The sequence below is a fragment of the Tursiops truncatus genome, chromosome 4 (genome assembly GCF_011762595.2).
Source record: "Tursiops truncatus isolate mTurTru1 chromosome 4, mTurTru1.mat.Y, whole genome shotgun sequence".
Lineage (NCBI taxonomy): Eukaryota > Metazoa > Chordata > Mammalia > Artiodactyla > Delphinidae > Tursiops > Tursiops truncatus.
Window position 1 is genome coordinate 117,410,199 of NC_047037.1, and position 72,089 is coordinate 117,482,287.

Genomic DNA, 72,089 nt, shown 5'->3' on the forward strand with positions numbered 1-72,089 from the left:
CCAGCTCTTAGCTTTTCATCCCAATCACATTTACGACTGTAGGTTGTAGTTTCTTAATAAACTCACTGTGTTTATTCACCTGATACTGTTCTTGGCAAATAGTGGTCACAGAAAAAAGTGTTTATTTAGCAGAACCAGAAACTACATTCTTCACACAATTTATTTTGGTATTTAGTCTGAAAAAAACATTTAAAATGCAAAATATATTCAATTATTCCACAGAGAAGAAAATACCAGTTTAACACCTGTTGTTACTGGCACAGCGCATTTAACCACTTTCATTTCTATCTTGTACCTTTCTTGAATGTTCTTGAATGTTGTACCTTTCACTTCTATCTTGTACTTTTCTTGAATGTTTTGTGTATGTATATGAATTGCTCAACTAGTTTGAAATAAGTAACTCCATCAAATATATATTTTTTTCTATAACCCAGACCAGAACTAGACACTAATTCTGTTGAGTTGGCCTAAAATCAAATTAAGGAATTTGGGGTATCCTTCATGACAGGTAGCCTTTGCCATTTAAGTAAGCATCAACAAAATATGTTGGTCACTTGACTTGATACTCCATTTTTTTAAAGAAGAATTATTGTAATGAGATATTGAGCCTGAACCAAAGGAAAATTACCTATTAACTAGCCATTCTCTGTGAGTTAAGGATTTAACATCTTCACTTACCTAAATAGTACTTCTATGTGATTAAGAAGTTTTCAAAAAATGTTCTCAAGAAACATGGGAAGAAAATGCTGGAAATAAAGAGAAGTATCTTTCTGTGAATTGATTAACAAACAACATAGATTAAGAAAAGGGATTATTGGTGAATTCAAATTCTGAAGAATACTAACAGCAATATATCAATGTTCTTTATGTTTAAGAAGTTGATGAAAATGAGGATATTTTATAAAGTAAGAGCCTAGATTTGTAAAATTTGGCTTTTCTGCAAAAAATAAGTAAAATTGTCCTAATCATGAATGGATTTACTATTCTAGATACCAGATTGTTTGTTGAACTGACAACATTCCATCCAGGAATATTGAAATAACCAACAATACCATATAGAATTAATATTCCGCTGGGAGCCCACAGATCTGTTTTATAACACTGGTCCCTGTCACTAACTAGTTGTTGAGTTTGCATAGTCATTAATCCCTGGCCCATAATCTCTTTTGCTGTTACTGAGTTATCAGATCAAGTGATCTATCAGTTCTATTCTATCTTTAAAATTCTCTGATCTTTCAGAAGACTTCAATTCTGCTCCGTAACTAAGGGTTTCCTTTAAGTATTGTTAAAGGTTATGTTTAGGATTGTGTTTTTCTTTCTTTATAACTATTATATTAGCTGATTTAGCAAAGATGTTTGTGGATAATTTTGTCTAAAAGTAGATAATGGAAAAATAAAAGATATGAGAAATAGATTTGTTTGGGGATCACCCACGTTTATGAATAAGGGTACATGGGTTAAGTGTGTGCATTTTGTGCGTTCTTTTGTTTGTTTTCTTTGCTTCCTGCCTTTTGGCTCTTTAGCATTTCTTACTTACAGAAACTTTAAAACGCCCCCCAAACCACATTTATATGAAAAGATTTTTGGAGCATTATTGCTAACCTTGATTTGAAGCTGCAGTTTACAAAATCTTCACAGAGCCTATTTTAATGAGGTTTCCAGCTTTAATAAAAAGAGTGTGGTTGCTTAACTGAAATGATCTGCCAAAACTTTCTTAGGTTCATCCATGGTTACACTGAATATTAAAAATATTGAATAGATTGAAGCAAGAGGATAAGCTTTCATCTAAAAGGCAGAGCGGTTGCTCCAAGCCTTTATATTAAGAAGAAGCCCTCTCAGGGCTTATGTACAAACAACTCATAATTCTTAAGTAACCTTATTTACTACAGGTATAATTTGTGGTAGTTAACATTTTGTAAAATTGAATTTGCTTTGGTTTTGATTAAAAGTATTCCATACTCCGTGAATAAAAGAGCTCCAGTAAAAATGATGAAGATTTTGCAACTTGCTAAAAGAAACTAGCTTTTGCTCTTAAATTCTTAAAAAATATGAAAGCATATTTATTTCCAGATGGAAGATAATTAACACAAAAAAATTACTTTATCCATAAATATGTTTCCTTCTTAAATTTCAATAAGTTCACCAAAATATATAAATTCCCTTGGAACAAATCAAATTGGTACTGGAGAAAAATTTAAGTATTGAACCAGCTATTTTTCTTCCCAAATCCTGGGAAAGATGGGTAGTATAAGTTAAGAAATATGTCTTTGTTATTCTCATTATTTCTTTGTGCAAGATGTTTGTTAGAATGAGAATCAGGATGTCTACAGACAAAATTATGTGACAATTTGCATAGTTATGTTGCATATATGTGAGACTAGTTATGAATGATTAGATTGTCATTCAAATTTAGAATGTCTTTATTTTAGAGAAGCCAGTGACTATGAAATGAATGGAATTGTTTGTGGCAGTGAAAATATTTTGAAATTGCAGAACTAGACTGCCAATATCAAAAGGACTTAGGCTGAGTAACATTATTTACCTCTATCCATTAATGATAGGAGCTAAATAAAATAATCCGCATAAACACAACAGTATAAGTCACCACTAAGTATGGTGTAACTTAAATTATTTCTGTTCAAGGGCATTTAAAGTGTCAATTAATTGCTTCCATTTCAAATGCACACTTTTTCCCCAATTATCAAATTAAAATTTGAGCTGAATCAGCGAGCACAATGATAGTTTAATTATATTAATCCACATGAAATAAACAGTGAGGGAGTGTTTGTGCAGATGGGCACCTGAGTCTGTCTCCTCCAGGCAAAGTCAATGACAAGTATCATTCTCTTGGTAAATAAAATTGCTTTATTTTACTGTCACTGCAGCATCCCTACTTTTTAAGATAGGACAATGGGTTGAGATAGAGATTTAAGGGAATTACAGAAGGAGAAATTGCAGACGCAGATGTATTTTTTTTTTTTTTCCTAAGGGCACCAGGTGTTTTAAATGCCACCAGAAGGGTGCTCCAGGCAATTCCGTGCTGTCCAAGATAGCTTGGCATAGATTATCTGAAAGCTTTTGTGTCTTTTCAGCTTTTGATTAAAGGCCAGTGTCAGGACTCCTCTGGGCTTTTGCTTGGTACAGTAAAGCCGAGGGATTTTTTTTTAAGCTGCTGCCAAAAAGATGCCAGTTAGGATAATTACATTTCAATTTAAATTGGTAATTTTATGAAAATTTAAACCAGAATATGTGTCGCCCAAATCTCCTCACTTTCATTCCTCCCAAACATGCACACACACACCCCTCTTGTTTTGGGGGAGACAATGACAGCAGCCCACCAGAACCTTCCCATGACCCAGAGCTATGTGCCAGGAATTAAACAGATGAGAGAAAATTGAACAGAGCCTGTTTTCTCGGTCCAAATTTATTTTCTAGCTTGGATTTATCACTAGTGTACATTGGAACCATCCCAGGGCATCCTAGCTTCCAGTATCTTTTTCCCGTGGACGCCAGCAAAAGAAGCTTTAGACCATAACCGTCGTATTTAAGACATTGTTTTCCATTCACAGTCAAGCTTTGTATTTGTGAACAGGATGTAGAAAAGGAATCAAACCTACTTAGAGTCTCTCACCCTCTTGGTGAAAGGAGTGGGGACACAAGTGGCTAGATGAACCCTGAATTTTCTGTCTGCCACTTTCTTTTTCCAGGACACATACGCCAGCTTGGCGGCACCAGCAAAGTGGAAGTAATGTTCCTTTGTTTAGAATGCAGTGTGTACGAACATTTACATAATAAAATACACACACAAATAACAGATGGTGAAGAGCACTCATATCGCCACATGTTGTAAGCACGATACTGTTCCTTGATGATCTCATTTCTCTTATTTCTGCCTACAGATGTCTACCAGCTATTTAACCTCAGGGGTTATTCAGATGGTGAAAAGTTTGAAGACAGGCACAAATCTGTCTGTAGAATTTGCCTTTTCCATCAGGTGTAAATGCCCTTTCTTCCGGGTAGAGTTATCAAGACACAAAAATGTTTCTTTGATCTAAAGGGCTGAATAATAAACTCCTTTCTCCTGACACTTGTTGGGCAGATACTGTCTACCAAAGAGAACAATAAATACTGTCAATATGCTGACTTTGAAAGAGGTCTTTCCCCACTGACCTTTTGTTCTGAGCTGAAAGTGGCTTATTAATAATCTTGGTTATTAAAAGAATAGCCTGCTTTGATAGGCTATTGGAGAAGGGCCTTCCGAAATGAGTGGAAGTGTCCCAGATGCTGTTTGCTCACATGTCCAATCTGTAATTAGAGTTAAGCCTTGAATGTGTGGTAATAGATACGTTGTATAGAATTAACTGCCACTTCCCTCCCTAATTTACACTTCGATAACACTTTTCCTCCCAAAAGCACAAATTACATTCCTTTGAATTAACTCCCAATGTCCTTTATTAAACTACATTGAGAATGTGCGTTATTAACCTATTAATATATGAACACACATTATGCAAAAGCATATAATCATTAATTAAATATTGCAACGCATAAGGAGACAGCATTATCATGCCCATTTTACAGAAATGGATGCATGTTAAATTATCTGGGCAATGATTTATCCAGGAAAAGAACCCACGTTGATCTGTCTAGGATTTATGTCCTTCCAAGAGGACATATTTTTTACTAAATTATTTTATTACTTCTTAAAGTGAATTATAATCTTCTAAGCAACAACTGTTAAAAAAAAATGATGCACTTAAACCAATTAGGACTTTTGATATAGCTTTTCCTTTTTTAAAAAAATTTCGGGGCTTCCCTGGTGGCGCAGTGGTTGAGAGTCCGCCTGCCGATGCAGGGGACATGGGCTCCTGCCCCGGTCCGGGAAGATCCCACATGCCGCAGAACGGCTAGGCCTGTGAGTCATGGCTGATGAGCCTGCGCGTCCAAGAGCCTGTGCTCCGCAACGGGAGAGGTCACAACAGTGTGAGGCCTGCATACCGCAAAAATAATAATAATAATAATTTGCCTAACATTAGTATCTTAAGAAAAGGACAATGGACACTGCTCAAAATGGCTGCAAACAATCTTATGTTTCAGTGAATATCTAGAAAATAATATTCAGAAATAGGTTTGGTGACTGGCTAGAATGTGGATGAAAACAGTTTAAAGATCAGAATGCTTTTTGGAAAAGGAAAACAAACAAACAAACAAGAGTGTTCATTTAGCCATATTCCTGAGGGCTGATTAAGGGTACTTGATGACAATTGAACATAGGCATATTCCAGAATTAGCAGATGATTCATTCACAACTGGAAGGAAAAGTAGGGGTTACAGAATAAGGAAAAGGACGGGAGAATAAAGAGAGCAGAAAAGAACAGATGTTGGATTGTTGGACAAGGTGATAAAAGGGCCTTCTCCTTTACAAGGAACTTCAGGCAAAGGAAGAAAAATGAAAGCGCAATTAAAAGCTTGTAAGAGCAAAAAAAGAAAAAATGTTGATAATCTGACAGAGTTTACCATCAAGCACTACATTTGAGTAGTGTTATAATTCCCAAGAATACACCATGCACTTATGCAATTGCAGATGTTATGGGGAAAAAATAAATCTGTGTTTCTGAGGATAGGTATCAGGTAAATGACTTCACTTGTTTTATTTTAGTCACCTCATGGTGGCTTTTCCTATGTGTTAAGTAGCAGAAGACTCTTCCCTAACCTGGCTCTTCCCCCATCTTCTGCACTTCCCTCGTTTTGTATATTCCCACATGCTTCTGTCACCAGTGCCTCAGTGTACCATCCTTTCTTTCATCTGGTATAGCCAACAACTGGGATAAAACAGTCATGGTAGACTGTTGCTTTTGGTATATGCCTAAGGCAAACCATCACCAGCCATTGATCGATACAAGAGATGAAAGAAACCATGGGCCGGGACACTGATGTGCCAAATGCTAGATAAAATGTCAGTTCTCAGCTTCTGCATTCTTCTTCTATGGCACCTTCTGAAAAAATAAGCAAGGAGAGCTAGACTACTAAGGGATGTATATGAAACTCAGCAGGAATTATGTACATTCCAAACCACACACTGGGATCCTCCATTAAATTTGGAGTTGTTCCAAGTTACAAATGAAGCCAATCATCTTTTCCCTCTCCTCAGAGTTTATAGGGGTACCTAGAAGGAGCAGAAATTTGCCCATTAGTCTCTTCTCAAAAATTTGACTGCAAGTACCCTTTACCCAGTCTGCAGCTTCTCTTTTACCACCCTCTTTTCTCATCGTCTGGTCCATCCTCTCGACCTCAGTCTCAAAGAAAGGAGGTTCCATAACTAACATGTGCTGGTTGAGAGGCCAAGCAAATGTGCTAATTGCTTGCATGTGTGTTAATTTATTTACTCCTTTCAACCATGTCCTGGAACAGGTCTCCTTATTCCCAATGAGAAGGAAATTGTAATAATCTGTGAAAGCTTGAGTTCAAGCACAGGCCTGGGAATGATCATATTACCTCTACCTTCCTGCTGCAGACTACCCTTCCTACACCAGTGCTTCTAGCATAGTCATTCCCTATGAGAAATCCTCAGTAACTCTTCCGTTTCCTTAAGATTGCTATATGTAGGCATCCTCCTGGAATGCCTTGAACTCTTGGATATTGCACTCCAAACTTCCACACAACTGACTATCTGGGTCATGATCTGCTGCCTCTCTACCTCTTTTCCAGGCTCTCCTCTTCACTTTAATCTTCCCTGCTTCTCCTGGATTCCAAAAGCATTTATTACAAACATTTTCTGTACCATCCACTTTAGCTGCTTATTTCATAATTGCCTTTGTAACTTCAAGATAGAGATGGACTTCTTTTTTAAAAAAAAAAAAAAAAAAAGATTTCCGGCTCCTAAGACTGAAAATTTCCTTTGGTTAATAACAGTTGTTTTTCTTGTCATTATGATATAAAGTTTTTGAATTGCAAAATAAAGCTATGGAATTTTCACAGGTGCTTGAACGGAACTCGATATTTTCACATTGCATTGGTCTGTATAAAGATGAAATGTTTTACTTAAATGACACAAACTAGTGGCTAGTTATTGTCTGGTGACAGGAACTATCCCATATTCTAGATTACAGTTTGACATGTGAGTGTGTACAAATACACACACACACAGAGGAACACAAAAATATACAACCCAAAATATCATGGATTTCTGCAACAGAAATAGATATAATAGGAATTAATAGAAATGAGTTGATTTTATTGACACTTTATTTGTACTTGATCTTAATCAAGGACTTCTTTATTTGTTTTTAGTTTCCTTCTCCTTGGTTTTTACTTCTTAAAATATGTTCTTGGGCTTCCCTTGTGGCACAGTGATTGAGAGTCCGCCTGCCGATGCAGGGGACACAGGATCGTGCCCCGGTCCGGGAAGATCCCACATGCCGCGGAGCGGCTGGGCCCGTGAGCCATGGCCACTGAGCCTGTGCGTCCGGAGCCTGTGCTCCGCAACGGGAGAGGCCACAACAGTGAGAGGCCCGTGTACTGCAAAAAAAAAAAAAAAAAAGATTCTTAATTTCTTTCCTTGGTATCTTTTCTTGGTGATGTTCCTTTTCCATCATTTATTTCCAGTGAAGCCTTCTCTAAATCCTGCTTGATCTAAATTTCTGGAGCTCTGCTGGCAATCACGTTGAAAAAGTAATGTTTGAGGTTGAGTGTGGCTCTGCTGCCCAGTTGTTACTTAACATAGCATCAACCTATGCTGACCACTACTCTTCATTTGTTTCTATGTTTTTTATATAAAATAATGACTACCTATGGAAAATTGTAGCTCTCTCCAATGTAGACCCCAAGATAAAACTTGGAAACTCAGGCTGAACTGAATTCGAAAATTAATTTATTCTTACTGCCTTGCCTTTGCCACAAATACTGGTAGTAAATCCCATTCTGCGGTATATCCTCATGCAGAGACTTGAACTCCAGCAGTGTTATCAGCACCGTAGAGTTCCTTTGCTTCCAAGCATGCACCTTGTGCTGTATATTTCAGATTTGCTCCCTCCAGATCAATTCTCTACACTATCCCAGCTTTTTCTATCCTTTTCTGTACCCAAGATGAACTCTACAGATCACATCCTTCTGCCTTTCTTCCTCTGTACTTACATTTGGTTCAGCTATGGAAGACAAGGGAAGGGAAAGGAGAGGGAATCAAGAGTATTCATTCTCCCGACTCCCTACATGCTTGACTGAGGGTTAGCAGAGGCTGGGTTCCTCTAATCAAAAGATATTGTTTGGTAGAGGTACCTCTCCCAGAGTTACTGCTCTCATAGGCTTTCAGTAACTGCTTCCTCTCATCCCTTAGTCTCAGGAGTGATGATAAAGGCCTTCCAATATTGCTAACAGTTAGATCCTTCACTAGATCTCATCAGTTACTCTAGATGCTCCTTCTCTGTACCATGCTAAAAAATCTGTCCATAAACTCATTTCTATCACCCCATTTCTACTGTACTATCTGCTTCCTTCTGGAACACTGATTGATACTTGCACCTTTTCTTTAACATACTCAGTTTTCTGTCTCACAGGCCTAATTCAATAACTGAACATTTATGGAACTAATTAGTAATAGAATAAAAATTTTAAAATATAAGTATAACTGCAATTTTAAAAAAATCACCTAACCTAAGCCACAAGACCTATACCTATCACTCCCTCATTTCATCCTCCTGAGACTCCACTAAGAATCCTTCAAATGTTGTGTTCTCTCTTGTTTTAGACAAATAAATTGTTCTGCTTATTGCAAAAAGAAAAGTAAGAATAATCTTAAAGCTTGAAGATGTAAGCTGAAATTTTAAATTTATATTCATTTAAATAACCAAGCATTACATTCTTTCTGCAAAAACTTCTATTAAAAATGCCACACACATACCTAAAAGAATGTGAAAGCAATAAAGCATTTCATAATTGCTATAAAGTGGCTGAAGTATTTTCCACTTTGCTATAAAGTGGCTGAAGTATTTTCCACATTAGTAGCTTTAAAACTGGGCACGGGGAGGAAGGGGAGGGTGGGATGAATTGGGAGATTAGGTTTGACATAAATACACTATTATGTGTAAAATAGATAGCTAGTGGGAACCTGCTATATAGCACAGGGAGCTCAGCTCAGTGCTCTGTGATGACCTAGATGGATGGGGTGATGGGAGAGGGAAGCCCAGGAGGGAGGGGATATATGTAAACATATAGGTGATTCACTTTACGGTACAGCAGAAACTAACACAACATTGTAAGGCAATTATATACCAATAAAAATAAATAAATAAATAAATAAAATGTGAAAAAATCCAAATCCCAAAATACATTCATGTTAAACAAAAAAAGGAGTAGAATCATGTTTGACATCTGCAATTTAGCTTTCTCGAAAATATCTCACCTACATTCTCCCCATTTTTTCAGAAGAATCAAACACAAAATATTCCCCTCCTCAAGAGAGATAAGTGACTCTCTCCCGTCATCATGAATATCATCTTAATAACTATATGGTTGCTCTTAAACTTTAAAGGGAGAATGTCTAAAGAGAATCAGGTTTCTAAACAAATATCTGCATACTTTAGTTGTAAACAGTTGGAACTAAATACACTGTGTGGTTATTTTCTTGAAGACATACTTTCAGCCCTTGAAAACTTTCTCATAGACTGAATACTGATGGCTTCACAGATTAAATATTTTTCAAGGATTCACCTACACTTTTTCTTTTCATCCAAGAATAATGAAGAACATTGAAAATGCTTCATGACAACATGGAATTCTTTGAAATAGTTGCACTAACTCAAAATAAAATGCTGCTACTTCACAGAGACAAGTATAAAATAGGAAAGAAAAATAAGGGAACTCTTTCTTAGGTCTACATTATTTATGAGGTTTGGGCCTCCTCCCACTATATCAATGTAAGAAATAGTCTTTAATATGCCACCTCTTTCTTCTTCATTCTCTGAACTGGTTTTTTCTCTATTTGCTCCCTCTAGATTCACAGTCTGCCCCTCACTGCACTTTGCTTTGCCCTAGGGACTACCACCATAAATTGTAGAACCTAGACATTGTTGCTCTCTGGCTTCTGCCTAACAAAAAGTGAGAGTACAGGGGACACCAGCAGAGAATACCCAGGGTATTTCTCCCCCGACTCCCTTCATGCTTCAGTTCCATGGTTTATCCATTGGTTGTGTCCCTCTGACTGCAGTCTTTCTAGGCAGTGTTTCTCCTGTCTTTAACATCACTTCAATAATACTGTTTTCTCTGCTTGCCTTTTCAGGCCTGAAGGCAGTGATGGCCTCTCACTGTGTAAGACCCTGGGTTCCTCAATATCTCTTGTTGGTTCCTTTAAAAGAATTTTATCAGAGTGAGCCCTACTTCAATTCAGGATGCTGACTTCAACTTTCAACTCAGGATGCTGATACATCCCTTTTCTTTTCTCTTCTATTCTTTCCCTTTCTTTTCTTTTTTAAAATCATGGTAAGAACACAACATGAGATCTGCCCTCTTGACAAATTTTTAAGTGCACAATACAGTGGTGAGGATAGGGACAATGTTCTACAGCAATCTCTAGAACTTATTCATCTAACATACCTAAAATCTTATACCCATTGAACAGCAATTCCCCATTTCCCCCTACCCCCAGCCCCCAGCAATCACCATTCTACTCTGTAACTATGAGTTTGGCTATTTTATATACTTCATATAATTAGAATCATGCTGCATTCGCCCTTCTGTGACTGGCTTATTCCACTGAGCCTAATATCCTCTAGATTCATCCATCTTGTCAATTATGGCAAGATTTCCTTCTTTCTTAAGGCTGAACAATATTCCATTGTATGTACATATCACATTTTTTAAATCTATTCATCTGTTGATGGGCATATGATTTGTTTCTATATCTTGGCTAATATGAATAATACTGCAATAAACAAGGAGGTACAGATACCTCTTCAGTATCCTGTTTTCAACTCTTTTGGCTATATATCCAGAAGTGTGATTGCTGGATTATATGGTAGTTTCACAACATTTTACATTTCCACCAACAGTATACAAGGGTTCCAATTTCTCCACATCTTCACCAACATTCCTTACATTTCTTTTATAATAGCCATCCTAACACGTGTAAAGTGATATCTCATTGTGGTTTTGACTTGCATTTCCCTAATGATTAAAGATGTTGAACATTTTTTCACCTATCTGTTGGCCATTTGTATGTCTTCTTTGAGGAAGGAACTGTTCAAATCATTTGCCCATTTTTAAATCAGGTTATTCATTTTTCTTTTTTCTTTTCATTTTCTTCTTATTAAGTTGTAGGAGTCCCTTATATATTTTGGATAGTAACATCTTAACATATAAATAATCTGCAAATATTTTCTCCCATTCTGTAGGTTATCTCTTTTATTTTGTTGATTGTTTCTTTTGCTTTGCAGAAGCTTTTAAGTTTGATGTACTCCAGTTTGTCTATATTTTGCTTTTATTGGTTGTGCTTTTGATGACATGTCCAAGAAATTATTGCCAAGAGCAATGCCATGAATCTTTTCCCCTTTCTTCTAGCAATTTTACAATTTCAATTATACCTCTTTCAACCATTTCACCTTACTTGTTCCAGGTACTAATAAGTTCGTAGTACCTGGTCACTATTCACAGTATGCTGTAATGGAATGATGTGGTTTTTTTCCACCTAGGAGTATGGAAATATAAAGGTGGAAGTACAGTGGGTGATCAACTACTCAGGTAACAACAAGAATTAGATTATTTTTTGCCAAGATGGATCTCCTGATATTCTTAAATTTTCAATATATGCTACTACCTATTCACTTGCCCATCAGGTTCCCTAGCTCTTATTGCCTTAATTTATTGCTATGGTTAAGACTTAAAAGGATGAACTGCTTTATATAGCCTGAATATCTAACAGCTGCCAAAATGAATAAGGCAGCACTGCAATAGATCCATAAAAGTTTCAGTGTCTGGAGAGTAGGTGTTCACAGTAGAATTTCAAAGTAGAATTTGTCTCCTACCCTCTCTTCTGTTCCTTTCTCATTGTCTCCCAACCCCATTTCCAAGAAATATGTATGTGAAATGTAAGAAAGTAAACAATCTCACTTGAAAAGAAAATACATTGATGAGAAAATATGGCAAAGCCATATTTTGGGAGGAGGAGCGGTAGATCACCATGGGACTAGAGAGACTGCATTCTAAGTTAGTCTTTACTATTTGTTTTCAAATATGCTTTGTCCTTTTGATAAACTTTGGTAGGAAAATGAAGTCTACTAGGACTACAGTCATACAAATCTTTCTGGTCTCCTTTTTATCTCTAAACACAGTGAGGTCACAGGAGCCTAAGGGCTTACTGTTACTGCCGTGAGTCCAATGTAGACTTGCCATATATACCATTAGACCAGTGATGGTGAGCAAATTCTCTTCCTCTTCAGCTCAGCTCAGAGCTCCTAGATAAGTAACAAAGACAAGACCTAAACTGAAGATATCTGGAACCAGCAGACTGGTAAATCAAGATACTGGTCAGGCCAGAACATACTGCAAGAAAAAGGAAAGGCAGATCCCTAATATGACTTTTCTAGAAAATAAAATTATTCTCCATATTATTAGCATATGATATTTTCCTCTTTCTTGTTCCTTGCCTGTGCAATATGCTGAGGCCCCTAAGCTCTTCTATTTAATATTTTCTCACTCATTGATGTTTGCATTATCAATTACAATGTGTTGTTTTCTGTGCAGCATCTACAACATTATTGACCTGGGAACTTTGAAAACACAATAACACAACTTTTTTTCCATAGATTCACATAATCTTAACTAAGCCCTCCAAAGTATGAGAAGGTTATAAACTGAAAATATAGTAAAACTGAAAATATAGTATATCAACATCTATTATTAGAAGAAGCAACATGTAATATTTAAGAGCCCATGTTCTGGAATCATGTTGCCTCTGTTTGAATCCTGGCACTACTACTTAGTAGGTTTGTGACTTAGAGCAAACTACTTAACCTTTGTGTGCATCAGTTTCATAATCTATAAAATGAAGGTAATGTTAATACCTGTCTCAGTGTGTCATTATAAGGATTAAATTGGTTAGAACAGGGCCTGATAATTGTAAGCAGAGGGGGAAATATGATACAGAAGACCTTGGACCAACCCACAACACTAACATTATGATTGGCTTCTTCAGAATAAAGACTGAAGCCTTAGCCTAATTTTGTCTGATGGCACCCCGAACTTCTAACTTTAGGGAAAATGTTAGAATAAAAGTCTTGAATATGTTTGTGCTACCTGAGAATACCTGCCAGTGCAACCCTAGATCAGGGAACATAGGAAGAGTGAAGCTGGGGAGCTCACAGCCATGAAGTATATTCCGGCATCTTCCCTGATTTCCTATACCCATTATCAAGATCCTTATAAAATATTTATAAATATTTACAATACATTTATAAAATATATTTAAAATTAAATAACATTAACATCCTATACATGACATATTTATAAGTATATATTTAAGAATTTATATATAAAATATTTATGTACTTAAAGGCATTTGACCCCTGAACAATTGGGGTTGACATTTCCTGGTGTGCCATGCTTACTCCTGAGAGAATCAAGGAACAGCAGACCCAAGTTAAGAACTCATTATACAAGTTGAGGTAGTGCTTCTCATTTTCCTCCCTCTTCTCCTCCAGCCCCACCAAGTTATAAAAAAAGAACTGGGGCCATTGTACACTCTTCTTATTCTAATACTGCCTGATCTTGAGAAGGGGTCAATTGCAAAGGATCATGTGAATTAAGTTTGGAATAGTGAGGTGAGCTCATAGAATCTGTCTTGGGAAGGATTCAATTTCATAGTCCCTGTTGATTTACTTAGGAGATATGAAACATGGGAACCTATGAATGGCTAGAAAATACAGAGTAGCAGATCTAAATTGGGAGAAATAATTTTTCCCAAGGAATAATGTCTTAAAAACTGAGAAGCTGGAGATCATTTGTAAAGATTGAAAGTGAGCTCCATAGCCTCAACAAGGACATTTAAAGAGCAATACATAGAATACTTTGGGTGTATCAGCTCAGAGAATAATTTAGTTTCATTGTGTATTTCTGGAAGAGACTATAGACAAAAGTTTTAATATTTTGAGATTTGTAGATTAGCCTGCATCACAGAAGACAAAGTAAATGAGGTGGGGTGGAGGGGAGGGGAGAGAGAGATCTATGTTGGATAAAATTAAAATGCATGGGATAACATTCAAATTTAAATTGGGGTATAAGCTGGAGGCATTACATTTGTGTACGTGTGTGTGTGTGTGTGTGTGTGTGTGTGTAGCTTGATTTCTTTTACATTGAGTATAATTGCCTTTTTAATAATAATTCTTTTTAAAATGTCTAATAAAATGTAAGAACATTTTCCAAACCAAGTGGGAATAACAGAAAAAAGTAAAATATAAGGAAAATGTATGAGTTCTAGAGTTCACTCGATTTCACTGTGTTCTTAGCAAGCACTCAAATATCAACAATAATGGCCAGGGCTCAGTTTCATTGACCCTTGCAAGGATAGTATCAAGATTATTACCTGGTATAAATTGAGAAGACCACTTGATCTATCAAAACAATGTCCTACCTAAATTACTTGCAGATTATTCTGGAGCAACCAGCTGGAAAGTGCCCTGAAATAAATATAATTTAGACTCATTTACACTGGAACTTAATGTCAAACCAAGGTAGCATGTTAGCAAAATGCAATCACTTTTCCAAAATATGAGGAAATATATTGAAGCTTGAATATTATGAAAGGTGCTTTGTGGAGGTATGGCTACATATCCCTCCAAACCATATAAAATAGCAAACCAAATGTCTGATCAAAATATAGGACTTTTGGAAGACATACAGACGGACAATAGGCATATGAAAAGATGCTCAACATTACTAATTATTAGAGAAATGCAAATGAAAACTGCAATGAGGTACCACCTCATACCAGTCAGAATGGCCATCATTAAAATCTACAAATAAATAATGGAAAGGATGTGGAGAAAAGGGAACCCTCCTACACTGTTCGTGGGAATGTAAGTTGATGCAGCCACTGTGGAAAACAGTGTGGAGGTTCCTCAGAAAACTAAAAATAGAATTACCATATGATCCAGCAATCCCACTCCTGGGCATATATCTGGACAAAACCATAATTCAAAAAGATACATGCACCCCAACGTTCATTGCAGCACTGTTTACAATAGCCAAGACATGGAAGCAACCTAAATGTACAGTGACAGATGAATGCGTAAGGAAGATGTGGTATATGTATACAATGGAATACTACTCAGCCATAAAAAAGAATGGTTAATGCCATTTGCAGCAACATGGATGCAACTAGGGCTTATCATACTAAGTAAAGTAAGTGAGAAAGAGAAAGACAAATACCATATGACATCACTTATATGTGGAGTCTAAAATATGACACAAATGAACCTATCTATGAAACAGAACCATGGACATAGAGAACAGACTGGTGGTGGCCCAGGGGGAGGGGGTTGGGGGAGGGATGGCGTGGGAGGTTGGGGTTAGCTGATGTAGGCTTTTACATATAGAATGGATAAGAAGCAAGGTCTTACTGTATGGCACAGAGAACTATATTCAATATCTTATGATAAACCACAATGGAAAAGAATATAAAAAAAGAATGTGTGTATATATGTGTGTGTGTGTGTGTGTGTGTGTGTGTGTGTGTGTGTGTGTGAGTGTGTGTGTGTATAAGCGAATCACTTTGCTCTATAGCAGTAATTAACACAACACTGTAAATCAACTATACTTAAATTAAAAAATAAAAGTCAAGCTGGGTCTCAGATTTTGATATGGCACACCTCAATGCCATGAAGGAATGAAGCACTCTCTTCTAAGGGCTGAAAAAAAGAGTCCCAAGAACACTGTATCCAGCCAAGTTATCACTCAGTCATAAAGTAAAGCAACAGACGTTTTCAAAGACCAAAAAGCTCAGAAAATACAGCACCTTTAAGTTCCTTGTAGAAAAATCGACTTGATCATGAACCCAGCCAACCAATAAATGAATGAAAATTAAGAAACAAAACTAAATAAAATAAACCTCAGGATTGGATAAGTCATGGTAAAAATATATATATTTTTTGAAGTTCCATCACACTAAGAGACAACCTCTACTCCTTTGGTCTGCATAGTTCCTTTCTCTTCATACAGAGCTACATAAATTGCTAGTGTATCCCTGGCATTACTTTTCAAAACCCTATTCCAAGTTTGAATTCCCTTGTTGTGTCCTTTGTGTTACATTAATAATAGGCCTAACAGAGAAAGGAAAGAAAAGGAAAGAAAAGGAAAGGAAAGGAAAGGAAAGAAAGGAAAAGACAGGGGGAAAAAGAAAAAAGAAAAGAAAAGGAAAGATATTTCAGCTACTATCATTGAGAGGTAAAAATTATACACTGGGATTTCTAGGTAAAATAATGATTTGGTTGGAATTCAGAAACAGAAAAACATGAACTCTAGATTATATCTGGTCACTACTAGCTGTGTAACCTCTTTGACTGTCATTTTCTTTTGGAGGATGATACACTTTATGGAGATTTTGTGTGACTTAAGTAAGTAAAATTTGAATAACATGTCCTTCTTATAGTAGGAACTCAATGAGCACTAGTTCTCTCGCCTAGAACCAATTAGAAGACACTGGCTGGATGCATGCTATTCATGTCCACTACTTTAGACCATAATGAAAGGAAATGTATAATGTCTAGCTGGGAAACCATATAAATTTAAACAGAAAATAGATTTAGGCAGTTTGATAAAGATCTCGTATTTAAAAATGAATAGACTGCTAATGTACATATATTAAATTTTGCCATTAAAACTTAAAATTCTCTCTTATTTTCTAATTATATTTACATCTGGCATTATAAATTTTCATTATATGTACTGTGAAATTGGGAGATTTCATTTAAGTATCAACATTTATTTCCTATGTAACATAAAAGTGAACATATTACAGGAGAGGAGGAAAACGTTTCTAGTTTTCTAAAAGAAACATGCCAGTCTAAAAAATATATATGATCAGGGTCACCCTTAGAACATGTAAAAGCAGCAAGATTACTGCAGAGTTCATTCTTCAGGAATCCTTTGGTAGTAGTGCTTGGCAGTGACTCAGACAATGCAAGTGAAGAGGGAAGAGTACACGGCTTCATCAAATGATGCAAGAAAAATGAAGACACTCATATACATCCAGATATGCCACAGTCCCCAATTCCCATACCACCAAAACTGCTAAGGTGAAAGAGTAGAAACTTCCATTTCTTCCTTGGCCATACGTGTGGTTTGTTTTTGTTATTTTGCTTTGTCATATATTTTTAAAGTATCTCTTTATATTCAAATATGTAAAGATAAATTTTAATATGTTGAGTTCCCAAACACAATCATTCTTGGCACTAAGCTATAAGGCTTGGAAAAAAAAAAAAAGAAGAACTTTACTTTGTAGCCAATTACTCAGATATGCCCAGAAAGAGAAGGCATGGTCAGCACCCGTCTACATGCACATCATACCTCTGAGAATTATCTTGTTATTGGAAGTGATAATATAAAGATAAAAACCAAATTAAGAGATTATTACTTTCATTTATCCACAATTCCCAGATATTTTAATTTCTGTAACAAAATAAAATTTATGACATAAATTGATTATTATTTAGATGGCTAAGGAGTAATTTTTTAGGATAAAAATAATGTTACAGCTGAAACTTTATATTCATCTTTCATGTTTGTGTTGTATACCAAATACTCACTTGCTCAACAGGGTAACTCAATAGGAAAGATCTAAGAAATGGTTTATATCCATATAACATGATATCACAAGTACTAAGTTGTGGAATGGGGTGTAGTAAAAAGTGGATATCTGCTAAATCTATGATGATCGAACACTATATAATGTTGACATTAGCTACCTGAGTCATTTGAAGTCTTCTCACAGTGAGTAAAATTGTTATCTCTCCAGTAAAGCACGAAAATACTTCTTCAAAAATAAACAGAGAAGTTATGTAGAACATTAAAAAAAAAAACAAAAAACTCTCAGGGAAGCACCAATAAGAAACAATTGAGAACTAATCAGTGACTGAGTACAAGCAGGAAACAAGCTGAATGAAGAAATCATGTTATGTCAACCTGAAAAACGAAATAGTCAGTTATTTTACCAGCAAAATGAGTTTATTCAGGAATAGCAGAGGAATTGCAATTTGCAAAATGTAAACTATGGTGAACAATAGGCAAGTCCAAAGAGACAAAGGGAAGGTCAGCTTTTACTAAGGATTAGAAGAAAATTGGGGAGCGTTGTTTGAATACAATTTATTGGAGAAGAACGAGTTCAAAGTTGTGGTGGTTTCTTATTGGCTGCAAGAGGTGGTGAGTGCTTTGTTGCTAGGCTAGGGAAGGATCCTCCTTCTTTTTCTTAAAAACAGGAGATGAAATTCTTATGTGAAAAATGCACCCCCCGCCCCTACTTGTACCAGAAGAAAAGCAACATTCTTATCACCATAGATAAGAAGTTGAGAGTGAAAGAATTTTATACAAAGAATGCTATACAAACAGACCTTGCTAAAATAATTCTTATCTTCCTTCTTCCTGCTGGTTATGCAGGCTGTAACAAGTGATATATATGTGAGAAATGCCCTTTCAGGGCTTCCTGACTCCATTTTAAATGAGGTTCCCTTTATTTATTTTCACAGTTATTATAATAGAAATTTCCAAATTGTGTAAGAAATATTGGAAAACTGAAAAGCCCCATGAGTGAGTCATATAGATTCAGTGAGTCACTAAGCCACTCTGTGATTCTTTCCTAATCTATAAAGGAAGATACAGATACCTACTCTTTTGCTATGTGACAGTTCTGTGATGTTCAAAGGAGATACTGTGTAAAAGTACTTGATAAATTATGATACTGTCTTCAAATTTTTTCTGCACCTTCACCTCTTTCTCTGTTAAATACAAAGTAGGGCAACTAAATTCTCCAGTCTTTTCCTTCGCTTACCTTCTTCATATTTGATTTTGAAAAATTCTACATTTTGGAAAAATTCTACATTCAGAAGCCAGTGCTTTCTGCTCACCTACTCTGTGGAAATAATTTTTCTGCTACTTACATGAGGCATTTCGTTTCAGATATCCTATAGGTCTTTAGGGAGGTTGTAGAACTCAACTTTTTATGGCTCTAAGCCTGGGACTATTCCCAAATCTCAACTTCAGTTTGAAAAGCATTTTAGACAGGTGAGCTACAAGAATAATTTGACATTATTTGGCACTGTGGGATAAATTGCAATTAGATCCTATAAGACCCTACACACTGCTATATGTGCCAGTGAGGGGCACCAGATATTCATATCAGATACACCTAACCTGGAGTAACCATAAGTAAAGGAAATGGAATGAAAAGCTCAAAATTGCTGAGGACATTCTTTAGAGCAGCCCCTAAGAGAAGTCCTAAAGCTAGGTACTTACTTATTATAGCCATTTTATGATGTAGGCATTCCATCCCCATATTACTAAAGATGAAACCAAGACTAGGAAAGGTAAAATAATTTACCTAAAGTTTGTAAAGACGGTGAACAGGAAAAGGGGATTTGAACTTTTCTGTAAATGTGTCAAGTAAATGTATCCAGTTTAAAAAATGTAAATGTATATAACTGAATTTTATAAATTACATAATATTTCCTATTAAAAATGGAGATTTGGAGATAATTCAACAGATAGAAGATTTTTTTAATAAATTATAAAAGTTATACTTAGGAAAAAATGTAATGAAAATCTTATATGACAAAGTTGTGATAGCCAATTAGAGACGTTCAATTGAATAAAATGTTATAACGAAAATTCCTACTGTAAATACTAGAAATTGTGGTGATTATCTGTAAGATCCAGGAAGGAAAAAGTTTTAAATCAAGACATTTTACCTGGGTTCCATAGACTTTGTCACACTTGTAATGGCACTAAAATTTTATACAAAAGTTTGTGTTTAAATATCCTTTGTTCTGGAGAGAGTTTGTAGCTTTAGTCTCAAAATGTTCATCATCCAAATAGGGGCAATACTTACTTTTGCAAAAGGAAAAAAAAATAAAACTACTTTTAGCAAAACACTTAGCAGTCCCTCTTTCCTTTTCTAGTCTCCTGTTAAATATTTTAAAGTAGGCAGTCAAGCCATAGAGAAAATGGGAGGTTTATGCTTTTTAATGAAACAATTATGTTAACCATTTAAAATTAGGCCTGGTTTTCTCCCATGGGGTAGAAAGTTTACTTAACAACAGAACCCAGTGGAAACTCATTCATTTAACAATGTAAAAAGTCTGTCTAGATGGTTTCAAATATGAGCCTAATATGAAAATTCAGTAATAATTAAATCTAAGGAGTAAAATAAATCTGGCTTTTCAGTCTGTCACATAAGAAGCTTGGAAGTTGGCACTCCACTTAATAAAAAGTAAAAACTGAACAAACTGAAAAATCAACAACTCTTCTTAGATCCTCTAGAGATGTGAGGTCACGGGGCAAACTGCTGTGTCCAAAAGAGAGATAGACAGGCGGATCGAGCCTCACAACTTACCGGAATAGAAACCCACCAGTAGAAACCTCCACGGAAACTAGTACTGGGGCGAAAAACCTGAACTGTGGCTGAATTATTGGAGGCTCAGTGTGGGCACGTCTGAAAGTTCAAAACTCCAGGGTGGATCAGTCTTGGGGAAGCATCACATTTTGAGTTTTACATTCAGTAGATCTATCTGGTTTTCACATTAAATATCACAGACAAGTCCCCTCATATTTCAGGCAGGAGGAAGGAAAAAGTAACTATTTTGAAATAAGCCAGAGCATTCTGTTCTTTTCAACAAAGCCTGTTCTCAACAGAAGGTATTTTACCAGAGCTAAACCTATTGGAGTTTTATCACTGCCTAACCGACCTGGAAGAAAGCCAATAACCAACTGCAGATTCTTCTAGACATCCTGTTCCATCTAAAGGATGGGAGATAGAGGATGGAGGGAACTGAGAAGCACTCATGAAGTTCACATCCCAGAGACTCATGCTCACCAAAAGATTGAGACCTACTCATAGTAAGTACTATAATACTATAGAATGATTCCCCTCCCTCATGCCTTATCACCATGTCACTAAAGGCCTTTTTACCAGAGCTCATTTTACTCAGTATGTCATGTCCAGCTTTCAACAAAAAATTACAAGGCATACAAAAAGGCAAAAATCACAATTTGAATTTTAAATAATTATGATTAATATGCTAAGGGCTCTAACAGAAAAAGTAGACAACATGCCAGAACAGATGGTTAATGTATTTTTGATTCTAAGATAGAATCAAACATAAATGCTATATATCAAAACCATTATAACAGAAGTGAAGAATGACTTTGAAAGTTCTCATTGGTAGACTAGACACTGCTCAAGAAAGAACCTCTGATCTTGAGAATATGTCAACAGAAATTTTCAAAACTGAAAACAAAAAAGAAGAAGATAAAATAAAAAAAAGTCTTTTTTGCAAGAACTATGGGACAACTCCAAAAGGTATGACACATGGGTGTAGCAATACCAGAAGGAGAAGAAGGAAGGAACGAAGGAAGGGAGGAAGGAAGGAAGGAAGGAAGGAAGGAAGGAAGGAAGGAAGGAAGGAAGGAAGGAAGGGAGGAAGGAAATGAAGGAAGGATGGAATAGAAGAAAACTTCCTTGATTTGATAAAGAATATCTAAAAATACTTCTAGCTCACATCATACTTAAAGGTGAGAAACTAAATGCTTTCCCACTAAGATCAGAAATAAGGCAAGAATGTCACATTTCACCACTCCTTTTCAACATTGAACTGGAAGTCCTATGTAATGCAACAAGACAAGAAAAGGAAGTCAAAGTTGTACAGATTTGGAAGAAATATCACTGTCTTTGTTTGCAAATGATATTATTGCGTATGTAGAAAATTCAGACAAATCAATAACAAAAAACTTCTGGAACTAAGAAGTGATTATAGCAAGGTTGTAGGATACAGGTTCAATATACAAAAATCACTCACTTTCCTATATACCATCAATGAACAAGTGGAATTTGAAGTTAAAAACACTACCATTTATATTAACATTCCCCCAAATGAAATACTTGGGTTTAAATCTAACAAAATATGTACAAGGTATACATGAGGAAAACTGCAAAACTCTAATGAAATAAATTCAATAAGCACTAAATAAATGGAGAGATATTCATGGTCATGGAAAGGAAGATTCAATATTGCCAAGATGTCAGTTTTTCCCAAGTTGACCTTTAGATTCAGCATGATCCCAACCAAAATCTCAGCAAGTTGCTTCGTGGGCGTCAATAAACTGATCTAAAATTTATAAGGGGAGGCAGATGACCCAGAATAGCCAAGACAATAAAGAAGAAGAATAACAGTCAGAGGACTGGCACTACCTGACTTCAAAACATACTATAAAGCTCAGATAATCAAGACAGTGCTGTCTTGGTGAAAGAATAGAGATATTGATCATTAGAACAGAACAGAAACTCACATAAATATAGTAAACTTATCTTTGATAAATGAGCAAAGTTAATACAGTAGACCAAAGACAGCCCTTTTCACAAATGGTGCTGGAACAACTAAACATCCATATGCAAAAAGTGAATCTAGACACAGACCTTACAAACTTTACAAAAGTTGACTCAAAGTGGATCAAAGACCTAAATGTAAAATGTAAAACTGTAAAACTCCGGGTCTCAGGATGACTTTAGCTTCAACACCAAAGACATGAGTCATGAAAGAAATAATTGATAAGCTGGACTTCATTAAAATTAAAAACTTGTGCCCTTCAAAAGACACTGTCAAGAGAATGAGAAGACAAGCCTCAGACTGGAAGAAAATATTTGTAAAAGACATATCCGATAAAGGGCTGTTAATCTAAAATATACAAAGAACTCTTAAACTCAACAAAAAGAAAATGGTTTAAAAGTGGGCAAAGGGGGGCTTCCCTGGTGGCGCAGTGGTTGAGAGTCCACCTGCCGATGCAGGGGACACGGGTTCGTGCCCCGGTCCGGGAAGATCCCACATGCCGCGGAGCGGCTGGGCCCGTGAGCCATGGCCGCTGGGCCTGCGCGTCCGGAGCCTGTGCCCCGCAACGGGAGAGGCCACAACAGTGAGAGGCCCGCGTACCACAATAAAAAAATTTTAAAAAGTGGGCAAAGGACCTGAAGAGACACCTCGCCAAAGAAGATATACAGATGGCAAAATAAGCATATGAGAGGATGTTCAACATCATATGCTATTAGGAAATCATAAATTAAAATAAGAATGATTATAAAAAACAATGATATACCACTATTAGAATGGCCAAAATCCAGAAAATTGACAACACCAGATGTCCTTCAGTGGGTAAATAAATAAATTGTGATAGATCCAGACAATGAAATATCACTCAGTGCTAAAAAAACATGAAAGAACCTTAAACTCACATTATTAATTGAAAGAAGCCAATCTGAAAAGGCTACATACACTATGATTCCAATGATATAACATTCTGGAAAAGGCAAAGCTATGGAGAGAGTAAAAAGTTCAGTGGTTTCCAGGGGTTAGAAGGAAGGGAGAGATGAATAGGAAGAGCACAGAGGATTTTTAGGGCAGCGACACTATTCTACAGGATGCTGCAATGAGGGATACATTTGTCAAATGTCAAAACCCGTAAAATGTATTTGTCAAAACCCGTAAAATGTACAACACCAGAAGTAAACCCTGATGTAAACTAGAGACTTGTGGCTGATAATAGTGTGTCATTGTAGGTTAATCCATTGTCACAAATGAACCTCTTTGGTGTGGGGTGTAGATAGTGATAGGGGGTATGCAGTTGTGAGAACAGAAGGTTTTAGGAATTCTCTGTATTTTCTACTCAGTTCTGCTGTGAATCTAAAACTGCTCTAAAAAATGAAGTCTATTAAAAAAAAAAAACGTATAAAGTGACTCTGCTAAGTAAGGTAAAATGTAAGTCTAGGGACAACATTACGAAGAGGAACTGAAGTGGATCCTGAGCAGCAGGGCTATGCTTGGAACACTGGAGGAAAAGAGGGAAGAGATTACACTTGATGTGCAGCAAACACAGAGGCGATTCTCTTCAAAACAAATGAATCTGACAAGACCATCAAACTCTGTAAATAACTGTAATAGTTGTAAAGCAAAAGATGTTTTTTCATAGTCTTGGTGTAGAAAAAAACGATCAATCTTTTACATTACGATCATGAAATCCTAGCAAATTCATAAATGGTGGAATGACTATAAAGGAAATCAATGAAACTATGACCATACATAGACCTAAATGTGTATGAACAGCCCTGTTATTGCACTTTGATTCATCCTCTATAATTGTTTCTCAGTTGTTTCTCTGTTCCTCTGACATCTATGGCTTTGATGTCCTTTCTATTCTTAATGAAAGTTTGCATAAGATTTCACAGTAGAAAGCTATCTTGAAAATAAGGAAGGGGTTTGTCATCAAATAATCCCTTGTAAAAGTATTGTTTAACCTTATCATATATTTGTAAAAAATGACTTGTTTTTTCAAATAATTTCCAAAAATTGTAACAGCAAAAACCTAAGTTTTCAAATATCAAAGTAGTCTCACTATATTACTTTCTCAGTAAGAAGAGAGGATAACAATATTTATAAGGTGATATACACCTTTATTGTCTATAATGAGAACTCTGAAGATAAGTAAAAATTAAACTGGCAATAAAAGGCAGAAATTTAGTTTAAGTCAAGAAAAGGGGAAACTGTAAGTAGGCTTTGTAAAGTTGTAATGAGCCATATACAAATATAATTGAAAATAATCTTTAGATAGTCTCAGGATAAATTTCATAGCCATAAGTATACCAGTGCATTTTAAAAATCACAACTATATTGATGTCCCATTGAACTAATTCCATTTTCTTATTCTCACTTCAAAGTTTGCTACAACTTTTGCATTTTCTTCCTATTAATGACTTTGTCATCTTCTTTTCTGGGTTGTCTACTCTCGTTTATCTTTTTCTATGTTATTCCTCTCTCAAAACATGACTCAAAATTTAACAGCTCAATGAATAATTTTCTTCTCATTGTCTTCTGACATTAACCACTCTTTTACTTTGCATTTCACTCTTCAATTTACTCTTTTTACAGATGTTTGTCAATAAGTTGCTCTGTGTGTGAGATCTAATAACAATGATTTGTACTTAGCTTTGAAGCGTGTGGGTTTTTTTTTTTTGCACTTATGTATGAAGAGATCCTGAGAATTTATAACATTTCAAACTAAGAATTCATCATTTGGAAGGTTGCTCAACAATCCTATTGTTCTCTGCTTAAAATGTATCTACTATGTATACTATCTACTCCCGTTCTATTTTCTAGTTTGAGTCAGTCTTTTCTTCCATCCTTGGGTGACTATAATGAAAGATTTCAGTGTTTAAAAGCCTAAACTAGAGGTGTACTGTAAATCTTCACATCCCTTGTCTTTTACTTCTTCTAGGCTTCAGATAGTAAGCAAGCAGAAGAGTCAAGAGAGAAGGTAAGAAAATCAACACATTTGCCTAGATCTCAACAGTGGTTATCAAAATACAAGATGGACAGTAGGTTTACCTAATGGCAAGAGCTGACATTTGATGAAGAAACATGAACAGATTGGGTACAGTTGGAGAAAATCTTTTCTAAAATTAGCCTAAAGGTATTCTATGATTACTAATAAGTGTCATAGAATCCGGGTCTAAAAGTAATATAATGGAAACTCTTTTTAATGGCATCCTGTTCAATGGGATAGAAAATTCATACAAAGCACTTATTTGACCCAAATTAAGAACAACTATAATTTTTTAGACTTTTCTTTAAAAAAACTTACCAAGGGAGATAAAAGGAGTAATGTTTACATACAGTTTAACATATTACCTTAATAAATGTTTTGTTGATGCACAAAGGTAGATTCAGAGGCTAGTTTATAATGTTGATTTAGAGTTGAACTTGTCATAAGAAAGTAAATGAGATGTTGTGTCATACTATATCTTTTAATTCCACTCCCCCTCAGCTGGTAAAGACTGGTTTTGGAAGAGGAAGGGAGAGCTGAGGGGAAAGTTGGGTCTCAGAAGAAGAAAGGCTGAACTTTTGGAAAGAATAGTAATGTCTAATATTCACATATTTCTTAAAATTATATTTTGTTATTAGTTTGAATAGTTAATACATTGACATGTTTCAAAATTCAGAAGATACTGCTATCTTTTTTTGCTTTTTTATACAAACACTATCTCTATTTGCATTGAACTGATTATTATTTAATAGCAAATACTGGAGTTCATATATCAGTATAATAAAATTTTTCTTATTCTTTTAAATGGCTTTTTGAATATGTGCAATATATTGACTCCATACTCTAAGAATGGACTTCTCATTGTTCTGAGTCTTTTGACCCTTGCAAAAAAAGTTATTCACTGAATAGCTGAGTATATATATAATTTTGTCTATAGGCAAATTTAAGTATAGCATAAAGTCCTAGAAGTGGAATTGCTGGGTCAAAATTGCATATTTTTAACTTTGGTAGATATTGACAAGTTATCCTTCTAAGAAATTATATGAATTTAAACCTTCACAAATAATACACGAAAGTGCTTTTTTTATACATCTTTACCAGCATAATGGAAAATTAAGACTAAGGGTCTTGGCCAAACTTCTAGATGAAAGTAGTACAATAGAATAGTTCTAATTTGTAATTATCATATAAGTGTCACTGAGAGTTTTTTCATGCTTTCTAAATCATTTGCAATTTCTTTTATGCTATCTTTTGCCTATATTTTTTCTTGGTTGTTGGAATTTTTCTTGATTTGCAAGAGTATATCAATGAGTCCAAACTTTTTTTTTTCAATTTGTAATTTTCCTTTAGGAAAATTTTCCTTTAGGTGGTTATTGCTAAGTAGAACTTTTTATAGGAACTGAAATTTATTTGTTTATTTATTTATTTATTTGAGAACCATCCACATTCTGATATTTTTAAGGATCGCTTTTTTCCCATTTTTTTCTTAGAATTTTTATTAGTTCCCTTAACAAATTTAAATATTTAACATTTTGGAGTTTATTTGGCACAAGATATAAGGGCTAGCACCAAGTTAATTTTTTTCAAGATTGTTACTTTTACCCAACACCAATTTTTGATAATCTCATCTTTACTAATTAGAAGTGATAGCTGGTTATATATTAAATTCCCAAATGTATGTAGGCTTATTTTTAAACTTTACATTCCTTTCACTGGTATATATCTATTTCAACACCATTACTTCAATTTAAATTATTGTAGCTTTTATATTAAGTTAAAAGTGTATGACAGGAGTGTTCATACTGCATTGGTCTTTCAATTTTCCAATTTCTTTTTCTCTTCTGTTTTGCCATATAAACTTTACAATTAAATTTTTGAATTTCTAATATTTTTATTGGGATTTCTTTAGATTTATAGATTAATTTAGGGGCACTTAGTCCTTTTTATGATGTTGAGGCTTTCTTTACAAGAACATGGTCCATAATTTCATTGATCAAGACACATTTTACATCCCAGAGTTTTCTTTATATACATCTTGGAAATTTCTTTTATTCCTAGGTATTTCATTTTATTTAGCGGTTAATTTTAGTATGAAATTTTCTTCTGTTATAGATTTTAACTAGTATATTGTTTCTATAAATGATTACCATTGATCTCTCTGTATTAATTTTATATCAGATACATTTCTGAATTCTTTCACTCTATGCTTGCTCAGTTGTTTCTTCAAAATCCTCCAACTATAAAATATAAAGTCAAAAAAATAATATAATTTTACATTCCTCTCAAAAATGGTATATTTATATTATTTTCATGGCTTCTATCTGAATTGACTATTACTGCTGAGGTATGGATGCCTTTTCAAAGCAAAAACAAAATTTTAAAGAAACCCAAGTAAACAAACAAACAAAAAAACACAGTCATTAAAAATATAATTGATAAATTTCAATTCCTAAAAAAAGTTCAGAATAGCAAAATCAACCATAAAGAAAGTCACAAGACAAATTTAAAAATAAGAAAAAAAAATTTGAACTAATTATCATGCTCTTATAAATCAAGAAAAATGCTTAAAAGTTATAAGGGTATAGTTCACAGAAAAGAAACTTATTCTAAACATGAAGATATGCCCAATATCACTTTTCACATGACAATTACAAATTAAAACTACCTATGATTTTTAACCTAACATTTGGCAAAGTTCAAAAGTTTTAATAAGGATGTAGAAAAACAGTGCTTTCACATATTATAATAAAGTAATAGCCATAACATTGATTTTTTTCCTCTCATTTGTAGGGAGATAATTCCAGATCTTAGGTTGAGATAGATAATATTTTACCACTTTATAATATTCATCTATTACATTTTATTAAGAGTTTCTATGGATATTAAATTTTATCAAACACCTTGTGAGCACACTTGCTGATTATCTGCTATTCATTACTCCATTACCATTACAGTAATGAAGATATCATATATCAAAGACTACAGAATAGAGCTAAAGCAGTGCTCTGAAGAAAAGTTCTAACAGTGAATAATTACATTAATAAATTAGGCAGTAGAACAACTGAAGATAGTGCATAGACTATCCCTTATGTTCAGGCTTGATACTGAATAAAAAATGTAAAGAACACATTATCTTCAATAACCTCAAAGGACATTTTTCCCACAGTTGATATTATGCAGCTGTTACTTAGAGTCTCTAAACTAAATTAGTCATTTTTTTATACTCCAAAACTACCTGGAATTCCTTCCCTTGAGTTTATAAGTTCTTTAGAGTAGGTTCCCGATAAATATGATAGAAATAGTATATTAACATGAAACAATTATAATACATCATCTACTGATTCAAGGTTCAAAACTTATTGAGTTGATTTCCTACTTGCTCAGACCTATGAAATTGGAAAGCTCATTTTCCCCTGGCTCATCTCAATGAAGCGGCCCTTTGACTTTCCAGGCTTAGACCATTTGCCAGCCCTACACTATTCATATAACTGCGTTTTTAGCACAACCGTCTGCCACTACAATCACTCCTGTTCTTTTGCAGCCCAAAGTCTAGGTAGCAAAACCCTTTTGACACAGAAGTTTCTAAGTAAAAAGTAGCTGGTGAAGAGGGTATAGCTTCTCTGGATACACTGATGTTGACATAATCTTATAATATAATATATCCATGTGAAGTGTAATAATCTGGGTTTTACTGTCCCTAAAGGTTTAGCACTCTTATATTCAGATATTTATTATCTTTGTTGGTTTTGGGTTTTTCATTTATTTGTTTTCACCACATAGAATTCCCTCATGCCTCTGGTGTGGAAAGGAAAGTATGAGAATATCAGTCAGTACTTTCTGTTATATAATAATCACCCTGATGATTTACAGCACAGCTTACTAAAGAAGAGAAAAAGCATTCATAGTAGCAGGTTATGAGTAATAAAGGCCTAAATTTAGAGTAGACCTAATATTATTGTCTTGCTGTGAATGATACTGTTTATGTGAAACATAACTGATCAAAGCTACACCTATTCCTGAATAATTCCTAATTGATGTTCCAAATGATTGAATAGTTGGCTCACTCTCTATTAACAAGATGCTATTGAGCAACTTGTTTTTAGATAAATCTTTTCATCTGTTTAGTTTATGAATGATGCAACAAGTTCAAATGGTAGAAATAGTATATTAACATAAAAATCATTATAATATATCATCTACTGATTTGTTAAGATGTCTAAGACTCCTCAAACGGAAAGAAAGCAATTTCTTGTGGTTTATCTTGCTTTTAGGTCTGCTATTGTCTGGATTTAAGCCATCCATCACCATGTCTGTTTTAAAAGTGGAGGCTTTTAAAGGATCTAATGATAAATGCCTAATATTGATATTTAGAATAAAACTAGGAATGTAACCTCATTTATCTAGTTCATTTTATAATTGCACAGTGTATGTCATTCAAGTAAAACCTAATTATAACTTCTGTTCTAATTTCCAAAGACTTTTCTAGCATGAGATATAATGTGTTTGTTTATCCAAACCAGGTGATCAAACACACTGAATAGACAAGAATTCCCTTCAGGTGCAGTGCACCCTGTTTTCATACTGATTTCAAAGGTCTGTTGTAGATCCTTAACTTGAGAGAGTGGCCAAGATAGCAGAGTAGAATAAACAAACTCAGTTGCCCTCATGAGCACACCAAATCACAACAATCTACAGAACAACCATTGTTGAAAAAGACTGAAACCTACCAGCTAAAGACAGAAAGACAGAACCACAATGAGACTGGTAGGAGGGATGGACTCATGATATAATCAAATACCATGACCCCCCTGGTAGGCGAACCACAAACTGGAGAATAACTATATTACAGAAGTTCTCTCACACGAGTGAGAGTTCTGACCCCACATCAGGCCCCCCAGCCCGGAGGGTCTGGCACCAGGAAGAGGATCCTCCAGAGCATTTGGCTTTGAAGACCAATAGGGCTTGATTGCAGGAGTTCCACAGGATTGGGGAAAATAGAGACTTTACTCTTAAAAGGCACACACAAAATCTCATGTGCACGAGAACCAAGGGCAAAAGTGGTAATTCGATAGAAACCTGAGCCAGACCTACCTGATGGTCTTGGAGGGCCTCCTGGGGAGGCAGAAGGTGACTGTAGTGCACCCTGAGGACATAGATACTGGTTGTGGATATATCCAGGAGCATTCATCTGCATGCGCTCTCCTGGAGGCTGATAGTTTGGTGCCAAGACCTGGCTCCACCTAACAGCCTGTAGGCTCCAGTGCTGGGATGCCTCAGCCCAAACAACAAATTGGGTGGGGACACAGCCCCACCCATAAGCAGACAGGCTGCCTAAAGTTTTCCTGAGCCCATAGCCACCTCTAGACACACCCCTAGACTCAGCCCTGCCCACCAGAGGATTAAGACCTAGATCCACCCATAAGGGGGCAGGCACGGGCCCCTCCCACCAGGAAGCCGGAACAAACATCTAGACCAGCCTCACCCATTACGGAACAGACACCAGAAGCAAGAAAACCACAGTCCTGCAACCTGCAGACTGAGTCTGCAAACACAGGCCAGACACTAACCTGAAGCCAACTGGCCACTGGACGTTGGGACACAAGAGGGAGGGAAATGCAGTGCAAGGATGCATAGGACGTCTCCTACAGAGGGCCACTTCTCCAAGGCTGAGAAGCATAACCAACCTGCCACATACATAAAAATACAAATAGTAATTTAGACAAAATGAGGTGACAAAGGAATATGTTTCAGACAAAGGAACAAGATAAACCTGCAGAAGAACAAAGTGACATGCAGATAGACAATTTACCCAAGAAAGAGTTCAGAGTAATGATCGTAAACGTGATCAAAGAACTCAGGAGGAGAATGAATGCACAGAGGGAGAAATCAGAAGTTTTTAACAAAGAATTAGAAAATATAATAATAACAACCAAATGGAATTAAAGTATACAATAACTGAAATGAAAAATACACTAGAAGGAAGCAATACTAGACTAAATGAGGCAGAAGAATGGATCAGAAAGGTGGAAGACAGAGTAGTGAAAATCATTGCCACTGAACAGAAAAAAAGAATGAAAAGAAATGAAGACAGAGAAGGAAAAGAAATAAAAGGAATCAAAATTGGAAAAGTAAAACTGTCACTGCCCTCAGATGACATGATACTATACATAGAAAATCCTAAAGACACTACCAGAAAACTACTAGAGCTCATCAATAAATTTGGTAAAGTCGCAGGCTACAAAATTAATACACAGAAATTTGTTGCATTTCTATACACTAACAGTGAAAGATCAGAAGGAGAAATTAAAGAAACAATCCCATTTACCACAGCAACAACAAAAAAATAAAATACCTAGGAATAAACCTGCCTAAGGACACAAAAGTCCTGTACTCCAAAAACTATAAGAACTGATGAAAGAAATTGAAGATGACACAAACAGATGGAAAGATATACCATGTTCTTGGATTGGAAGAATCAATATTGTCAAAATGACTATACTACCTAAGGCAATCTACAGATTCAATGCAATCCCTATCAAATTACCAATGGCATTTTTCACAGAACTAGAACAAAAAATCTTAAAATTTGTATGGAGACACAAAAGACCCTGAGTAGCCAAAGCAATCTTGAGAAAGAAAAATGGAGCTGAAGGAATCAGGCTCCCTGACTTCAGACTATACTACAAAGCTACAGTCATCAAAACAGTATGGTACTGTACAAAAACAGACATATACATCAATGGAACAAGATAGAAAGGCCAGAAATAAACCCACACACCTCTGTTCAATTAATCTAAGACAAAGGAGGCAAGAATATACAATGAAGAAAAGACAGTCTCTTTGATAAGTGCTGCTGGGAAAACTGGATAGCTACATGTAAAAAATGAAATTAGAACAATCTCTAATACCATATACAAAAATAAACTCAAAATGAATTAAAGACCTAAATATAACACTGTATACTATAAAACTCCTAGAGGAAAACATAGGCAGAACACTCTTTGCCATAAATTGCAGCAATATTTTTTTGCATCCATCTCCTAGAGTAATGGAAATAAAAACAAAATAAACAAATGGGACCTAATTAAACTTAAAAGTTTTTGTACAGCAAAGGAAACCATAAACAAAATGAAAAGACAACACATGGAGTGGGAGAAAATATTTGTAAACAATGTGACTGACAGGGGATTAATTTCCAAAATATACAAACAGCTAATACAGCTAAATATCAATAAAAAAAGAAACAACACAATCAAAAAATGGGCAGAAGACCTAAAAAGACATTTCTCCAAAGAAGACATACAGATGGTCAACAGGCACATGAAAAAATGCTCAACATCACTAATTATTAGAGAAATGCAAATCAAAACTACAATGAGGTATCACCTCACACCAGTCAGAATGGCCATCATTATAAAGTCTACAAATAATAAATGCTGGAGAGGATGTCAAGAAAAAGGAATGCTCCTACACCACTGGTGGGAATGTAAATTGGTGTAGCCACTATGGAGAACAGTATGGAGGTTCCTTAAAAAACTAAAAATAGAGTTACCATATGATCCAGCAATCCCACTCCTGGGCATATATCTAGAGAAAACTATAATTTGAAAACATACATGCATCCCAATGTTCATTGCAGCACAATTTACAATAGCCAAGACACAGAAGAAACCTATACGTCCATCGACAGATGAATGGATAAAGAAGATATGGTATATATATACAATGGAATATTACTCAGCCATAAAAAAGAATGTAATAATGCCATTTCCAGTAACATGGATGGACCTAGAGATTATCATACTAAGTGAAGTAAATCAGACAAATATATGATATCACTTACATGTGGAATCTAAAAAAATCATATAAATTAACTTATTTACAAAACAGAGATAGACTCACAGACATAGAAAACAAACTTATGGTTACCAAAGGGGTTAGAGGTGATGGGGATGGGGAGATAAATTAGGAGTTTAGGATTGACATAACACACTACTGTGTATAAAATAGGTCAACAAGAACCTACTGTATAGCACAGGGAACTATACTGTATATCTTGTAATAACCTAGAATGCAAAAGAATCTGAAAAAGAATATATATGTGTATATATATACATATATGTATACATATATATATATAAATTAATCACTTTACTGTACACTTGAAACTAACACAATATTGTCAATTAATTATACTTCAATTTAAGAAACAGTCTGTAGCTATGTTCAGAAAGATCTAGTATTTGAGGACACTAATTATGGTGTCTGTGATTAAGAACTGCAGAATTACAAACCAACTCTCTAAATATGCAGAACCCTGAAGATATAATAACTACTTTATAAGACTTTTTCAATACCTACTTATTAGATTTATATAATATTATTTGATCCAGGATATTTCTATATTGTAATAAAAATCACAAATAATGTTCTATATGAACTCAACTGATTAAATAGTAATTTCCTAATCAAAATGGTGGAATTTAGGAAAGGTTCTCATGGCTTTAGAGGGTGATCCTTTAAGAAGAGAATCTAAATCGCAGAATATGACAAAGACACAACAAGCTTTCATACCATCTCTGTGTTTCCTAAGACTCAATAGTGAAGAAAAGCAAGGAATTGATATATCTCAAGAATAGAGTTAAGGGCCACAATAATATTTCACCACCCCAGGCAGGGGAATGCAGACTCTGGTAGAGGACACTGGTAGATGTTGTCTCCAAAGCCATAGCTTCAGAAAGCTCAATCATTTTATGCACAGACGTAGATGAGACAGAACTTCATTTCCCAATGGGGATTTAGCTCCTTAGAATGAGGGTATAGAAATAAGTATCCAACTAAAAATAACACCCAGTCTTAAAATAAGATTTTTGTCTTTATTTCAAGTATAAAATAAGTAAAACTGTACTTTTTAGTGTCAACATCAATATAGATAACTTGATTTGAGGAATCTACCTCACTGGCTGTTAGATTTTCAGATTCAGGGGGGAAAAAAAAACCCTCACTGAGCAGGATACGGCACTTATCAATATTGGGAGATGAATTATGGCAGAAGAATTGCCAATGGAGCAAAGGATGAAGAACAGAAAAATGATATGCTCCTCAAACATTATTCTTCCATTCTTCCCGCGGTACGCGGGTCTCTCACTGTTGTGGTCTCTCCAGTTGCGGAGTATAGGCTCCGGACGCGCAGGCTCAGCGGCCATGGCTCACGGACCTAGCCGCTCCGCGGCAATGTGGGATCTTCCCGGACCGGGGCGCGAACCCGTGTCTCCTGCGTCGGCAGGTGGACTCTCAACCGCTAAGCCACCAGGGAAGCCCTATTCTTCCATTTGACTTATCCTTTTAGCTTGCCTTTTGCTACAGTTTGCTGCAAAATTCAAATCTATATCTTAAATCCATAATTGTTTTTATGAGAAACAAGTATATCAAGATCTCTTGAAATAAAATTATAAAATTCTCAGCCTTTTATATAGTGCATCAACTCATGTTTAGTTGCCTTTTACCCTATAGATGATCATATTGTATACAGAGGGTCCTGTTTATTGTGACTTTCCCAAACTAGCTGTTATGTTATCCTGGAATGTCCCATAAACATATTTGTAATGAGTACAGTTTTTCATTCTCACATGCTTAATTGTACACACCAAATAACTTCTAGTAGTTGTCCTAATATGACCTGGAAATATATAACATCTTGATCCATGTTCTCATTGAGCATTTATTTATACTAGTGGCATGTCAAGGACACAAAAGTTCCTTCTCATAGAAACAAAAACCACATCCAGATGGTCAAAGTCTCTTCCAGGAGAGTATGGTTGACAAAACACAGACCAATGCATGCCGCCCCCCACCCCCCCAAAAAAAAGAAGTCCATTCTTTGTCAAAAGAAGTCCTCTAGCAGAGAATCAAAAGAGGTCTGTGGCATCAACACAACCTACCTGATGTGTCTTTTCCCTCTTCCTGGTGTTTGGACAGCTTTTTGACTGTTGGAAGTACCAGGTCTCTTGTTTCCAAAGAGACGCCTGTGTTGGCCTGTCTTTCAGACTCTCATGTTGCAAAATCTGAAATTCTGTTGCAATAAACACCAGATTTCAAAGGAAAAGCAATGGAAATTGTGCAAAGATTAAACTTCATTTTTATAGCAACAGTTAGTAGTAGCATGATTATGTGTCTAAACAATGCCTGCTATTCCAATATAATATTAGATTGAGAAAGACCGGCAGTTTCTTTGTGTAGAAGCAAGCACTGATTTTGAGGGTGCATTTAGAAAAACATATTTAGGCTTAGGGGAAACAGAAGGTTGTCTTTTGTATAAACACAATAATTGTATCCTTTGAATCCCTCCTGAAGGAACCATATGCAAACAGATAACTTTAGATATTGCATTATTCTACACTACTCCCCAGCCAGATGTAGTTAAAAAGTGATTGGGCATAATGAGGGCAACCTTGACACACACATGAGCAATATGCTTCACAAGATAAAAATTTTTAAAAATCTAAGTCAGATGAGAGCACAGTATTTCAGGAATATTTTTTTTCTCATGATGCTTATTTAGTATGAAATTAGGAATGGTGACCTCCAATAACACTACTGATGAATTTGCTTTTCTTGGTCTTCTTTCAAGGGCATCTTCATTAACATTATAATATCTGTCATTTTCAAGGTGCAAGACACAATGTTTAAAGAAGACATAGGAGTTAAAGTATCAAAGTGTCAGAGAAATGCCCGTAAACTGCTGGTAAAACCAATAAGAATATGCCCAGGGTACTAAGGAAACTAACACTTTGGTTAGGGTAGAAAGCCCTTAGGGTAGAAAGTCCTTTCAGCTCACTAATTTTCTTCTAGGCCTCTTTTCATTCTTTCTTGGCTTTATAGAGCCAGGGCTGCTACAATCCAATTGCTATGGAAGTAAAAGCTCTCAGATTGATATCTTCATCACAGAATTGCAGGCCATAACGAGTAATCACTTCAGCCAACCTATTTTACAGATGAGGAGGTTGAAGCTCTAAGAGTTTAAGTGATTTGCCCCAAAGGGATGGCTGGCTGTGTCAAAATGGGGAAGAAAATCCAGATCTCCTAATTATCAGGTAAGAGCACCCTTTCTAGCATACTACAGTTAAAAGTTCCTGAGTGAAGATTTCTTAAAAGGTCTACAATTAGATTGGAGTTGGCAAAATGTAAACTAATTCTATAACAAATGGTGCAAATAAATTGGAGGCCTGGCTGTGTCGAGGTTGAAGAGTACATATGGCGGTTGACAGGATGTTTTCATAGTAAATGTTTATCCTGGGTGGCTGGCTGACATTGGCATTCAGCAAAGGTGAATTTATCATGGAACACGATTCCTGTAAAAATGATCTTGAGCCATCTTATAATAGTTGCTCTAGAACCAACCGATTCTCAAACAGTGGTCAGTACAGATGCCATGGGTTAGATATATTTTCCCTCAGAATTCACTCTCCCAATTTTTCTTTTTACAGTACCTGACACAAATTAACTATCAATGACTTTTGAGAAATGATATTGTTACTTTTATTTTTTTCTAGTTTCCTAATCTTCAAGCAACTATCAAAGCTTTTTGATATCTTTATTTTTGCTAGACTGTCATCCCAGGGATTGTCCATTGGACTTTCATGTCTTCCCTTTCCCCAGTATAAGAGTAGATGCATGGAAGTGAGTATAATCGTACTGGGGTGTTGGGATGAGCATGGCGACCATCCATAGGACACATGCAGGACACTCTGTGAAAACAGGCCAAAATGTCAATCAACTATAACAACTCATGGCAGGATTGAGTTTCTATTACTAGTTTTTAAAAATAATAGTAAAAGATGCTTTTGGTATTTTTCCCTCTAGAATTTTTGGATAGTTGTAAGGTATAAACAATTAAGACTTATTTGGGGAAAAAGAAATGCAGATATTCATAGATTGTGGTAGATCATAATGTACTGAGTCAAAACTGGGACCGAAAAATGCAGAATTCTGGACTATAAATCTTTAACCTTGGATTTTCCAAAAGAGTGAGTTTAAAATGGTTTATTTATACATAATTTATAAATACAAATTGCATGGCGTTTATTAATTTAAAATAAAAAAGAATGTATATTCTGTTCATGAATGAATCCGTGTTATAAACCGGTCAAAATATGAATTGGTATTCCAATTAGAGCAAACCCAATCCAAAGATTGAACTATTTCAGAGGCAGTGACCACTCTGAGATGAGGCCCTCCTGGTGGAACCATGGTAAATGATTGCTTTTACAACCCATAGCCCCCATTACCCATTACTCAGATAATGTCATATTTTGTAGTAGGGAAATATGTTTGCATTGTCAGTCAGGAAGGTTTAAAAAGTCACACATAGCTACCAATTAAAATTGGCTACCATCCTGGGATATCCCAAGACAGGGGCTGACATTTTAGCCTGTTGCAGTATAATGTAACTATTACGGTTCTGAAATATTCATCAACTGATTATTTCCCTGATAGAATAATAAATCAATAAGTACAATAATATTACTTATGGATCAGGGCAGAAATAATATGCATTAGTCTTACTTTAAGAAAGGTGCAAATTGTTCTCTTGAATATATTCATCCAAATAAAGACCCTTTTTTTCAGTTGCTTGACATGCTTTCCTTGGTTAATCTCATCACACAATTGCCATTAATGACAGGAGGTAAAAGGGGGTGTTCTAGGGATCACCGAGACTCCTCTTTTGCACGATGTTCTTCTGCGAGCCTACAGAGATTATGCAACCTGGAGATTATGAAGACAAGGATGGGTAAATCAGATCTGGCCTTGACCCTGACTTTAATACAAAAAGCTACATATACATTTTCATCTCTGAGCCTCGTTTCCCCACCACTAAACAGGAGATTATAATAGTACCTGCCACATTAGGCTGTTCTAAGTATACCATGGAATAATACATGTAACACAACTGGCAGAAGACCCAGTTCATAGTAAGACTTCAGTGAATGTTAGGTTTTATTTTATCTATCTATCTATCTATTTATTTATTTATTGTATTTTGATTATTACAAAAGTGGCCCATGTCTGATCTTCCCCATTTTAAGTCAGAATATTTTTTGATTATTGAGCTGACATGCTTGAGTCTTTCATCAGAGAAGGACAGTTTTCACAGCAAGATGTGAAAACAGCGATTCTGCAAATAATTTTGTGAATTGTAAGTCACGAAAAGGGAATACATTTCAACGCCCCTGCCCCCCCCCCGCCGCCCCCCCCGGATCTTGTGATATTGATGTGAAATAAGCACCAGACTGGTAGTTAGGGATTTGGGGCCCTAGTCCTGACCCTTTTGCTAAATTTCTGAGTGACTTGGTACAAGTCATTTTGGGGCCTTAGTTTCCTAAATTTACTTAACAGTAAATGGACTATATGGTCATTGTCAGCTCTAACATTGTGTGGTTGGGTTGCAAAGGACTATGAAGTTGGAAAACTCTTCCTTCACTTAGTACATTGAGAACTTTGCTAATTTGGGTATATATGTCTTAGAGAGGGTGCCATGGAAGCAGTTCCTATAATGGGAATTCTTGTGCAAGTGATTTCTCATGAGAATGTTCCCAGGAAAAATGTGCTCATTAGGTAAGAGAGGAGGGCTTATATATCCCAACAATAGTCCCCTGGATGCCTAAGGTTGGGAGCGAGGTGGCTCCAATCCTATATCTAAGCAGCAGTTCCTGCAGCAGCCAGTAAGAGAAATTATTGGAGATCCAGAAGTGGCACCAATAGCTTTTAGTATATTACGTTTTGATGTACTGCATATTTAAAGCACTTGAACTTATGAAATAGCTTTCTATAAATCAGCCTCTCCAATATAAGGCATCACTGCACATAACTCTGAGTTTCTTCACTATATCTTTACCGGACAAATGCTAGAACATTCTAAAATTGTCCGCTTGATCTTTGCTAACTTATGATTACCAAGTTCACCTTCCCCTCTATTTTCCCAGGGTCATAAGACCTTACTCTTCCTACTGATCACAAGGTAATTTGAGGGGATGCTCTTAGGATGTACTCTTTATTTTTTTAAATAGATCTTTATTGGAGTATAATTGCTTCACAATACTGTGTTAGTTTCTGTTGTACACCAAAGTGAAACAGTCATATGCATACATATGTCCCCATATCCCCTCCCTCTTGAGTCTCCCTCCCACCCTCCCTATCCCACCACTCTAGGTCGTCGCAAAGCACTCAGCTGATCTCCCTGTGCTATGCGGCTGCTTCCCACTAGCTATCTATTTTACATTCGGTAGTGTATATATGTCAATGCTACTCTCACTTTGCTCCAGCTTCTGCCTCCCACACTGTGTCCTCAAGTCTATTCTCTATGTCTACATCTTTATTCCTACCCTGCAACTAGGTTCATCAGTACCATTTTTTTTTTTTAGATTCCATATATATGCGTTAGCGTATGGTATTTATTTCTCTCTTTCTGACTTACTTCACGCTGTATGACAGACTCTAGGCCCCTCCACCTCACTACAAATAACTGAATTTCTTTTCTTTTTATGTCTAAAGTAATATTCCATTGTATATATGTGTCCATCTGTCGATGGACGTTTAGGTTGGTTCCATGTCTTGGCTATTGTAAATAGTGCTGAAATGAACATTGTGGTACATGACTCTTTTTGAATTTGGTTTTCTCAGGGTATATGCCCAGTAGTGGGAGTGCTAGGTCATATGTTAGTTCTATTTTTAGTTTGTCAAGGAACCTCCACACTGTTCTCCATAGTAGCTGTATCAATTTACATTCCCACCAACAGTGCAGGAGGATTTCCTTTTCACCACACTCTTTCCAGCATTTACTGTTTCTAGATTTTTTTGATAATGGCTATTCTGACCAGTGTGAGGTGATACCTCATTGTAGTTTTGATTTGCATTTCTCTAATAATTAGTGATGTTGAGCATCTTTTCATGTGCTTCTTGGCCATCTGTATGTCTTCCTTGGTGAAATGTTTATTTAGATCTTCCACTCATTGTTTAATTTCATTGTTTGTTTTTTTGATATTGAAGAGGGACGCACTCAGCAGTCAGCTGTCCACACCTTGTAATACAAGAGTACATCCTGGATGTACTCTTGTATTATAAAAGTACATACATTTAAACCAAAGTAGGGTGTGGACAGCCAACAGCTGAGTGCTTCCCTCTTTTCTTCCTGAAAATGCAATTTAAATTCTGCAACACTGTTTCTTTTTCCACAGCAAGAGTCAACTTCATCAGAAGTATACTAAGAAGTGCCTTTCAGAAGAAAATGGGAAACCCAGAGAGCAAGTGCAAGTTTTTCCTTTAAAATAAGAAAAGAAGCTGAGACATAGATGTCCATTTTTGAAATTAAAAAAAAAAAGCTGTTTTTGATTCTAAGATTACTATTTATTTTACTGTAACACATTATCTAGTAAGAGGTAATGTGGTGTTACAGTGGCCACTAACTTCCAAAGTTGCTTGTCTGACCACCATGGCCCAGTATAAACTCTGGGAGAATATGACTCACTTTCTTTTTAGGCTTCTAGAATAGTATTTCCCTGGTTTTATACTTCCTTTGAGATAAATCACACTTTTTTTTTTGACACTCCTGCATTGTTTCCATTAGAATGCCTCTCTCTCAGCACTGATTTATTTCTATCATTGAAGCAAGAAAGAGTAGATCACATAAGTTAAGAAGATTTTGCATGTAAAATGAGTAACTGATAGATTTTCTAACAAGGGAGAATTAATCTCAAACTTACATCAGCTTTTAGATATAATATACCCTGAGAAAACCATAATTCAAAAGGACACATGTACCCCAATGTTCATTGCAGCACTATTTACGATAGCCAGGACTTGGAAACAACCTAAATGTCCAATGATAGTTGAATGGATAAAGAAGATGTGGTACCTATATACAATGGAATATTACTCAGCCATAAAAAGGAATGAAATTGGGTCATCTGTAAGATGTGGATGGACCTAGAGTCTGTCATACAGAGTGAAGTAAGCCAGAAAGAGAAAAACAAATATTGTATATTAATGCATATATGAGGAATCTAGAAAAATGGTACAGATGAACATATTTGTAGGGCAGGAATAGAGACGTAGACAGAGAGAATGGACATGTGGACACAGTGGGGAGAGGGGAGGGTGGGATGAATTGGGAGATTAGGTTTGACATAAATACACTACCATGTGTAAAATAGATAGCTAGTGGGAACCTGCTGTATAGCACAGGGAACTCAGCTCGGTGCTCTGTGATGACCTAGATGCAGGGGTGGAAGTGGGGAAGGGAGGCCAAGAGGGAAGGGATATAGGTATACATATAGCTGATTCACTTCATTGTACAGCAGAAACTAACACAGCATTGTAAAGCAATCTTACTCCAATAAAAAGAAAAAGATCTAATATATCCTATCAATGAAATTAACATGAAGATTTTAAAGAATTTAAATTCTATCTAAATGTGTATGATTTAGTTCTGATTTGTTTTAGGGGATAGACTTTATTTAATATGTATTCTTCGACTTATGTAGGTTTTTCTTTTTTGGGGGAAAGGGGGCATTAATTTACATAAAGGATGTAACCATTATTCAGTTTTAGAGTGTATTTAAAACTACTTTAAAGCTTTAGAATATTAGCAATGAATTCCATTTCATAGTCTACGAACAAATGTGAATTTCACAGTTACTTTGATGTTTAGGGTTTGTTTTCTGGCTAGGACATTAGTGATAAGTTGAACGTTTGCCCTATATGGTTAATTCTTTCTTGACTATGTTATGTTTTTATTATGTCCTGTCATATTAAAACAATGCCACTTTGCAATAGTAGAAAGTGCTAATACCACAAAATGAATTGTGACAATGATCCTGTGTTAATACTCTATTTTCAGGCACCTATAAAGCAGTCATGCACATTTGTCCAATATTGAAATGTAGCATAAATCACAATCCAAAAGCAAGTTTTATTTTTCTTAACCCTCAGTCTCTAAATGAGAAAGGAAAAAAAAAAAGAGGTATTTTTCCCCATCAGAGCACACTCCAGAAACAAATATGCTACATCTGTTTTAGCTGGCATGGACCAGGCCCTGTAGGATAATGCATTACTTTAGATTTCAAAACTGACAAGCCTCCAGAGTAGTAAGTCTCTGTGCTGTAAAGCAGCAGACATCATGTGTAGAGATTTTATTTTCCAGTGACATTTTATTTAGAATTTTTCACTGGATGAATTGAGCTTGCGAGTTTATGAACTCTACTGAAGCAATTATCTCCCCAACTCAGAGGGAGCTGTTGGAATTCCTCACGTCATTACCATGTGGCCAGCAGGTTCCCTCATCACAGACCATCACAGAGGGCATTTTTGTGGTTTATTCGGAAGACATTTTCATGCTAAATCTTATTTTTCAATACTTTGCAACTTCTTCAAAAGATTTTGTTAGCTTTAATGTGGAATTTAGAGCAATGTATCCATTTTTTGAGAGATTGATGCAAAAGAAAAAGTGTTCCGAGGGTATTTGCTGATGGGATAATATGAAATTAGGCCACGATAAAATATAGTCAAAGCCCAACATTTTAAACCGAAGAACCATGTGAAAGAATTGAATTCAGATATTTAGATGCTGAAGAATACACTGGGAATATTTTACATTCACAAAGGATTTTCTTTCTAACCTCCTTTCCCTACTTCATCCATTCCCCAAACGCAAACATGCACACATTCTTTTGAAGTATGGGAAGGTGAAATCATAGCAGGCATGCCTCTCAGTCTATGCCTGTGGGCATGATTTTAAACAGAAAGCTTGAGGGGATTTATTTCTGTTAAAATGCACAGACAGAACCATGTTTAAAAAATATGCACAGCCCAAGAACTCAATAAAAGCAGAGTCAATATATGTATACATATGTGTAAAACATATACAAGAGCTTACTAATATAAATATATATTTATGCTACTGGCAGAGATGGGCAATTAAACAATGTGCAATTTGGTGTGTAAAACTGAGGTCCAGTCAACAGCTGTGAGTGTATTTGAGGGTAAAACTGCCAACTTGCACTATAACACAATATGCTTATATTCAGCAAATACACAGTACATGAAAGAAACAGAAGGAAAATCTTCTTTCTTTGCTCTATTTCAAAAGGAGATTGCTTTTTGGTATTGTTTTTATTACAGGAGAAAAAGCAATAATGATCTAATTGCCAGAAAACATGCATACAACATGAGACTTGGGAATCTGAGTTCTTGAAAGCCATATCCAGAGATTTTCTCTAATACCTTTATTTTCAGAGTGTTTTTCCCCAAGGGGACAAAATATTTCTACAGCCTTTATCTCATTAATCCTCACATGATCATTGTTAGGGAGTCAGGCAGGCTAGGACTTCTGTAGATTCCACTACTGAAATAGACAGACAATGGTTGCCAAAGTGACTTGATTGAAATTATAGAACAAGTCGGGAGCACAGCTGGTGAAAGAATCTGGGTCTGCTGTTTGCCAGAGCTTTCTTTTACCCAACAGAACATATTGCCTAAAGCTGAGAATCCCACAGTGTCCTCGATTACGTATTTTCAAATTATAGTTTACTTTAGAGATTCCTATTAAAAATCGGATATGACAGCAGGCCTGGAAATCATTTAGGAAACCCCAGGTTTCAAGCAAGTGGGAGATTTAAGAAGCAGAGCTGGAGGGATGGAATTCTAAAACATAGGTGGGGATGGAATGTCTAAACACTGTCTACTGGCTCTTTTAACATGGAGGGCATCATGCTAGGTGCTATGCTGGGTAATCAAAAAGATGCAGAAGGTATTCCCTAGACATTCATTCATTCATTTACTTTTACAAGGGGCTTCTTGTTAAAGCTTCATTTCTACTTTTAACTTATGGAGAAGACAAATTAAGAATAGGAAGACATATAGCTATTTTAGAAGCCCATGGGCAGCTTGAAATGAACTACCTCATAAAAGGAAGGGCTTCTCTCCTGGGAAAGACTCATGAGGCTCTCTCTCGTCTTACTAGGATTTTTTTTAAGATATAGTCTAGCAGGGATAGACTTTTCCCTCATGAATTATTGATACTCTAAAGCAGTTTTAATTGTTTTTCCTTTCAGCACTATATAGAAAAACCCAATAATGATTCTCACTGCAATATTAGCATATAATTTAAGCATGCCATAATACCAAGGGAAAGCATCTAATTTTCCTGAAACAATATGCTTCTTTAACTTCAAGAAATATGATTTAAATTAGTAATAAAGATGAGAAGTAATCTAACTTAGGTTATAAAATTGCTTTCTGTGCTGAAATATTTTGTAGGAAAATAAGAAAAGAATACATTTGTGTAAGATTTAATTTAATCATTGGGTAGCGCGATTGAACATTGAAATATGGAATTTGTAGATATAAGGTAAATTTCACTACAATATGAAGGTCTTTTTTTGGTCACAAATATAAAAAAATTAAGGAAAAAAAATTTAGAATATATAAACACGTGAAACACTTAAATGCAATATATATTAAAGTAATACTGTTTTCCTAATAAGCACAACATTTAAAAATATTTTAAGTAAATGTTCTCTAATACAGCAGTTGTCAAACTTTTGAACTCAAGACCCCTTTAATTTATTAAAAATTACTGAGAATGCCAAGTACATTTACGTAGATTATACCTATTATTATATACTCTATTAGAAATTAAAACTGAGAAAGTTTGGAAATGTTTAATTTACTAAAACATAAATAATAAACAGATTGCATGTTAACATAAACAATACATTTTTATGAGAAAGTTTGCTATTTTCCAAAAATATATATATAATTGAGAAGAATGGCATTGTTTCACATTTTTATAAATATTTTTATTGACTGGCTTAATTGGCTATATTTGCATATCTGCTTTTGCCTTCAATCTGTTCTGAAGTAATAGAAGTGCAGCTTCTGGAAAACTATTGTAAGCTAGTGAGGGAATGAGAGTAAGCAAGGCAAATATTAATAACATGTGGGTATTACTATGGAAAGACTCAGGCCTTATGGATCCCTGCAAAGGTCCCATGGACCCGCAGATCACACTTATAGAACAGTTGAAGAAAAGAGCCCCAGATTGGGATGTTGTAGACCTCATTTCTATTTTTGATGTTATATTGGCCAGATTTTTCACTTTGAGTTGAACAGTTCCATCTGCAAAATGAGATTATCAGACTATCTCTGAGGTAACGTCTGTGCTCTCATTGTCCTCAAAAACTGTCTTCATTATCATGTTAATCCATACCCACAAATAAATTTTTGTATATGACATTATCATTAGGAGTAAGGTTAAAAAAAGAAGTGTATAAGTAAATATTGATACATTGCATTATTTCTATGTGGGTGCTTATTTGGACTCTGGTGTCGATACAGCTTGTTTTATTGGAGAAATGAAGACAAATGATTAATCTCTACTCCCTTCAACCACTGAGGTAGCCATCAGGAAGTGGAAGACTCTCACTCCCACTATACGTGTGTCCTGGATATGAGCAGAGCTCTGTCTGGAATTAAACATGTTTGTGCACAAATCCCAGCTCTTCTAATTTTTTCTTGTATGATATTGGTCAAATAATGTAAACTCTCTAATCTTCATGTTTTTCAACTGTTAAAAGGTAATAATAGCTGGTAGGAATGCAAAATGCCATGGCCACTTTGGAAGACAGTTTGGTACTGTCTTACAAAACCAAGCATACTCTTACCATATGATCCAGCAGTCACACTCCTTGGTAGTTGAAAACATGCCCACACAAAAACCTACACACAGATGTAGAGCATCTTTATTCATATCGCCAAAACTTGGAAGCAACCAAGATGTCCTTCAGTAAGTGAATGGATAAACAAACTGTGATGCATCCAGACAATGCAATATTATTCGGCACTAAAAAGAAATGAGCTATCAAGCCATTTGACATGAAAAGACACGGAGACATTGTAAATGCATATTACTAAGTGAAAGAAGTAAAAGGCTACAGAATGCATGATTCCAAATATGTGACACTCTGGAAAAGGCAATACTATAGAAACAGTAAAAAAAGCAGAGGTTTCTGGGGGTTGGGAGCAGTGAGGGATGAATGGACGAAGCACAGAGTATTTAGGGGGCAGTGAAAATAGTCTGTGTGGTACCATAATGATGGATACATGTCATTATAAATTTACCTAAACTCATAGAATGAAGAACACCAAAAGTGAACCATAATGTAAACTGGACTTTGGGTCGTTATGATGTGTAAATGTAGGCTCGTCAATGGTAACAAATGTACCACTCTTGCGGGGGATGTGGATAATGGGGGAGGTTACGCAGATATGGAGGCAGGAGGTACATGGAAGATCTCTACCTTCCCCCAAAGTTTGCTCTGGACCTAAAACTGCTCTTAAAAATAGTCTTAATAAAATTTTCTTAAAATTTTAGAAAAGCTAATAATAATAGTCAACCATCTTACATGATTTTTTTTTAAACATCTTTATTGGAGTATAATTGCTTTACAATGGTATGTTAGTTTCAGCTTCACAACAAAATGAATCAGTTATATATATACATATGTTCCCATATCTCTTCCCGCTTGCGTCTCCCTCCCTCCCACCCTCCCTATCCCACCCCTCCAGGCTGTCACAAAGCACCGAGCTGATCTCCCTGTGCTATGCGGCTGCTTCCCACTAGCTATCTACCTTACGTTTGGTAGTGTATATATGTCCATGCCTCTTTATCGCTTTGTCACCGTTTACCCTTCCCCCTCCCCATAGCCTCAAGTCCATTCTCTAGTAAGTCTGTGTCTTTATTCCTGTTTCATCCGTAGGTTTTTCATGACATTTTTTTTCTTAAATTCCATATATATGTGTTAGCATACGGTATTTGTCTCTCTCTTTCTGACTTACTTCACTCTGTATGACAGACAGAATTGCATCAGATAATCCTCATAAAGCACTTAGCATAGCATAGTACCTAGCAAAAAAATCAAGCACTCAAAAACTATAATGTTATTTTCACAGACATTTCCTCCTACATCCCCTTTGTTACCAATGTTTGGTGTATTATTATTATTACTATTATTATTCTTTTCTATTTTAACTCTTCAGAGAATCTTTTTTTTAAGCATGGTTGTGCTCAATGCAGTAAACCTTTAACACAAAGCAAAGGAAAAAAACAGAAACATCTATATTCACAGTGCAAAGGAATGACCACTCAATATTTCTACGGGTACTTCTAGTCTTTTTTTATATTACGTTTATATTTATTTTCAAATAATATTTTATTCTACATGAAGAATGTATAGTCCATTTCTCCCTCTTATTAATATGTTGTCGACAATTTTCCATGCCAAAATATTCTACTACAATGAGATTTTTACACTCAATTGAAATATCATAAGGATGTTCATAATTTACTCAATTATTTTCCAGCTTAGGTAAATCATTCCTGGTCTTCTACTATTGTGATAAATGCATCATTATTGACTAATCCTAGTACATATTTCTCACCTCCTGTAGAATTCCTTTGAGTGTGTCACTGTCTTAAATAAAGATATAAAAGCATCCAAATACTTGGTTTTTTGTGAGTTTATGTCAAATGATTTCTTAGGCTTCGGTTTTAAGCCTCATTGTGGTCTCTCCGTAAACTCTCTCTCTCTGAGTCATCTCATCTATTCCATTAGCTTTATTGTCTCCCAAATTTATATATCCAGCCCTGAAATTTCTTCTGAGATCCAGACTCATACATCCATTTCCCTACCTGATGTCTCTGTTTGGACGTATCAAAAGCTCTTAAAATGTAATATATCCAAAACTGACTCTTCATTTTCCTCTTCCCTTAAATCTTTTCCTCCTTCATTTTCCTTCCCATTAATATCAGCAAAACTTTCTTCTAAGTTGCTAGCATCAGGAACATGGAAATGATTTGTGGTTCCTACCTTTCTCTCCCTTCCGGTAATCAATCCTTCTTAAGTTGTCTAACACAATCACTTTTCTGTATGTCATTGCTTGTGACTCAGAAAAACCTGTCAGTTTTACAGAAGAAAGGGACTTAGCTTCGTACAATCCAAGGTCTGCAATTCTACTTCTTTTTCCTAATGTCATTTTCATTTGGAAATATCCTTAAAAGTTTATAGATCATAAGGCTCTCATTTTCAGGAACTATAGGGATACCTAATAAAACAGGTAGATCTATTGTCAAAAGGATGGAAAGATGTGCAAATAAAGAAACAGAAACAGATTTGGCATGGCTTAGAGAACAAAGGGCCTTGCTTTGATGTCAACATTTATTTGAAGGAGTCTGAAAAGTGTATTGATAAAGAAGGTAAATGGAATGATAATGATTTTCTGGTTTGGATGAAGCTTCATGACCTTCTGTTAATTATACTGTTCAAGAAATATTTAAAAGTCTATAATTTTCTTTTATATGGAAAAAATAGGTAGAAATATTCTTTAATGATAAACTCCATACCTCACACTTTCTTAGCTTATACACTCCAATCCAATCTAAATAAATATTCAAGGTTCAACACTAGGAAAAATGACATATTCCGGAGGCATGAGGAAACACAAAAGTTCTCTAGCCTGACCAAAATTTGATAAGATCCTTTCATTGTATGAATGTTAAATATTTCCTAAGAAAGCAAATTGGTATGGTTTTGCCTTCCTCAGGAAGGGACTAATAAAATATACTATGATTTCTTAAGTTTAAAAGAGATAAGTAAAAAAACTGAATTTTTGTGCTTTAAATGTGTTGTCCCATAAAGAAAAAGAATCTTTCTCTGCATGTTCAGGAAAAGTCAAACTGTGATGCTAAAGGTTGATTTCTAGACATGAAAAAATACTTTTAAATGACCATTAAGCTATTAACAGTCATTAAATGAACTAGTGAAAGCTTCTTTGTTCATATTTAACAAATAAATATGGAAGAATTATAAGCATTCTCATTTGTGTACTATCCCTTTTAATCAAGATAACTCTTTCAATGAATTACATTGGCTTATTGATTTTTTCTTAAATGAACTATGCATCTTTCTTGCTGCAATGAGGAATACAGTATATCAGTTAGCTTTTAATGAATCACAAAACACCTCAAAATATAGTGGCTTCAAACAATAATACTTTTACTATTTTATATGAGATATGGATTAGGTGAGCAGTTTCTCTTGTCTGGCTATCTCAGTTGAAGCTGGATGCTCTAGGATGGCCTCAGGCAGTTGGCTCAATGTCACCTGTGGTGATGAGATGACTTGGCTATCATCATCCAACAGGCTAGGACTGTTGATGTGGTCATAGTTGCAGAGTTCCAAGTACAGAAAATGCGAACAAGTTCCAGTACACAAGTCCTTTAGAGTTTGTGCTTGTATCATATTTGTTAGTATCTCATTGGCCAAAGCAAGTCACATGACCAAGCCCAGATTCAAGAGCTAGATTCAAGAAACAGACTCTACCTCTTGATGGGAGGAGCTGTAAAATCAGAATGCAAAGAGATATGCTAAACAGATGGAAAATTTGTAGCAATTTTTGCAATCTACCACAGACTGCCTTCTGGCCACAAATTATTCTTACTTTGTGTAACATATGCTCACCCTTCCCAGATGCCAAAAGTCTGATTCAGTTATGCCATTTATGGCATCTGGCTTGAAGTTCAAGTTCTCATGATCTGCTTCTTGTCTAGATGTGGATGTGGCTCACTGGGTGCAGCTGCTCTTCATCCAGACAATTGTGAACTAAAAACATAAGTTATCTGCTGCCAATTAACCTAATAGGGTGAGAAGGGAGCAAGAGAACTGCAATAGTCGCTTCTAATCAAAAGGAAAGGAATGGGAGGCCCAGAGAAGTCCTTGGTCTGAACCAATTCTATAATCCATCCAGGCACATGTTAAAAGGTTCCCCAACTCTGGGTCTGGGGATGTTCCTTGATTAGAGTCCATTTCTGCTCCCTGAGAGTAATTTGTCCACAATCCTCTGAGTCTCTTGGCTCCACCTCTAGGGTTTTCATCTCTTCAGGTAAGAAACGTCTGTGATTCTCATTCTGATTTCTACCCATAAAATGTTAGAAGCCCAGAAATCTAACTTCTTTTTGAACTATTGCAATCCCCTTTCATCCAAGCAGGCAGTTCTTTTGTTAGTACAATGGTCTTTAAAACTTCATGGATTGCCTATGAATCTCATGCACATCCACTCCATGTGAGTCCTAAAATTCTCTACTCCTAAAGTTTGCAACCACATTTTTTCAAGGCAGGGCTCTCTCTACTTTGGATGTGGCAAGCTGCTGTAGAAAAAAAAAAATGTCCTTAGGATTATTAGGAGCCTATTTGTCTTGCTAAGCACTCTTATGTTTAACTTAGAACTTTTACAGGTATTATTACAAAGGGTCTTCTGTCCAAGTTTCTGTAAATGAAAGTTTTGCAAAATGTTCTACTGTGTCATAACATGGTTCACCATTTTTTTCAGTCTCTACTAACAGTTGCCTCATTGTTTTTCAACCTCCATCTACAGCCTGAATCCAAAGCCAATATTATATATATACAAATTGTTATGGAAACAAAACCTAAAGTGGGCAACACTCTCTTTCAGATACCAGTTTTTACATCATTAGCTTTTGCTGTGTTAAATATCTGCTTTAAACAATAACCACTTATAACTTTTTATGATTCTGTGGTTTGCCTGCTGGTTCTTCTTCTCTGGTCTAGCAGTCTGGTGCTAGAAATTTTTAGATAGCCTAGTTCACATATCTGGCAGTAGGTTTGATATCACTTTGGGTGGGGGGGGGATGATTTTGGCATGAGTCTCTCATCATCCAGCACATTAACATGGACTTATTCAGTCATGGCAAAATACCTAAGAGTCACAAGGGGAGTTCTCAGTGTGCAGTGTTTCTCTGGCTTCATTTTATGTTACCTTTGATAATATCCATTTTTTCCCAAAGCAAGTCACATAACCAAGCCCACATTCAAGAGGTGGAAAAATGAATTCCACCTCTTGATGTATAGAGCTGCAAAGTCATACTACAAAGAGCAAGATGAATAAAGGGGTAGAATAATCTCTGGCCAGTTTTGCATTCTGTCACAGCAAGCATGTTAAGACTTGGTTACAATTTTTTATGGCAAGTCTCATTGTTTAAAATTAACTAAATTTCCTATGCTAGGTTTACAGGGAAGATCAATTATTATTATTTCCATAAATTATTTAAGGTTATGAGGATATAAACATATGTGTTAAACTAAATTGAATTATAAATATTGATGTCTTTTAAAGACCTCTTGTGAACTGGAGACAGTCAAATCGTGTGAACTTAGTTACTACACCTACCCTATCTTGATAAAGTTGTAAAAGGTTATCTCTCTGACAAGCATTTGATAGTTTGATTGTGTTGCTCTGTCAGACTAATTTAAAAATAATTTCCAAGATTCTTAATTTTAGTAAAATAAATTTGTACAAACTGAAATAAAACACTTTTCTCATTGTAACTGGTTCTGACCACTCAAAATTCAAGAAAGATATTTCACACACAAACCTGTTATAGATTGTAACCCTATAAGTATAGAATAATAATTATATAGAATAATAATGCATATTAGTAGTTGTTGTCTGAAAAACTGTCTAGAACAATGTTCAAAAGCATTCAAATGCTTTTACTGAGCTTCTTTACTTTTCATGGTACAATGTAGTTACTTGCATAACTATAACCTACTTCCCGCCAGTATAGAATCAAATAAACAAAATATGTAAGAAAGAATACACTTAAAAACAAATCTTGTTAATTAGTTATAGCAAGCTCACAAATTAAAAGGATAGTGTGGAAATAAGGCACACAAAATTCTTTTGAAAAACTCATCTGTACCTATTCTATGACTTATAAGGTCCTACCCTTATATATAGTAAATAATATCACTTCCTGGAAAATCAGGAACATTAGCAAACTTGGGGAACTCAACAAAGGAGAATTTCCCTACAGTTAAATGTACTGCAGGTGAAACCCGATAGAGGCAAATGGAATGGTTCTTGGTTCCACTTTTTGGAATTCATGAACCAACAGGAGTAATAAAATTATTTCTGGCAAATAAACATGATTTTTTTTAAATGTCACCATGGGTTTTACAAAGCTAACAGATGGAAGTAAATTCCCTCACCTCAAAATTGCATGGCTCTAGCTAGGTTGAACATTACAACAAGGATGTCTTTAAATATTTATCAATCCTCGAGTCTTGTTACACTTATCAAAATAAAGCAGTTCTATAGAGCAGTAAATAAAATTAATACTACTGAATCAAAAAATTGAAAAGCAGACATTTTTAGTCAAATATGTGCCTTTTGAGAAGAATTCTGACCACAGTGAGACCCCGGTCTCACCCCCTTTCTACCAAAATTTCTCAAAAAAGAATTTCAATCATTTTGAAGGTATGGTTCATGATTTAGAGGTAGGCTTTGAAAAGCTGGAGCTTTCTCTCATCAGCCTATTCTGCAAAGGTAACAGAGTAGCGGAGTTATTCTTAAATCCCTGTTTCCAGAGACAGGCTTCCAACAAGAGAAGATGTTGTTAACACTAAAATCCAGGAACCGCTAGTTTTGTTTTTTTAATAAAATTGACCCCAAAGTCATCCAATCAGAATTTTTGATGGTCAAATAATAATTTGAACTATACATTCAGCTTCTATGAGTATTCTGTAAGCCTGGTTGAAAGCTAGATTCCCTTGCATGACTTGGTTACAAAAGCCTTTACTCGGCAATCAGAATTACCTAGGAGGATTTCTTATTTTCAATATTTAAAAATGATTTATTTTAGTAAAATGTTAGTCTCTCATTGTAGTTGGATGTGTCTGTATACATAAATATAGATATGGGCACAATTTCTGTTTATATGAAAATCAACCCAGTCTGACATCTCCGCCATTTCTTCCATGATGACTCCCACTTTGCCAATCTTGTTGCAGGAAGAATAATGGCCCCCCGAAGATGTCCACATCCTAATCCCCAGAACCTGTGAATATGTTAGGTTATCTGACAAAGGAGAATTCAGGTTGTAGGTGGAATTAAGGTTGCTAATCCGCTGACCTTGAGATGAGGAGATTTCCCTGCATTATTTGAGTGGGCTCAGCGTAATCAAAAGTGGGAGGAAGAAGAGTCAGAGAGAGATTTGAAGAAGCTACGCTGCATACTTTGAAGGTGGAGAAAGCAGCCGTAAGCCAAGGAATGCAGGTGGCCTTTAGAAACTGGAAAAGGCAAGGAAATAGGTACCCCAAAGAGACTTCAGAAAGGATCACAGCCTTGCTGATATCTGAATTTCAGCCCATTGGGACCCATTTCAGACTTCTGACCTCAAGAACTGTTAAGATAATAAGTGTGTACTGTTTTAAGAACTAAATTTGTGGTAATTTGTTACAGCGGTTATAGAAAGCTAATACACTCCCATATTTACAATAGTCATAAGAATAAAAGCCAAATTCCTTCCCATATCCTAAAAAGTATTGCATAAACAAGCCTCTCCTTCCTCTCTTGCCTCATTTTCCCACTCTTCTCTTGGGTTACTCGGCTCGGGAAACACTGACATTCTTTCATTGCTTTAACCTTGCCAACTTCTTCCACCCAAGTCCGTTGCACTTGCCACACCTTTGTCTATAGCATTCATTTCTTTGCTCTTTGTCAGACTGGCTCTTTCTCATTCTTCAAGTTGACTTTAAGTCACATTCTTCAAATGGTCTTTAAAATAAATATCTTAGGAGATATGTGTGTGTGCATATGTGTGTGTGTGTGTGTGTGTGTGTGTGTGTGTGTGTGTGTATTATTGATTCTGTTTTTCTGGGGAACCCTGACTATGCAGGAGGGGAAAGACACTCTTCCACCTCTTGAAGGAAGGAACACCAAATGTCTACAAGGAAGGAAGAAAACGATAGTAGCCATCTTTGGAGATATTTTAAAATAAATGCCACCTGTGTAAAATGGTTTTCACTTTTCTTTGACAAGCCACAGCACCCAGTGCTCTTCTGTTATGTCTTTAATTACATGCACCTATACTTTGATTACTTTATCTTTTCCACTGGGTTTTTAGTACTTTAAAGGTAGGGATTGTGTCTCATGAATCATTATGTTCCTAGTACCTTACTTCAATACCTTAATAATACTTGTGGGATGAATGAATGGCTGAATGGAAAATGTACCCTATATTCATGAATATTTTATTGAATTTTTATAAACTTTATTAATTCCCTCTTGATTCCTAATTATTTACCCAATACTCGCCCTGACAAATACATGACACTATTTCTCAAGGACAGCATGTCCACCTTCAAGATAGCCAAATAATCCAGAACAATATGGAACCAGTAATATACCATTATTGCTGTGCAGTGTCTGTCCCTCATTTGAACAAAGGAAGATAACCCAGTTATAATTAACAATATCCCATAGAACATTTGATGAGTTAAATTTTAAATTATAAAATTGTTTTAATACTTAGAAATTTAAAGAGTCACAATCTGCTTACAATTTAAAAATCTGTTTATGAAAGAATAACATATTCCTTCATACTGATTTTGTGCTGAATGTGATTCTTTTGTATTTGTAAATATTTAAATATTCCAGAGCTCATAACTCCTGCGGTGTAAGGAAAACCTGGGTATGTTCTTCTTATAAAGATTGTCACTAGGTTAAAATCCCTCACTCCAATTTCACTCTCTCTCCTCATCACTGTTTATGAACCCTGCATTTCTAACAAAGAAATGACAATTTCAGAGCTTAGGAAGGGCCTAAACTTTGCTTTATCAAGGACAATACTGGCAAATTTCCAAAAACCTGGAGGCCATGGCTCATCTGCAAATCATGTACATATATTTGCATGAATTTTATTTTGATTAGTAGCCTCAACCCATGATGGTACTTAGGATGAATGAAGCATTTTACATATATGAATAAATGAAGACAGTTTAGTAGTCTTACTGCTCATGGCCGTTTTCCCTGTTCCTCTAACTCTGACTCTCCTCATCCATCCCCTTCTTGTTATTTCTTCTCTTTAAATCTAGAGTGGGTGTTGCTTTTCTTTTTTTAGCATATTGATTCTATATAAATGGTGAGAACAAAGAAGACCTGCTTTTGTGCTTTATTGACTCATTCAGCAGATCTACTATGACCCAAATCATTGTGACTTTGTGATTTTTGCAAAGTTCTTCATCTTAACTGGCATTAATTGTCATCTCTTTTGGGCTGAGTCAGTGAAGTATACAAACCTTGATAATTGTGCAATTTTCTTTTGAAGAGCTTGTCCCTAAAGACTCCATAACCTAAAATATAACTTTAGCGACAAATATATTAAAAGTAGTATATGAAAGTGCTAAAAGTGAGGAAAAGGTGAAGAGCTACTCCATTAATACTTTTTATTTCCTGTAAACTTTAAAATCCCCCTGAATGTAATTGTGGGTGTGTGAGTGTGTGCACGTGTGTGCATGCCTTTCCATGTTTGATGTGAGGTAGAATAAGTTGGTAGAGGACAACAGAGCGTCCTTAGTTGGTCGAGATAAAGAATGCTGATGATGGCATAAGATGGCTACTATCAGAAAAATGAGGGGAAGAAGACCTTGGCTTAGCCAAGTCGTAGAAAATTCTAGACAGCACAGGAGGTAATAAAGTGGTGGTGACTAGTTTATAGATCAACCATGTAGGTCTCTAAACTTTATCCAAAAATCCATATTCATTTATTGCAGTAGATGAGTAATAAAGAAAATGATTTCTCTCTCTATATATATATTCTATGTATTTCTTGCCTAGAGAATGGAAGGCAATCAATTCTAGATTTGGGGAAATATTATTTTTTCTTCCTTACCTTGCTGCTTCATTCTGTATTCTTTTCTCTTTCCTGTTCTTTTTTCTCTTATTTTATTCTCCTATGATCCAACACATTCAAGTCCATTCTAGTGTTTCAGTGTAGTCAGGTTTCCTACAATAATATATTCATTTTTTTATTAGCTATTATTGAGTAGGGCCTAATTCTCATTTACTTATGAGAAATAATATTTATGTATTCCTCTTATGTTTGGAGCAATAGAAAACATAGGATATTACTTCAGAATATGATTAATGTCTTCTATATATAGTTTATAAGGATGGAAATATGGTTCTAACTATTTAAGATTAAAATCTACAATATTACAGAGAATTAAATTAATGTTACAAAGTAATAGAAATATTATTAGAAATAATGCCTAAGGAATTCTGCTTAAAATAAATTTGGGGGTTGAATCCCTTAGGGTTTGATCAGAGAAGTAGAACCACATGGAATAAGGAATTTATTATAAGGATTAGATTTTATACAATTATGGGAGCTGGTAAAAGGTCCATGGAAAGGCTTGTCACCTGTGTCAGATGCTGTATGTAAGTCACAGCTGGTTATCAGGGTCGACAATTAGGAAGGAAAGCTGCACTGGACAGATTGGGGATCAACTGGAGCCCATTCAGATAAACTGGAACCCAGGAATTTAAACCGGAACTCACACCTAATTTTCTTCTAACCTGGCACAGGTGACCCACAGGATAACTGGTGCCCTTTGCCACAGAGCTGTTAATATACTTGCTCCCAAACTTGGAAATACTGAAGTGGAAGATCCAGTAGAATCTGGAGGGCTCCTCGGCCTGGCTGCTATGTTATCAAAAAGATGAACTAGCAAGTTCACAGCAACATGAAAAAGCTGCAGCGGATCTGGTGCCCTACACTGACTTTCAGAAAGTAGAGCCTGCTGACTCACTTTCACCTTCCAAATCCCATGCAAATTTCTCTTGTGGGACACCCTGACCTAGGACCATAGCAGAAGGACATTTAGAGAAATGCAGTTTCAACTTAACCTAAGTTGACACAATCAACAAGCACCGCAGTCAACCTCTTGAGCAGTTCTAATATATAGGTACCTCTTTGAACCACACTCAACGTTTAAAGACAATACTTAAATCATGCTTCTGGCAAATGTGATGCAATCTCCCTTGTACAATTAATCATATGGCAACCTCTCCCAAGAAGAAGACACAAGTACCTTTATCCATCTTTGGATTATGTTCCTTCTTCGAGTTGAGCCCCTCTTGCCTTTTGGTCATCCTATAACTTAAATATTGAGTTTGGGAAGGTGATTCTTCATAAGCCTCGAATGTTTGTGCGTGTCTTCAAAGGCCTTAACAGCTAATTTCTTTGGACTGTGTTTTCAAGGATGTTTGGAAGATACAGATATCCATATTCTAGGATAATAAAGGTAGAAGTATGGCTCTTCCCAGAGGCAGATTGCATTCTAGAGTAAGAAAGATAATGTTTCTCTCCAGTGGGGAATATGATCAGGCTGACCAACAGCTCCTTTTATAAGATCTAGGGTTCCTAATATCAGTGTTCCATTCCTATATGTGTGTAATGCAATGAGCAAGCAACACTTACCTCTCATCACATCACCCTGTAGAAACTGGGGCTTGAAGAGCTGGCACAAGGCTGTTATTCTGGCTAGTGTTACTACTGTGAGTGAAAAAACTGTCTTTTGTCTCTAATCCAAGCATCTTGTGTTTTCTGCCAGTAATTATGAAACCAGCTAGACTATTAGCATGCAAGTAGGGTAAAATCTTAGACCCTGAAGAGTTTCTGATGACACTGAGATATCAAGCTGCAATTTAAAAATAGTTACGTTACATAATAGGAAAATAAGAGAGAAGGAAAAATGTTCAATATACATAGGAAATATCAATATTAAAATAATGAATTAATATTCATAACTATTACAATCCTCATTTCTATACTGGACTCATACTTGTAGCTGGTATGTATGATTTACTTCTTCCTTTGGCAGTTCTGTATCCCCTTTGTCCTCAGAAAGCACTTCAGTGGTTGTGTTCCCTTGTCAGGGTGTGTCAAACCCTCATTCTTTAAGGATTGGATCTTTAGTCATTGTGCCTGGTTTGGTTGTAATTTTCTGTTGACTTTAATCATAGGACATGAAATTGTAAGAGGACCCTCAGAAGATCTCCTGCATTTCAGATATAGTCTTCTTTATCTCCGTTGTATAATAGCAACTCAATTTTCCTTTGATAATTATGATCAGTAACTCACCAAGAGAGTCAACCCCTTTTGGCCTATTGATTAGCTAACATGAGGAGGTCAAAATGGCCAATCTGCATGTCAGCTTCCAGTTTAATGGAACCATTTCTATGTCCCCATGGAAGCATTCCTTCCTTGGGAACAAAACTAACAGAACCCACAGTTGTGAGTACAAGAAGTAAATATATTCACTAGTGGATCACTAGGCATAATAATAAAAGGAGTTACTCACATTTTCAACCCTTGATTCCTGGAACCATCAATCCTGCCTTTTGGGGGGGAAAGACATCATAGAAGAAGCACACAACACATCCTGGAAAACATTAGCCCAGCCCTCACAGGGTGTTGTCACCCAGCTGGTGTCATAACTGAATCATCAAAAGTCCATTTAAGTATTTTACCAGTTAACATGGTAAAGCTAATTAATTCGAAGTGCGTTAGCCTCTTGTCACGTTTTACTTGATGTAAAATGAAAGTGTGCTTCAGTGTAAACAAAGAACTGCTCCTTCCCTGATGGAAGAGTACCTGTATAAACAACTTAATCCCAGGTGGTTGGCTGATCGTCTGGAACTGGTGCCATAATGGAGACTCAGTTTTGTCCTCTGCTGCTGGAAGATTAGGCATTCAGAATGGCTGTTGCCATATTGATCTTGGTAAATGAGAGTCCAAGTTGCTGAGCCCATGCATAACCAGCATCCCTACTGCCATGTTTACTCTCTTCACATCCATTGGGAACCCACATAGGGAAAGAGATGACTGGCATTCACAGAATAGGTCATTTTACCCACTGAGTCTCCTTGGTGAGTATGCCTGCCCATGGGACACAAATATCTTCATAGTGCATTTCCATTCCCATGTGTTTTCCTCAGACATCTTTGTCACCACTTTTCCAATCATGTTCCTTTGAAGTCTCTGAGAATCTCTCCTTCTAGGCAAAAATGACAGCAATTGTCCTACTTGAAGTTCTACCTCCAACGGGTTTTCTTGTACCGCTATTCTTCAAGACCAGGAATAGTGGTACAAGTCTTTCTTGTACCACCATTCTTACTCTCCTTTGCCAGTTTAATGTAATTTACATACTATTTTTCTGGCTACCAGTTAGTTCAATCATCATGAATTTTCATGTAATTACTATTTGGATTTGCTCTCTGTGAATTATGTACTCGTGCTCTACCCAGGGTTTTATTGATAACACACCTTGTTCTTGTCAATTTTTTAAATATTTTGGATATTATAGACATAATACTTTGTCACCTGTTTACAAATGTCTTTTCTTCCTACCTATGTTTTCTCTACTTTTTCCTAATAGGATTTTATCAGAATTTTACATCTTAATGGAAATGGTTTTGCCTATTATTTTTCTTATATAGCTTCTTGCTTTTCAGCTAAGAATTTCTCTCCTCTGACTGTATATGTATTATCCTATATTCTTTGGAAATATTTTAACTGTTTAATTTTATTTACATAAGGTTTTAAAATCTAGAATTATTTTGTGTTTATAGTATAGGAAAGGTCCATTTTTATATGATCTTCCACAGGTTATGAAGTGTTCCAGGATTATTTATTAAATAGTTTGTCTTCTTTCAACTACATTGAATTACTACCATAATTATTTAAGGATACTGTATTAAATTTTTGTTGATAGTGGAGTCAATTACTAGATTCTCTATTCTGTTGTGATCTATTCATTTATTCTTATATCAGTTCCTATTATTTTTATTACAGTATCATAAGTGTATGATCTGATATCTAGAAAGGCAAGTTTCCCTTTGTTGATCTTCCTTATGATACTTTTCTTGATTAAAGTGTTTAGTCTTCCATATAATCTTTAATATTATTTTACTCAGTTAAAATAAATCTATTATAGAGTATTTGTCTTTCTCTCTCTGACTTATTCTACTAAGCATAACACCCACTAGGTCCATCCACATTGTTGCAAATGGCAGAATTTCATTCTTTTTTTGGCTAAGTAATATTTCATTGTGTATATATACCACATCTTCTTCACCCATTCATCCATTGTTGGACACTTAGGTTGCTTCTACATCTTGGTAATAATAAATAATGCTGCTATGAACATTGAGTTCATGCATCTTTTCAAATCAGTGTATCACTTGATTATAAATACTTAATTTTAAAGACCATGTTTTGTATTTGTAATATGAAGAGCATTAAGCACAGAATCCTGTGATTACTGACTAATCATAAAGTAGTTAATACATTTGGCTAGAGATTTAGGAACATTAGAAGTATGTTTAGATAGGGACAGAGAAAATAATATTTTATTGGTGATATTATACTAAAGTATATGATCCTTATATGCTTCTATTTTGTTCACAGAAATATTCCTAGTGTCCAGGGCAGTGATTGGCCCAAAGTAAAGACTAAATACATGTCTGTTGAATAAATAATGATGTTGGAATTTTGAAAAATTTGAGGCATGAATTGGAAAATCACACCATGAATAATTAAATCTTTTTGGGGGGCCAGTGGGGGACTACAAATCTCTGCCCTATTCCTTTTCAATACCAGGTACCAATGTCAGGGAATTGTACAAAAAGATAGAAATCGTAGTTGCTTCCCTCTGCAAGTTTACTACCTTTTCAGATAGACACATACATATACATACATGCACCCAAAAGCATACATGTGCAGTTACATAACAGCATGTGAGTTATTGAACATGTACATAAAACCTGCGCACTGCCACATGAATGAAGAGTGCCCAGAAGTGGCTCCAGTCCTGTCTGTGGCACATTGTCTGCTCTGCTTGCTGCTTCTCAGCTATGTGTCTGCATTCAGGTGTCATATGCACCCAAAGGGCCAAATATACACAGTCAGCAGAACACGCTGGGATGGAGACATATTGTATCTCCTCATGAAGCCAAATTTATTAGAATCCCAGATTGAAGATAACATAAAGATGCAGCAAACATTCCTCCCAGAAAATCAAAACCAGAACAAACTAAAGGACCATGTTGTTAATCCATAGGATGTTTATGAAAGATAGATATGTATTTACTAAAACTCTAAGCCCTTTGGTTAATTTATATACATGTTATTTTTCACTTATTCTTCAAGTCGAACTCATTTCAAAACAATAGAAAATAAAAAGAGAAAAAAATGTTTTATTCTTTCTTATCTTCTTTCTATATATGTGCTGCCCATTTAATTCCCGTTTTAAATTCTTTTGTGATCGTCATGAGCAGCGAGGAGTACTTCTCTCTAATATAATGTTCTGTACACTGTGTCCTGCCTATAACATAGACTGTTTCATAATAGTGATCTATTATGATATAAATAATTGTCTGAAATTTCAGTACACAAAGCCTGAATCTGTGAAAGTACAATTACATTGCCTAGGGACATAGCAAACTTAAATGAGACCTGGTTTGAACCTAAACATCTATTTGAAATTTGACCAGCAAACAACCAACATTGAATGGAATAGAGGGATGTACAAAAAACACAATCAGCCTGCACTGTCACAGAAAGCCCCTGAGATGGTTCTGAGTTCTCCAGTAGGTGGATATCTACTGTGTAATCTGCCCAATTCTACAGCTTTCCCACAAAACACCTTTTTAGATCAAACTGTGACACAAGGATAAATGTCATTTATGTGGAATATTGGTTTATTTATAAATGAAAATAGTAAACATTTAATGACTTTAAGCTGAAGTAAAATGTGTGTTGAAGTAATCATATTTTAGGGTTGCTATTCTATCTAGAATCCACAGGCATGCAGAAAACATCATCTCAAGTTTTGAAAAATAACACTTTGATGCATATAGCTTTAAATAGCACGAGGGCATATGTTTCAGTACAGCCAACCTCTGCTTACACAGTGGATATAATTACCAAATCCTGCTTTTAGAATGCTGACTACTGCTAGCATGCCCTCAGGACTTGTAAAGAAATGAGAAACCAGAAGCGAGAAGAAGCCAGAATCTAGAAGAAGTTAACAATTATCTAGGCTTCATTTTAGAGGTGACCCTAAGAAGTTGAGAGAGTTGTCCTATGTCACACAGGTCATGAGAGACAAAGGAGGAACAAGATTGGGAATCCCAGGAGAGTGAGTTTTCCAACAGGAATGAGTTTGCTAGAATTAAGGGACAATCAGATTTGGAATAGGCCCTCTTGGTGGCAGTCATTGGGAGTGAGGCAGTTTGCCAATGCCAGACTTATGACAAAAGTGAGTTTATTTTCAAGAGTAGCTTCTCTTTCTTACTTTCTTTTAATGACCTTTATTTTTTTTTAATAAATATTGTGTCCAATATGACTACAAGTTATCCAAAGGGAAGATCTTCCAGTTCTCTGGGTGAGAAATAAAGTCAGGTGCACATACACCCATACTAGCTAAGTTAATATACATCTAGCAGCTGATAGGTTTTTTTTTTAACATCTTTATTGGAGTATAATGCTTTACAATGGTGTGTTAGGTTCTGCTTTATAACAAAGTGAATCAGCTATACATATACATATATCCCCATATCTCCTCCCTCTTGCGTCTCCCTCCCACCCTCCCTATCTCACCCCTCTAGGTGGTCCTAAACACCGAGCTGATCTCCCTGTGCTATGCAGCTGCTTCCCACTAGCTATCTATTTTACACTTGGTAGTGTATATATGTCAATGCTACTCTCTCAGTTCACCCCAGCTTCCCCCTTCACCACCCCATTTCCTCAAATCCATTCTCTATGTCTGCATCTTGATTCCTATCCTGCCCTAGTTTCACTAGTTCTAGTTTCACTAGAACCTTTTTTTTTTTTTAGATTCCATATACATGTGTTAGCATACGGTATTTATTTTTCTCCTTCTGATTCATTTCACTCTGTATGACAGACTCTAGGTCCATCCACCTCACTACAAATAACTATTTCGTTTCCTTTTTATGGCTAATATTCCAGTGTATATATGTGCCACATCTTCTTTATCCATTCATCTGTCAATGGACACTTAGGTTGCTTCCATGTGCTGGCTATTGTAAATAGAGCTGCAATGAACATTTTGGTACATGACTCTTTTCGAATTATGGTTTTCTCAGGGTATATGCCCAGTAGTAGGGATTGCTGGGTCATATGGAAGTTCTATTTGTAGTTTTTTAAGGAACCTCCATACTGTTCTCCATAGTGGCTGTATCAATTTACATTCCCACCAACAGTGCAAGAGGGTTCCCTATTCTCCACACCCTCTCCAGCATTTATTTTTTCTAGATTTTTTGGTGATGGCCATTCTGACCGGTGTGAGATGATTCTCATTGTAGTTTTGATTTGCATTTCTCTAATGATTAGTGATGTTGAGCAACCTTTCACGTGTTTGTTGGCAATCTGTATATCTTCTTTGGAGAAATGTCTATTTAGGTCTTCTGCGCATTTTTGGCTTGGGTTTTTTGTTTTTTGATATTGAGCTGCATGAGCTGCTTGTAAATTTTGGAGATTAATCCTTTGTCAGTTGCGTCATTTGCAAATATTTTCTCCCATTCTGAGGGTTGTCTTTTTGTCTTTTTTATGGTTTCCTTTGCTGTGCAAAAGCTTTTAAGTTTCATTAGGTCCCATTTGTTTATTTTTGTTTTTATTTCCATTTCTCCAGGAGGTAGTCAAAAAGGATCTTGCTGTGATTTATGTCATAGATGGCAGTTGATAGACTTCTGAGGAAATAAGAAAGCATAGAGAAATTCTCCTGCAATCTAATCCAAACTGTTTCTTTTGCCTTGCCAACATTCTGCTCTGCCAAGCTCTCTTATCATAAATACCTTCACCAAGCAAAAGTGACTAACTAGAAACTTGTGTTGTCTTCTTTAGCTTCTCTTTCCCCTCCTCTATCATTTGGTCTGAAAATATAGTCTAAAAAACATTGAAAATCATTTCAATCTTTTGTCTTATAAATTATCCTGCATTGCATAACCATTTATAAACTTCCTGTGTAATTTTTTCTCAAAACTATATGTTTAAAATGGAGGTGTTGGGTTGAAAGTTAAAATCACTTAAACTATGGTCAAAACATCTATAAAAGTTTCATCTATTTATATTTCTACTAACAATACATGAGAGGACTTGTCAATCCACCAGACATTCACATACGCACATTAGTACAGTATATTTTCTCTCATCATGAGTGTTTGACCTATTTTTCTTTATTTAATGACATTGGATTCTTTTTCACATCCTTTTTTCATTTTTTTCTAAATGTCCATCATAAAGAACTAGTTAAATATATTACTGTGTAGCCTTTTAATAAGGCAGTCATTACTAAAAGTCGGGCAATTCGACATGACCTAACATGGGAAAACCTCCAATATATGTTGTTAAATTTTTTTAAATATGTCAAATAGTGTGATAACATTCGAACATTAATTTTCTCAGAAAATTACATTCTTGGATGTGCAGAGAACATCTCTGGAACTATATACAGAAAACTGGAAAGCAAGGCTGCCACTGAGAAGTATAATGGACTAAGAGACAGGGCAAGGAGGACAACTTTCTTTTACATAATATGTCACTTGGTAACTTCTGATTTATTTTCATTTTTACCATATGTATGTGTTAGCAATTTAAATAAAAATAGTAAGATCTTAAAACTGAAAAAAATAACATTAAGTGGAAATAGTAAGGAGTAAGGGAGGGTGAAATCAAAGAGCTGTCAGTGAGTCATTCCCTAAACAGTCAGTGGAGGCTGAAAACACAGTTGGCTGTAACTGTCAATGAGCAGCCAGAGGTATGATCATGACCTCCTGTGTTGGCATCCACCCCTTTGGGTGACTGGTAATTCCATTTTCTCCTAGTAGATTTTCCCTCTCCCTTGCAGGTACTCTGAGGCACATAACCAGTACAAAGAGTTTTTAGAAGGCCCGGCTAGTAGTGAGTCTTCCTCAGAGAAGCAAAGCACAACACAAGAACAAAACAAAACCTAACTCATGGGCAATAATTTTTGCCATCATGAGTTCCTAGGGATCATGTAACACTCTGGAATATATTCTTCCATAAGATGAACATCATAAATATAATATGAGCTATTTACTTATGTATTTTTAGCACAACAGAAATAGTAAGAATTACAAAGTATTTCCAACATGACTGGAAAATGAAATCGTGTGTAATCCCCTCTTACAGATAAATCAAATGTTAGTATTTTGGTTTTTCATACATATAAATACATACATTACATACTTTGCATGCTCCATATGCTTTTTAAATTTTTGCATGCATATATATATTAACTTTTGTATATTTCATGCATCTATTTTTACATACTCAGGATAATACTTTTTAAAAATATTTTTACAAATAGTTACAAATAGTTATCGCAGGGAATGCTTTCAGAGGAAGTGAAATATATGTTGAGGTCAGAAGTATTTAGGATTATTCTATTCTCTTTAAGTGTGATTATTGAGGAATTTTCTTACTTTGGACAGGGTTTGACAGGCTTTAATATTAGGTTATGCTAGCTTTGTAAAAGCCATTTGAAACCTCTCCATTGTGTGTGTGTGTGTGTGTGTGTGTGTGTGTGTGTATGTTTAAAAGAATTTAGAAAGCACTGCAATGAAAGTTTGTATATAATATTCTCCAACGCTGTCTAGGCCCAGAAACTTCTAGGAAGGTAGATTTTTGACATAAATGTTATTGTTATATTTAGTTATCTATTCCTTCTTGGCTTCATGTTAATAATACATGTTTATTCATAACCTATCCAATTCAAGGAAATTGTCAAGTGTATATTTTTAATCTCTTCAGTTTTCATACACCCTCTTCATTTTCAAATATTTGAGGAGTAGGGTAATGAATTGCTTTTGTTCTTTTATACCTGATTTCAACTGTACGTTTAACTGACTTGTTTTCTAGAACCAACTCTTGAACTTCACTTAAAATTAAAAATTTACTTAGATTTATAATTATACTCCTTGATGCTTTCTGATTCTATTGTTATCTTTATTACTCACTTGCTCCTAAGTATTAATTTTCTAAATTTAAAATTTATATGCTTATTATTTTCTTCTTTTATTTTTAAATAATGAAGACTTTCAGAGATAGATTGCATTATCGATCCATATTGAACTTTATTTCATAAAGCAAGGATATATTATACAAATCTCTAAAGCCTTTAAAATATTTGCAATTTAAAAATTATGCTTGCAGCCACATAAAATGTACTAGCCATATCGATTTTAGAAAAATCTCTAAAGGTCTATAAACATAGCAAGTATAAATCATAACACTAATATAATAAATTTGATGTAAGATGTATAACAGTAAAACATAATAAGGTAATAAATTATCAAAGGTATACCTTCTAAGACTTTAGAAGAACATTTGGAGATAAATTTTACTGTAAAAAGGAGACATTCAAGATGCCGGAGGAGTAAGATATGGAGATACATCAGAAATACATCTACATGTAGAACAACTCCTACAGAACACCTACTGAATGCTGGCAGAAGACCTCAGGCTTCTCAAAAGGGAAGAAATTCCCCATATACCTGGGTAGGGCAAAAGAAAAAGAAAAAAACAGAGACAAAAGAATAGGGATAGGACCTGTGCCACGGGGAGGGAACTGTGAAGAAGGAAAAGACCCACACACTAGGAAGCCCCTTCACTGGTGGAGATAGGAGGTGGTGGGAGGGAAGCCTCAGAGCCAAGGAGGAGAGCACAGCAATAGCGGTGCAGAGGGCAAAGCGGAGAGATTCCTGCACAGAGGATCAGTGCCAACCAATGCTCACTAGCCTGAGAGGCTTGTCTGCTCACCTGCCTGGGCGGGTGGAGCTGGGAGCTGAGGCTTGGGCTTTGGAGGTCAGATCCCAGGGAGAAGACTGGTGTTGGCTGTGTGAACACAGCCTGAAGGGGGCTAGTGCACCACAGCTAGTGGGAAGGGAGTGCAGGAAAAAGTTGGGAACTACCTAAGAGGCAAGAGACCATTGTTTTGGGGTGTGCGAGGAGAGGGGATTCAGAGCACCGCCTAAATGAGCTCCAGAGACTGGCACAAGCTGTGGCTATCAGCGCAGACACCAGAAATGCGCATGAAACCCTAAAACTGCTCCTGCAGCCACCAAGAAGCCTGTGTGCAAGCACAGGTCACTATCCACACCTCCCCTCATGGGATCCTATGCAGCCCGCCACTGCCAGGGTTCCATGATCCAGGAACAGCTTCCCCAGGAGAACACACGGTGAGCCTCAGGCTGGTGCAATGTCACTCCGGCCTCTGCCACCAAAGGCTCGCACTGCATTTCGTACCCTTTTCTCTCCCCGGCCTGAGTGAGCCAGAGCCCTGTAATCAGCTGCTCCTTTAACTCCCTCCTGTCTGAGCGAAGAACAGACACCCTCAGGCGACTTACACACAGAGGCAGGGCCAAATCCAAAGCTGAAGCCCAGGAGCTGTGCGAACAAAGAAGAGAAAGGGAAATCTCTCCCAGCAGCCTAAGGAGCATCGGGTTAAATCTCCACAATCAACTTGATGTACCCTGCATCTGTGATACGTGAACAGACAACGAATCATCCCAAGTTGAGGGGGTGGACCTTGGGAGCAACTTTAGCCTTGGCATTTGCATTCTACATCTAATTTGTTTCTGGTTTTATGTTTATCTTAGTTTAGTATTTAGAGTTTATTATCATTGGTAGATTTGTTTATTGATTTGGTCGCTCTCTTCCTTTTTTTTTTATAGTTATATGTATTTTTTTCCTTTTCTCTTTTCGTGAGTGTGTATGTGCATGCTTCTTTGTGTGATTTTGTCAGTATAGTTTTGCTTTTACCATTTGTCCTAGGGTTATGTATATCCATGTTTCTTTATTTTTGTTTTTTTTAGTGTGGTTCTTAGCACTTGTTATCATTTGTGGATTTGTTTTTTGGTTTGGTTGCTCTCTTCTTTCTTTCTTTTTTTATTACTTTTAATTTTTTATTTTACTAACATTTTTATTTTATTATCTTTTTTGCTCTTTCTTTCTTTCTTTTTTTCTTCCTTTTCTTCTGAGCTGTGTGGCAGACAGGGTTTTGGTGCTCCAGCCGAGTGTCAGGCCCATGCCTTTGAGGTGGGAGAGCTGAGTTCAGGACACTGGTCTAGCAGACACCTCCCAGTTGCACATACTATCAAATGGCAAAAGCTCTAGCAGAGATCTCCAGCTCAGCAATAAGACCCAGCTCCACTCAATGACTAGCAAGCTACAGTGCTGGACACCCTATGCTAAACAACTAAAAAGCCAGGAACATAATCCCATCCATTAGCAGAGAGGCTGCCTAAAATCGTAATAAGGTCACAGACACCCCCAAACACACCACAGGATGTGATCTTGCCCACCAGAAAGACAAGATCCAACCTCATTCACAGAACACAGGCACTACTCCCGTCCACCAGGAAGCCTACACAAACCACTGAACCAACCTTAGCCACTGGGGGTAGACACCAAAAACAACGGGAACTATGAACCTGCAGCCTGCCAAAAGGAGACGCCAAACACAGTAAGATAAGCAAAATGAGAAAACAGAAAAACACACCGCAGATGAAGGAGCAAGGTTAAAACCCACCAGACCAAACAAAAAGAGGAAATAGGCAGTCTACCAGAAAAGAATTCAGAATAATGATGGTAAAGATGATCCAAAATCTTGGATATAGAATGGAGAATATAAAAGAAACATTTAACAAGGACGTAGAGGAACTAAAGAGCAAACAAACAGTGATGAACAACACAATAAATGAAATTAAAAATTGTCTAGAAGGGATCAATAGCAGAATAACTGAGGCAGAAGAACACAGAAGTGACTGGGAAGATAAAATAGTGGAAATAAAAACCTCAGAGCAGAATCAAGAAAAAAGAATGAAAAGATTTGAGGACAGTCTCAGAGACTTCTGGGAAAACAATAAACTCAACAACATCCAAATTATAGGGGTCACAGAAGAAGAAGAGAAAAAGAAAGGGACTGAGAAAATATAGGAAGAGATTATAGTTGAAAACTTCCCAAATGTGGGAAAGGAAAGAGTCAATAAAGTCCAGGAAGTGCAGAGAGTCCCATACAGGATAAATCCAAGGAGAAACACTCCAAGACACATATTAATCAAAGTATCAAAAATTAAATACAAAGAAAAATATTAAAAGCAGCAAGGGAAAAACAACAAATAACATACAAGGGAATCCCCACCAGGTTAACAGCTGATCTTTCAGCAGAAACTCTGCAAGCCGGAAGGGACTGGCAGGACATATTTAAAGTGATGAAAGGGAAAATCCTACAACCAATATTATTCTACCCAGCAAAGATCTCACTCAGATTTGACAGAGAAATTAAAAGCTTTACAGACAAGCAAAAGCTAAGAGAATTCAGCACCACCAAACCAGCTTTACAACAAATGCTGAAAGAACTTCTCTAGGCAGGAAACACAAGAGAAGGAAAAGACCTACAATGACAAACCCAAAACAATTAAGAAAATGGTAATAGGAATATACATATCGAAATTTACCTTAAATATAAATGGATTAAATGCGCCAACCAAAGGAAATAGACTGGCGGAATGAATACAGAAACGAGACCCATATATATGCTGTCTACAAGAGATCCACCTCAGACCTACAGACAAAGACAGACTGAAAGTGAGGGGATGGAAAAATATATTCCATGCAAATGGAAATCGAAAGAAAGCTGGAGTAGCAATTCTCATATCAGACAAAATAGAGTTTAGAATAAAGACTATTACTAGAGACAAAGAAGGAAACTACATAATGAACAACGGATCTACCTAAGAAAAGGATATAATAATTGTAAATATTTATGCACCCAACATAGGAGCACCTCAATACATAGGCAAATGTTAATAGCCACAAAAGGGGAAAATGTGAGTAATACAATCATAGTAGGGGACTTTAACATCCCACTTTCACCAATGGACAAAGCATCCAAAATGAAAATAAATAAGGAAACACAAGCTTTAAATGATACATTAAACAAGTTGGACTTAATTGATATTTATAGGACATTCAATCCAAAATCAACAGAATATGCTTTCTTCTCAAGTGCACATGGAACATTCTCCAAAACCAATCACATTTTGGGTCACAAATCAAGCCTTGGTAACTTTAAGAAAATTGAAATTGTGCAAAGTATCTTTTCTGACAAAAACGCTATGGGACTAGATATCAGTTACAGGAAAAAAAAAACCTGTAAAAAATACAGACACATGGAGGCTAAACAATTCACTCCTAAATAACCAAGAGATCACTGAAGAAATCAAAGAGGAAATCAAAAAATACTTAGAAACAAATGACAACAAAAACACGATGACCCAAAATCTATGGATGCAGCAAAAGCAGTTCTAAGATGGAAGTTTATAGCAATACAATCCTATGTCAAGAAACAAGAAACATCTCAAATAAACAACTTAACCTAACACCTGAAGCAATTAGAGAAAGAAGAACAAAATAAGCCCAAAATTAGCAGAAGGAAAGACATAAAAAAGATCAGATCAGAAATAAATGAAGGAAAAAAATAGCAAAGATCAATAAATCTAAAAACTGGTTCTTTGAGAAGACAAACAAAATTGATAAACCATTAGCCAGACTCATCAAGAAAAAAAGGGAAAACATTGAAATCAATAGAATTAGAAATGAAAAAGGAGAAGCCAACAACTGACACTGCAGAAATACAAAGGTTAATGAGAGATTACTACAAGCAACTATATGCCGATAAAATGGAAAACTTGGAAGAAATGGACAAATTCTTAGAAATGCACAATCTTCAAAGAATGAACCAGGAAGAAATAGAAAATATAAACACACCAATCACAAGCACTGAAATTGAGATTGTGATTAAAAATATTCCAACAAACAAAAGCCCAGGACCAGATGGATTCACAGGCGAATTCTATCAAACATTTACAGAAGAGTTAACACCTATTCTTCTCACACTCTTCCAAAATATAGCATAGTGAGGAATACTCCGAAACTCATTCTACGAGGCCACCATTACCCTGGTACCAAAACCAGAAAAAGATATCATAGAGAAAGAAAACAACAGGCCAATATCACTGATGAACATAGATGTAAAAATCCTCAGCAAACTACTAGCAAACAAAATTCAACAGCACACTAAAATTATCCTGCACCATGATCAAGTGGGGTTTATCCCAGGAATGCAAAGATCCTTCAATATACGCAAATCAATCAATGTGATACACCATATTAACAAATTGAAGGAGAAAAGCCATATGATCATATCAATAGATACATAAAAAGCTTTCGACAAAATTCAAAACCCATTTATGATAAAAACCCTCCAGAAAGTAGGCATAGAGAGAACTTATCTCAACATAAAAAAGGCCATATATGACAAACCCACAGGCAACATCGTTCTCAATGGGGAAAAACTGAAACCATTTCCACTAAGATCAGGAACAAGACAAGGTTGTCCACTCTTGCCACTATTATTCAACATAGTTTTGGAAGTTTTAGCTACAGCAATCAGCGAAGAAAAAGAAATAAAAGGATTCCAAGTCAGAAAAGAAGAAATGTGAAAATG